This window comes from Schistocerca gregaria, chromosome 1 (assembly GCF_023897955.1).
Source record: "Schistocerca gregaria isolate iqSchGreg1 chromosome 1, iqSchGreg1.2, whole genome shotgun sequence".
NCBI lineage: Eukaryota > Metazoa > Arthropoda > Insecta > Orthoptera > Acrididae > Schistocerca > Schistocerca gregaria.
The window spans coordinates 911,631,286-911,703,374 of NC_064920.1; positions in this window are offsets into that span (position 1 = coordinate 911,631,286).

Consider the following 72,089-nt stretch of genomic DNA (forward strand, 5'->3'; position numbering starts at 1 on the left):
TACATTCTCCAGAATAAGTTTAAATGATTGCTTTTAAAACACCAGGAATTAAAGTATTGGCTGAAGGCCTTACTGAAGCAAAATTGCAATATCTTCTTCGCTAAAGGCTGAAATAATATTTCAAATCAGCTGTGGAATTTTTTTTAAAGCCAAGCATAAAAAAATTCCGTCTAATGGCCATATTAAGGATAATTCAAGTTAATTCTTCGGTATAAGGTCCAATAATTTTTTTTCTTAACATAATAAAAGAAAGGCTTTAAAGATACACCTTTACACAGTAAAACAGAAAAACATCTTAAGAAAACTTGATGTATCTTGTCGGCTGAAGGCCCAAACAATTACTCAAGAATAATTAAAGACAACCTTTACAGACTAGGATTTACATATTAAAGCCACAGATTCTTAAACAAACGTGGCTGAAGGCAGAACAACTAGAATTTTAAATGAAACACGGCTGAAGGCCTATTCTTAAAGTTTTTATGAAGTTAGGCTGAAGGCCATATACTAAACATAAAACAGACAAAGTTAATACACAGCTGAAGGCCTGACACAGTACCTGCGACCAAAGAAAATGACAGTCACAAACAACAAACAGCGGTGCTCAGAGGTGTTCCAAGGGTCGGGGTGGGGAGGAAACTGTAACAACAGTTTAGGCGAGACAGTCAGCCAAGCGGAACGCTAAACAGTCAGGTTGCAGCACGACCTACGGACGGCTGACGAACCAACCTACTCCTAATCGGTTCCCTTCCACCCTACCAACAGCACGACAACCAAAAGTATCAGCGAAGACGAGGATTGCAGCAGGATTGTGTCTTAATAACTGGCGTATGAACACAGTCAAGGCACAATAAACATCTAAAGAAAAAAAGAGAACAACACCAAGCTGTCGAACTACAGGCCATGCCGGACAGCATCAACACGGGCAGAAAAACACACAGCTGCGAAACTACGCTAACGCCCAGGGCAGGTAACCGGAACATTAACGCCCACAAAGCAGAAGATACAGCTGGTGCACTTCACTAATAAATTATAATCATTTTAAAGGTTAAGCACCATACAAGGAGACGGCTGCAAAACTTTGGCAACTCCAACACACCATCATTTTGCTGCTTACGGGAACAGCTCAGGATGCAACAACTAGCAATCAACGAAGAGGTGTCACAACGGTTGAGCTTTCATCACAGGTTCACTGATTATTCAACTCCAGTATGCAGGTGTAGTGGGCAGCTGGTGCCACTCCGCCAGCGGCCCCGGCCTGATCAAATGCTGCAGAGACTTCCTCGCTGCGCCGACGCAACCGAGCAACTGCCACACACACACACACACACACACACACACACACACACACACACACACACCATGACAGGGAAATATAACTACCACACCAAAGAAGTTTCGGCAATACTAGTATCGATAAACGCTGCTGCTGCCACTGGTGAAGGCTAGTGAGCAACTCGTTCAGATAGTAACTGAGGGAGGAATAAGACGCCACCCGATGGTGAGAAAATGTCGAAAAGGAAGAACGGCATTAGGGGGAACAGACCACGGCTCAGTTTCTATGTGAGAAAAATTGGATGATTTATTTGAAAGACCTTCACAAATGGAGGAAGTCAATAACACATATGTCCACTTGTGGGTCTTATGCAGTCAATTATTTGGCTTGGCATAAACTGGTATAGCTATTGGATGGATTCGTGAGGGATAACGTCCTAAATTCTGTACAAATGGCGCATTATATCGCCAACATCTCGAGCTGGTTGGAGGACCCTACCCAAAATGTTTCAAACACTCTCACTTGGGGAGATATTCGGTGCCCTTGCTGGCCAAGATAGGGTTTGGAAAGCACGCAGCCAAGGAGTAGGAATTATCGCCGTGTAGGTGTGGGCATTATCTTGGTATAATGTAAGAGTTATGAAATGAAGGCCTACAAAATGGGGCACAGAATATCCTAGACACCACTGTGCTATAAGCAGCGTCCACAAACATGTCTTACATCTTAAATCTCATTGACTTCAGTAGAGTAGTCTTCAGTGATGAGTCCCGCATCGAACTGAGTCCCAACATGAGCGAAGTCGCGTCTGGAGATGTGTTGGGATACCAAACTGACAGTCGGCGCCATATGGTGCGACAGTCAGGAGTGATTGTGGAGCCATTTCTTTTCATAGGAGGATCTCTTTGGTTGTCATCTGCTACACTCCTACATCACACCACTAAGTCGACTATATTCTGCGCCGCTTTTTGTTACCCTTCGTGGGAAGCCTCCTGGGCTTCCATGCTGATGATCTAACTCCCTAATTGGACAGATATTGGCACGATATCTCTCAATAGTATATCAACAAATTCTGACTTCGTACTGCTTCGTTTTTTTTCTGAGAGTGTATTATAGCATTATATTGCAGCATTATTAAACTGTTCAACCAACTTTCTCGCACTATTTCAGTCTATATGCTTGACTAGTTTTGAAACTTTTCCACTAATTATCCAACTGTTAACAAATACTGTATGATTGTCAGCCTCCAATCTGCAACGTCGAAAATAATCCACTGTAATTAATTGGGCTAATATTCCTCCTTCTCCAAAATCAGTATGCAGTCTTTAATCAAACCTGTGGCCATGTTTCTGTATCCACAGCAACCCACTTGTGTGAATTACATGTACTCTTCTACACCTACATCTACGGAGATACTCTGCAAGCCACATACGGTGCATGGCGGTGGGTACCCTGTAACACCACTAGTCAATTCCTTTCCTGTTCCACTCGCAAACAGAGAAGGGAAAAGTAACTGTCTATATGCCTCAGCATGCGCCGTAATTTCTCGTATATGATCTTCGTGGTCCGTACATACAATGTACGTCGGTGGAAGCAGAATTATTCGGCACGCGGATTAATATGACGGTGCTCTAAATTTTGTCAACAGCGTTCCATGAAAAGAACGTTGCCTTCCCTCCAGGGATTCTCATTTGAGTTCCCGAAGAATGTCCATAATTCTTACGTGTTGTTGGAACCTACCTGTAAGAAATCTAGCAGCCCGCTTCTGAATTGCTTCGATGTTATTCTTCGATGCGACCTGGTACGGAAGCGCCGGCCGGAATGGCCGAGCGGTTCTAGGCGCTACAGTGTGGAACCGCGCGACCACTACGGTCGCAGGTTCGAATCCTGCCTCGGGCATGGATGTGTGTGCTCTCCTTAGGTTAGTTAGGTTTAAGTAGTTCTAAGTTCTAGGGGAATGATGACCTTAGAAGTTAGGTCCCATAGTGCTCAGAGCCCTTTGGTACAGACTACAACCCTCGAGCAGTATTCAAGAATAAGTCGCACCGGTGTCCTACGTGAGATTTCCTTTACAGAAGAATCAGTCTTTCCTAAAATTCTTCCAACAAACCGAAGTCGACTACTCACTTTCCCTACCACAATCCTCACATGCCCACTCCATTTCATATTGCATTGCAACGTTACCCACAGATATTTAAACAATGTGACTGAGTCAAGCAGTACACTAATAATGTAATGCTGTATCCGAACATTAGAAGTTTGTTTTTCCTATTGATGCGCATTAACTCACATTTTACCATATCCAGAGCTAGCTGCCATTCTACAGTCATTTAACTTCGGCACCTTACCATATCCTGGTTTTCACTTCTTCTATGTAGAACATGTTAGAAAAAGTCTGAAGTGCAAGTCCTTGAATGGGCCACAGCTCCGGCTGCAGGTACACTGCTGCCTTTCTTCGCCGCAGCAAAACGGGGGGAGGGGGCGACGGCTCCATTGCCCAGGCCGCCTTGATTGGTGGCAAGGATATCCGTTCTCATAGCAGGCTCAGTGCATCCGGAGCCATTCTGCACGGACTGGAACTAGGAAAAAATCTCAACCATCTGTGGTTGAACCTACAACCTCTAGAGGTATCCATTAGAGCACCACTCCTCGAGGAGCTATTGAGGGGTCTTAAACTCTACACCTGACAGCGAAAGTTGAGAAATTCCACACAAATCGCCACAGAAATATAGGAGACTCTGGGTTAAAACAAACTCGTCTGGTTCTGGGTATGATACTGCGAAACTTTGGAAGCAGTAGCTCTGCTTCTGATCCCCACCTTCCCACAAAGATTAATTCAGCCAGACGCTTCTAGGAACCTTGTGTGTCCTCTGAACCTAAGGGATAGCCGTCATTCGGTCATTCGTGCGGACATGAACCGCGAGTTGATGTCAGCTGTATCCAGTTTCCCCAATAGCTGCCGGCTGAGTCTTCTCCATATCTTGAACGAGAGCCTTGGCAAACACATGTGGAAACTGACTTTCTTTCTGGCCACCCTGGCGTGACCCAGAGAGACTGCATTATCCGCCTAATGTCAGTACTTCCGAACACTACCGGAGCCACCCTCTACACTTATGTGGTCTTTTCAGAGAGATCGACTCCAGTCCCGATAAACTTGGCGTCCCATTCTGGCACAGAAGTGCCTTCAGCAATAGAAAATATCTCAAATATTGTAAGGCGGCACTACAAGAGGACTTCAAAAGGGATGTTACACATATAGTCCCACGCTAGGGTCATTGCACAATAAGAATGGTACTTTGTCAGGAGAGAGTACGTGTCCCAGGTGTTACATAGGCACAGTTCTGCTGCTGAATGGCTAATAGGTACATCATAGTGTATGAGTAAAATGTCACGATTTTGTTTGTGCCTTGGTGCTGTGACGAAATGTAGTCATATGTTAAGAAAACGGTTCTGTGAGGTGTAATCTGCGTAATTTTGTCCGTGAATTCACATGGTAACTTGATTTGGAAAAGCGTGATAAAGTAAATTTTGACTGTTAAGGGTTGCATTATGCAACACTTGGCTGTAACGGTATATTTTATCAGACACGATTGATTTCGATCTAGGATCTACTATACGAAAGAACTATAGTGGACCCAATGATGGTCTGATCCGAGACAGAAATCGACTCTCACTAATAAAATATAACTTTACAGCTTCGTATTGCGTAATGTAGTAACATTTATTAAAACTACGAGGGTCGGTCAAAAAGTAATGCCTCCCATTTTTTTTCTACTTAAAAAAATTAAGTTAAGTGAAAAATTTGAATTTGGCGCCATTCCTCAAACCTTCTGCAATCCACTGCAGTAGTAACTTTCTGTGTCAACAGGTGGCAGCACAGCAGAAGTTTGTAAGATGGCCGACATCGATGTTCGTTTGAGACAGCGTTGTGTGATTGAATTCTTGAATGCAGAAGGTGAAACGCCCATACGCATTCATGAAAGACTGAAGAAGGTGTATGGTGTTGTGACAGTGGATGTCAGCACTGTTAGACGATGGGTTCGTCGTTGTAAGGAAGCTGAAGGGCAAACACCGTTGACTGACGAAAAGCGGAGCGGCAGGCCGGTGAGTGCAGTGACTTCACACAACATTCAGCAAGTTGATGACATCATTCGTGGTGACCGTCGGGTGACTGCAGATGAAGTGTGTCGCATTATTTCTCTTAGTAAAGGCAGTGTGATCACGATTATTAAACAATTGGGGTACTCAAAAGTTTGTGCACGGTGGGTTCCAAGGATGTTAACCGATCAGAATAAAGAGGCACGGAAAACAATAGCCTCCCAACACTTGCAGCGCTTCCGTTTGGAGGGAGATGAGTTTCTGAAAAAAATTGTGACCGGGGACGAAACATGGGTGCATTTTTTTGAACCCGAATCAAAGAGGCAGTCAATGGAGTGGCGTCACACAAGCTCGCCGAGGAAGAAAAAATTCAAAACTGTGCGATCGGCAGGGAAAGTTATGGCAACAGTTTTCTGGGATACAGAGGGTGTGATTGTGGTTGATTTTTTGGAGCAGGGATGCACAATAAATTCTGTTCAATACGTCACAACCCTCAAAAAACTTAAAGCACGTCTTCAGCGAGTTCGCCCAACAAAATCAATGGCAGATGTTCTTCTTTTGCATGACAATGCAAGACCACACACCAGTCGTCACACCTCTGACGAGATTGTCAAAATTGGATGGGAAGTTTTGCCTCATCCCCCATACAGCCCTGACCTGGCACCATCAGACTTCCATCTGCTCGGGCCACTAAAAGAAGCTCATCGTGGGATTCATTTTGAAGATGAGGAGGCCGTCAAAACATCCGTGCGTCAATGGCTTAGGAAGCAGAGCTGTGATTTTTACCGTGCTGGGATACATGCCCTTGTTCAAAGATGGATCAAAACTGTAGAGATGGGCGGAGATTACATTGAAAAATGACAAAATGATCCTCAATGTTGTGGTTTTCAACCTATGTAATTGCATTTAAATTTCCTGACAATTAAACGTAGAAAAAAAAATAGGAGGCATTACTTTTTGACTGACCCTCGTATATAACACCAACTCTATAAAATATTTCTAAATCTTAATTATTTAAACTGAGAAGCAATCTGTTTAACTTCCATAGTTAAGAAAAAAATCATGTCAGAAATTGGTGACGACAAATTAACTCGCCTTTGTTCATGAGGATACGGTAATATGACGTCCTACTGCATGCAAACACAGTTCGCGTAGTTGGACTGCTGCTACATTTAAAGTTCCTATCGACAGTGTGCCTTGCATCAATAGTGGACGAGCAACCTAGCTCTGATTGGTCGGCGCTCGAATCTAATGGCTGGTGCTGCGACTTACACGAGTTACCACATACCGCGATTAAACTTGTAAATGTGCTTCATAAAAGCACTCACTGCACACAGGTATAAAACCACATCCCTCCAAAATATACATTAAAACAAATGAAATATCACGTACAATACAATAAAAGAGAAGGATGGAGGTAGTAAATAACAGTGATAAGTGTTAACCGTGGATCAACAATATCATCATAGATTACGAACACTCCTTATAGAAACTACTATGAAACGTCCCCTTAAAAAATTATAAATGACTGTGCTTATAAACCTCTTACATTATTTGATTTTCAAACACCTGAGCAAAACTGAACGTACTCAGACTTCTTTCCCTTTACTTATTCCGATCATCACTAAACTGACACACAATATTTTTAGCGTGACGCAATCTGACTTTCAATAATCCCTACAAAAGAATGGCCCTGATTAACAATAACCCATACCTTTCATGAATGACTTACGTCACAAAAATCTTCGTTACTCGAACTACTGCAATACAGCGAGCGCCAGTACTGCCAGCTAAATAAAAGATTCTAACTACTGAATGCACTAACTACCGATAGGCATAGTTAGCAAAAGAAAGATTTTGATAGAGAACAAACAATGTATTTACCTTAATAGTGTTCAAACGTCGTTATATATATATATATATATATATATATATATATATATATATATATATATACTCCTGGAAATGGAAAAAAGAACACATTGACACCGGTGTGTCAGACCCACCATACTTGCTCCAGACACTGCGAGAGGGCTGTACAAGCAATGATCACACGCACGGCACAGCGGACACACCAGGAACCGCGGTGTTGGCCGTCGAATGGCGCTAGCTGCGCAGCATTCGTGCACCGCCGCCATCAGTGTCAGCCAGTTTGCCGTGGCATACGGAGCTCCATCGCTGTCTTTTGGTAGCATGCCGCGACAGCGTGGACGTGAACCGTATGTGCAGTTGACGGACTTTGAGCGAGGGCGTATAGTGGGCAGTGGGCATGCGGGAGGCCGGGTGGACGTACCGCCGAATTGCTCAACACGTGGGGCGTGAGGTCTCCACAGTACATCGATGTTGTCGCCAGTGGTCGGCGGAAGGTGCACGTGCCCGTCGACCTGGGACCGGACCGCAGCGACGCACGGATGCACGCCAAGACCGTAGGATCCTACGCAGTGCCGTAGGGGACCGCACCGCCACTTCCCAGCAAATTAGGGACACTGTTGCTCCTGGGGTATCGGCGAAGACCATTCGCAACCGTCTCCATGAAGCTGGGCTACGGTCCCGCACACCGTTAGGCCGTCTTCCGCTCACGCCTCAACATCGTGCAGCCCGCCACCAGTGGTGTCGCGACAGGCGTGAATGGAGGGACGAATGGAGACGTGTCGTCTTCAGCGATGAGAGTCGCTTCTGCCTTGGTGCTAATGATGGTCGTATGCGTGTTTGGCGCCGTGCAGGTGAGCGCCACAATCAGGACTGCATACGACCGAGGCACACTGGGCCAACACCCCGCATCATGGTGTGGGGAGCGATCTCCTACACTGGCCGTACACCTCTGGCAATCGTCGAGGGGACACTGAATAGTGCGTGGTACATCCAAACCGTCATCGAACCCATCGTTCTACCATTCCTAGACCGGCAAGGAAACTTGCTGTTCCAACAGGACAATGCACGTCCGCATGTATCCCGTGCCACCCAACGTGCTCTAGAAGGTGTAAGTCAACTACCCTGGCCAGCAAGATCTCCGGATCTGTCCCCCATTGAGCATGTTTGGGACTGGATGAAGCGTCGTCTCACGAGGTCTGCACGTCCAGCACGAACGCTGGTCCAACTGAGGCGCCAGGTGGAAATGGCATGGCAAGCCGTTCCACAGGTCTACATCCAGCATCTCTATGATCGTCTCCATGGGAGAATAGCAGCCTGCATTGCTGCGAAAGGTGGATATACACTGTACTAGTGCCGACATTGTGCATGCTCCGTTGCTTGTGTCTATGTGCCTGTGGTTCTGTCAGTGTGATCATGTGATGTATCTGACCCCAGGAACGTGTCAATAAATTTTCCCCTTCCTGGGACAATGATTTCACGGTGTTCTTATTTCAATTTCCAGGAGTATATATATATATATATATATATATATATATATATATATATATATATATATATATATATATATACATATTCTTACAAATTTACTCTCTCTGATGGACAGACTGCATACAGCACCGTCAGTGATTTTCATATAGAGCGCTACATGGTGTTACCAATAAAAAACCTAAACAGCCTACTTACACTACATTGTTTTAAGGAAAACAAATGAAATGAAAAGTTTCTCACGAGTGGAAAGAGATTACAATCGGAACTGTTTAAAGCACTTTTAGCTTTTATAGCGTATCTATGCGTGTTGCGTATGCTGTTACGTCGACAGCGGATCGTCGGTGTTGGCGGCGTGATTAAAGAAGCTCCTTCAGCTGCCAGATAGCAGCAGATATGTCCTCTTTCTTGGTATAGGATTCTACAGGCACTAGTATACTAAGGTGGCAAAAGTCATGGGATACCTCCTAGTATCGCGTCGGACTTTGGCCGGTGTAGAGCAACAACTCGTCGTGGCACGCACTCAACAAGCCGTTGGATGTCTCGTGCAGAAATACTGAGTCCTGTTTCCTCTGTTGCCATCCATAATTGCCTAGGTATTGCCATTGAAGAATCTTGTGTACGAACTGACGCCTCTATTATGGCACACAAATGTTAGACGAGATTCACGTCGGACGATCTGGGTGACCAAATCATTCTTTGTGTTTGTGCAGAATATTCTTCAAGGCAGTCGCTAACAGATGTGGCCCGGTGACACGGTTCATTGTCATCCACAAAAAGTCCGTCATTGTTAGGGAACATTAAGTCCATGAATTGCTGAAAACAGTCTCTAAGCAGCCGAACATAACCATTCCCAGTGAATGATCGGTTCAGTTGGACCAGAGGACCCCGTCCAATGCACGTGAACACAGCCACACTATTATGGAGCCACCTCTAGCCTCACAGTGAGTCGTTGACGACTTGGGTCCCTGGCTTCGTGGGGTCTGCACCACACTCTAAACCTACTATCAGCTCTTACCAATTGAAATCCGACTCATCTGACCAGGCCGCGGTTTTCCAGTCATCTAGGGTCCTACCGACATGATCAGCGATGTCGTGCTGTCAGCAATGGCTCCCGCTTCAGTCACCTGCTGCCGTAGCCCAATTATTCTACATTCCAACGCACTGTCCTAACGGAAACGTTAGTCGTACGTGCCACATTGATTTGTGCGGTTATCTTGTCTACCTAAGCCAACGCTGCTGCTCTCGGTCATTAAGTGAAGATCGTCGGTCACAGCGTTCTCCGTGGTGAGAGGCAATGTCTGAAATTTCGTATTCTCGGCACCCTCCTGACACTCTGTATCTCAACACTGTGCGTACTGAATTTCCTAACGATTTCGGAAAGGGAATATCCCTTGCGTCTAGCTCCAACTACCATTTTGCGTTCAAGGTCTGTTAATTCCCGCCGTGCCGCCATAAGCACGTCGGAAACATTTGTACATTAATCATCTGAATACCAACGACAGCTCCGCTAATGCACTGCCCTTTTATACCTAGTGTACGCGATAATACCACAATCTATATATATGGTTATAGCAATCCTATTACTTTTGTCACCTCAGTGTTCTATGCTCCGTGGTGTCCCTCTCCTTATAGGCTGGTTGAACATACGTTGCAGTAAAGATTCAAGTTCGTAGGTTTGTGATTACAGCATTCCTTATACAAACGACTCTGTTGTCAATGTCCCGTATGTAGTATTAAAATGGTGTAACATTCATTTCAACTTGCCGATGGAAGTTACAGTCCATCCGCTATTTGCACGATTATCACGATCTCGTATACACAATTCTGGCGAACCAGTTTCACATATAATAAACGGTTTAAAAGTACACAGCGACTATTAATATTTTAACGCGTGCTGCATTTCATTAAGTTGCAAAACAAAACAGGAATTTTTAAAGTAAATTAGTTGGTGCAGCTCAGTTATGTGCAAGCAGGTCGGTTCTGACGAGGAAAGGGGGGGGGGGGGTTGTTTGTTAGAAGAGACCAAACTGCGAGGTCACTGGTCTCGTCGGATCAGGGAAGGACGGGGAAGGAAGTCGGCCGTGCCCTTTCCGAGGAACCATCCCGACATTTGCCGGAGCGATTTAGGGAAATAACAGAAAATCTAAATCAGGATGGCTGGACACGGGATTCTGACAAGGACAATCACTGTACATTCGCGGGTTCATTGTCACTGTCGTTCATTACACTCAGGGCAGCTAGCAGTGTTCAAACGGTCAAATATTTTTGTTTCACAACGTTGACGTCAACATTTAGTTCAAACTGTGTGGGAAACATAAAAGGTCAGCCTTAAAGTTGCGAGTGGTTTCATCCAACCCGATACTACTACGATTCACAACACACAACGTAAACATCACTCCACTGCACTCCTACTGTCTGTCACTGTTTAACTGCAATTACTGATTTTGCTCTAGCCTCAATAATTTAAACAGTTCTGTATACTATATTTAGTTTTAAACTGTGTATGTCACAAATCGTTTAAAAAAATCATTCATAAGTTGACATTCTGCTCGTTCAATTAACAAGAGATTTATGTAGCAATATAAATAATGCAAAACATAGTCACATCTCATACTATAAAACAAAGTAAAAATATTCTAGATCATCAAAGGGTAAAAAATGGTTCTGAGCACTATGGGACTTAAAATCTGAGGTCATCATTTTCCTAGAACTTAGAACTACTTAAACCTAAGTAACCTAAGGACTTAACACACATCCATGTCAGAGGCAGGATTCGAACCTGAGACCGTAGTAGTCGCACGGTTCCGGACTGAAGCGCCTTGAACCGCGGCCGTTCATCAAAGGGTAACAGCAAGCAAAATAAAAAAAGAAGTTATGTAACGCAATTAGCGATATCTTCACACGCGCCTGCTAGAAATATACTCCAAAGCTGAAGTACACGGAGTAGAATAATTTTGTGGGCAAATCTTCTCAACTGCACACAGATTCAATTTTGGCGATATTTAGATAAATATTATGATGTTTCTAGCAATAGTGAAATGGTACCAACAGATTGACCAAAGCCGTATAGACGTGGGGGATGCTGAATCACAATACAGTTCGAATACTGGATATATAATTTTTATCTTATCGGTAAGCTGATAGCTTAGAGATTATCTAACGATGAAGATGTTCAGGCAGCAGTTTCCGAACGACTCCGTGACCCAAGACAGAAATATATCATCGAGGAACTGAAAAGTCTGTGGAACGATTTAAACATTGTTTGCAGAGTCTCGGTGACTATACTATAAATTGTGTCAGGTGTCTGTGTCACTTTGAATGGTAGCGAAGCATTCAGGAAAAGTTACTTATCCTCCCACGATAACGTTCCAGATCGTTCCAGATTAGCCGTAACTTCATCATCGGACCACGATAACGAGTAACATACTTTGTAAATCTCCTCGTACATCACGAAAGGTCTTTGGGATCACTATATCGATCGCTTCCAAGTATATGCAAGTAACAAGACGTGGTCCTCTGCACACAATAAACACTGCTGCTGTTAATGGCTACTGACTACTGGCGGTCAGATGGTCCTGTTCGACACTATGTCGCCAGGAGCTGATGCATGCAGTCGTCCCCACGCCGGATGTCGTTTTGGTAAGACAGTGTTGCAGCAAAATGAGCTACATCATCGTCCATCAGTGTAACTTAACGTGGTGTGGGCTCTCAGCGTGGCATCTTTGTGTCTGCGCACAATTATGCTGAATGTTCAGGAGTAAAACGTTTCATTGTGATTTTTATCAAAATCAACATTTTTTAGTGTTGGTTGCTTATAACGTGGACTTCCCAATTTGATTACCGGCTTCACATGTGAATTAACGTGTGGAAACTTTGTCAAAATATTTATTCAGGGTATATGTTGATATTTTTGCAGTTTTCTTTGTACGGTGGTGTTGCGCAAAGTGCCGCAGCACGTGGTTGTAATGAATATCGGACCTCGGTATTATCTGAGATGGAGTCGAATTTCCTCTCTATATTGAGTGTTTAGCTGAGCTCAGAACCATATGGAATAATTCTGGCCGGCCGCGGTGGTCTCGCGGTTCTAGGTGCTCAGTGCGGAGCCGCGCGAGTGCTACGGTCGCAGGTTCGAATCCTGCCTCGGGCATGGATGTGTGTGATGTTCTTAGGTTAGTTAGGTTTAAGTAGTTCTAAGTTCTAGGGAACTTATGACCTCAGCAGTTGAGTCCCATAATGCTCTGAATTATTTGAACCATTTTTTTAATAATTCTGAAGAAATTTTACTTGGGTTTAGAGGTAGTTCTCTTTGTGGAGCGAGGTCTTGCACATTCCACACCAAGTTAAGTAGACACGGTTCATTTTAGTTGGCACTCATTGAAACACTTACTGGCTATTGTGCATTGGGTATCAGGAACTGGATGCGTAATGAAAGTGATTTTCAATATTTTATATGTTTTTAGAAAGATTTTCTTTGTGATAGGTTTTGATACCACTTGCTTGACCATGTGTGTCATGACTAAAGTGGTGAGGAAAATAAAAGCTTAATCCTTACCAGAATAAGTGGGAATAGTGATCGTATTTGATACAAAACGACAAATTTTGGTGCACTTCTGATTTTTCATCATAAAAATACGGTTTGGCTTAGTGTTTTATTTCTAGTCAGATAGATGCAGATTAATCTAAATCCTGGTTCACTGCTACCAAGTATTACGTGGGAAATACAGATGATGAATATGTTTGATTATTTATGGATTAAAGTTGGGGTTTAGTTATAAGTTACAAATGTGGTAGGTTGTGTGATACATTCTGACGATAATAAGCTACAGTAGGTAGGTTTCAGTACGACATTTAAACAATCAACAAAAATGAACTTTGATCATTTTTTGAAATAAATTGTAAAGCTATGTACTATGAGACGCTACAGTACAAGCCTCTGGTTGTCTCATGTATTTGGCCTCTCACTTATCTTTAAACGATACTACGTTATGAAAAGAGTACTCTGGATGATAAAATGTGATGCATGATGGTAGAATTTTCGTTATATGCCGCCATTCCTATCTACCGCTTTCCTACAGTGTGGCACATGTAAATTTAGTTTAGAAGATCAATTAAAGTGCCGATTCGGATTTTAAAAACTGTTTTATGTTGGATATTTGTTTAAAAATTGAGTCTAAACTTTTTTCGTGAATATGAGAAAAATATATTTTATCAACGAAAGTGTCAAATCTTTGTTTGAATTCATAATAGAAGTTTCCACCTCTCTTGTGGAACAAATGAAAGTAAGAAAAGAGTAATAGAACAGTTAATATTATTAAGAAAGGAGGTAAATGATATCAGATAGGAATAAGAGTAAGGAAGGAAAGTTAGTTAAATGCCTCACATAACGCAATCCTTATTGTGGTTTACCGAGACAAACGGAACGAGGATTGATTAAGATAAAATAGCATATAAATATCTCTGATGAGCATAGAATAAATAATAATATAAAACAATAGCGAGTAATCGCTGACAGATCGGTTTTAGGAAAGAAATCTTTAATGCCGACTACTATAAGCGTGTGATATGTTTGCAAAGTGCACAACTTTACATTTCTGGACATTTAACCACAAGCTGCCAGTCTTTGCACCACTTTGATATCTTTGTTGTTGTTGTCTTCAGTCCTGAGACTGGTTTGATGCAGCTCTCCATGCTACTCTATCCTGTGCAAGCTGCTTCATCTCCCAGTACCTACTGCAACCTACATCCTTCTGAATCTGCTTACTGTACTCATCTCTCGGTCTCCCTCTACGATTTTTACCCACCACGCTGCCCTCCAATGCTAAATTTGTGATCCCTTGATGCCTCAAAACATGTCCTACCAACCGATCCCTTCTTCTAGTCAAGTTGTGCCACAAACTTCTCTTCTCCCCAATCCTATTCAATACCTCCTCATTAGTTACGTGATCTATCCACCTTATCTTCAGTATTCTTCTGTAGCAATACATCTCGAAAGCTTCTATTCTCTTCTTGTCCAAACTAGTTATCGTCCATGTTTCACTTCCATACATGGCTAAACTCCAAACAAATACTTTCAGAAACGACTTCCTGATACATAAATCTATATTCGATGTTAACAAATTTCTCTTCTTCAGAAACGCTTTCCTTGCCATTGCCAGTCTACATTTTATATCCTCTCTACTTCGACCATCATCAGTTATTTTGCTCCCCAAATAGCAAAACTCCTTTACTACTTTAAGTGTCTCATTTCCTAATCTAATTCCCTCAGCATCACCCGATTTAATTTGACTACATTCCATTATCCTCGTTTTGCTTTTGTTAATGTTCATCTTATATCCTCCTTTTAAGACAGTGTCCATTCCGTTCAACTGCTCTTCCAAGTCCTTTGCCGTCTCTGACAGAATCACAATGTCATCGGCGAACCTCAAAGTTTTTACTTCGTCTCCATGAATTTTAATACCTACTCCAAATTTTTCTTTTGTTTCCTTTACTGCTTGCTCAATATACAGATTGAATAACATCGGGGAGAGGCTACAACCCTGTCTCACTCCTTTCCCAACCACTGCTTCCCTTTCATGCCCCTCGACTCTTATGACTGCCATCTGGTTTCTGTACAAATTATAAATGGCCTTTCGCTCCCTGTATTTTACCCCTGCCACCTTTAGAATTTGAAAAAGAATATTCCAGTCAACATTGTCAAAAGCTTTCTCTAAGTCTACAAATGCTAGAAACGTAGGTTTGCCTTTTCTTAATCTTTCTTCTAAAATAAGTCGTAAGGTCAGTATTGCCTCACGTGTTCCAACATTTCGACGGAAACCAAACTGATCCTCCTCGAGGTCTGCATCTACCAGTTTTTCCATTCGTCTGTAAAGAATTCGTGTTAGTATTTTGCAGCCGTGACTTATAAACTGATAGTTCGGTAATTTTCACATCTGTCAGCACCTGCTTTCTTTGGGATTGGAATTATTATATTCTTCTTGAAGTCTGAGGGTATTTCGCCTGTCTCATACATCTTGCTCACTAGCTGGTAGAGTTTTGTCAGGACTGGTTGTCCCAAGGTCGTCAGTAGTTCTAATGGAAGTTGTCTACTCCGGGGGCCTTGTTTCGACTCAGGTCTTTCAGTGCTCTGTCAAACTCTTCACGCAGTATCGTATCTCCCATTTCGTCTTCATCTACATCCTCTTCCATTTCCATAATATTGTCCTCAAGTACATCGCCCTTGTATAAACCTTCTATATACTCCTTCCACATTTCTGCCTTCCCTTCTTTGCTTAGAACTGGGATGCCATCTGAGCTCTTGATATTCATACACGTGGTTCTCTTATCTCCAAAGGTCTCTTTAATTTTCCTGTAGGCAGTATCTATCTTACCCCTAGTGAGATAAGCTTCTACATCCTTACATTTGTCCTCTAGCCATTTTTGAGAAGTGTGTATTCCTTTTTGCCTGCTTCATTTACTGCATTTTTATATTTTCTCCTTTCATCAATTAAGTTCAATATTTCTTCTGTTACCCAAGGATTTCTAGCAGCCCTCGTCTTTGTACCTACTTTATCCTCTGCTGCCTTCACTACTACATCCCTCAGAGCTACCCATTCTTCTTCTACTGTATTTCTTTCCCCTATTCCTGTCAATTGTTCCCTTATGCTCTCCCTGAAACTCTGTACAACCTCTGGTTCTTTCAGTTTATCCAGGTCCCATCTCCTTAATTTCCCACATTTTTGCAGTTTATTCAGTTTTAATCTACAGGTCATAACCAATAGATTGTGGTCCGAGTCCACATCTGCCCCTGGAAATGTCTTACAACTTAAAACCTGGTTCCTAAATCTCTGTCTTACCATTATATAATCTATCTAATACCTTTTAGTATCTCCAGAGTTCTTCCACGTATACAACCTTCTTTCATGATTCTTAAACCAAGTGTTACCTATAATTAAGTTATGCTCTGTGCAAAATTCTACTAGGCGGCTTCCTCTTTCATTTCTTAGCCCCAATCCATATTCACCTACTATGTTTCCTTCTCTCCTTTTTCCTACACTCGAATTCCAGTCACCCATTACTATTAAATTTTCGTCTCCCTTCACTATCTGAATAATTTCTTTTATTTCATCGTACATTTCTTCAATTTCTTCATCATGTGCAGAGCTAGTTGGCATATAAACTTGTACTACTGTAGTAGGTGTGGGCTTCGTATCTATCTTGGCCACAATAATGCGTTCACTATGCTGTTTGTAGTAGCTTACCCGCCTTCCTATTTTCCTACTCATTATTAAACCTACTCCTGCATTACCCCTATTTGGTTTTGTGTTTATAACCCTGTAGTCACCTGACCAGAAGTCTTGTTCCTCCTGCCACCGAACTTCACTAATTCCCACTATATCTAACTATAACCTATCCATTTCCCTTTTTAAATTTTCTAACTTACCTGCCCGATTAAGGGATCTGACATTCCACGCTCCGATCCGTAGAACGACAGTTTTCTTTCTGCTGATAACGACATCCTCCTGAGTAGTCCCCGCCCGGAGATCCGAATGGGGGACTATTTTACCTCCGGAATATTTTACCCAAGAGGATGCCATCATCATTTAATCATGCAGTAAAGCTGCATGTCCTCGGGAAAAATTACGGCTGTAGTTTCCCCTTGCTTTCAGCCGTTCGCAGTACCAGCACAGCAAGGCCGTTTTGGTTAATGTTGCAAGGCCAGATCAGTCAATCATCCAGACTGTTGCCCCTGCAACTACTGAAAAGGCTGCTGCCCCTCTTCAGGAACCACACGTTTGTCTGGCCTCTCAACAGATACCCCTCCATTGTGGTTGCACCTACGGTACGGCCATCTGTATCGCTGAGGCACGCAAGCCTCCCCACCAACGGCAAGGTCCATGGTTCATGGGGGGAGGTTTGATATCTTATGAAGATCTATTCCACCTTACCTCATTACACTCAACTGCATGCATCGGCTGCGAATATTCTGAGATTACTGCACTATTAATACAATCCGTAAGGTCGCCAACGTAGAATATGAACAGCAAGGGTCTCAACACTTTTGCACGGCGGTACTGTAAGTTACTTCTGCATCTCTAGGTGAATCTGCATCCAAGATAACTGGCTGTGTCCTCCCTAACAAAAAATCATCAGTACAAATTTCTCTTGATACCGGCATATGTTAGTTCTTTTGATAACAAACGTAGATGTGAGTCAGAGTCAAATGTTTTTCGCAAATCGTGAAATACAGCGTGCATCTCACTGTGTTGGTCTGTGGTTTTCAGCGTGTCATATGAGAAAAGCAGACGTTGAGGTTAACTTTATCTGTGCTTTTTAATTCCATTCTGCTTGCCACGGAGAAAGTTAATCTGTTTAAGATCCTCATTACCTTTGCGTTCGGAATGTGTTCTAAGATTCTACATCAAGTGGATGTTAAGGATATTGGACAGTAGTTTTGTAGATCAGTTCTGCTACCCTTGTTGCAGACGTATATTACCTTTGCTTTGTTCCAATTACTGTGGACAGTTTTTTGTTCGAGAGATCTACAGTAGATTCTAAGTTAGCCGCAAAATTAATATAGAATCCATCGGATCCTGGCGCTTTATTCAATCTTGAGAATTTGAGCCGTTTCTCAACGCCACTAACACTAATATAAATTTCACTCAACTTTGCATTGGTACCGTACTAGAATTAAGTTGGGACAATATTCCTATGCTTTCCTTTGTAATGGAACGTTTGGAAATGGAATTACGCAGGTTTTTTTCGCTACCTGCAATTTAGTTCCTGTAGTGCCCATGAGCGTCTGGACACTGAACTTTCGTGCCAGTAGCAGCCTTTACATACGACCAGAATTTCTTTGGGTTTTGTGGAAAATCACTTGGCATTATTCTGCTGCGGTAATCATTGAAGGCTTCTCGCATTGCTCCCTTGACAGCCAAATGCGTTTCCATTCAACATATGGATTTCTGAAGCCCTCTGGTTCGTTTTGCACCTACTGCGCAGTAATCTGTGTTTCTTTAGGAGTTTCTTTCCAGTGGTTGTGTACCATGGTGGATCCCTCCAATCACGAACTGTTCTGTTGGATACATATATAAGCAGTGCATCGTCAACAGTTTTTTTACACTTGAGTCACAGTTCCTCTTCAGACACTTGTCCTGAACTAAAACTTTGAAGTTCCTCTTTGAGATATGACACTACTGCTTCTTTGTCTAGTTTACTGAATTTATAAGTCTTTCCCTTTGTTTTAGTTGCATTTGTACTTTGGTAATCATTGTTGTTACAACTGCCTGATGGTCACTAATAGCAGCTTCGATGTGGTATCCTTAAAGAGGTCAGCTCTATTTACTGTAATTCATCATGAAAACGGTTCCGAACCATCTGTTCTACATGTGGAATTTCCAAATTATTTTATTATCGTTCTTAGCTGCGAGTAGATTGATATGCACAGTTATTATTATAGCCCATTTCAGAAATTGGTTCAGTTGTGGCTGATATGTAACTGAAATAGGTAGCCACCATTACAATTAGAAGTAACGCGATTTAACCGTTTACTCTTTAATTGAAATGTAAGTTCTTCAAATCACTTCCATCGCCCTTTTGAAAAATATTTACGATGTTTATAGCAACAGTCGAGATATGAAAAATATCTCACATTCGCTGTTGGTAGAGGACGAAATTTAGAGAAACGAGGACAATAAGACTATTACACACAAGCAGTGGTACCCTTCGCGTTTTCACATTGTTATATTTGACTCAGCTTTACATCTACATCTACATAGATACTCTGGAAATCAATTTAAGTGCCTAGCAGAGGGTTCATCGAATCATCTTCACAATTACTATCCTTCCAATCTCGTATAGCGCGCGGAAAGAGTGAACACCTATATCTTTCTGCACGAGCTCTGATTTGCCTTATTTTATCGTGATGATGGTTCCTCCCTAAGTAGGTCGGTGTCAACAAAATATTTTCGCATTCGGAGGAGAAAGTTGGTGACTGGAATTTCGTGAGAAGTTTCCGTCTTTTAATGGTGTCCAGTCCAAATCCTGTATCATTTCTGTGACAGTCTCTCCCATATTTCGCGATAATACAAAACGCACAGCCTTTCTTTGAACTTTTTCGATATACTCTGTCAGTCCTATCTGGTAAGGGTCCCTAACCGCGCAGCCGTACTCTAAAAGAGCACGGACAAGCGTAGTGTAGGCAGCCTTCTTAGTAGGTCTGTTACATTTTCTAAGTGTCCTGCCAATAAAATGGAGTCCTTGGTTAGCGTTCTTCACAACATTTTCTATGCGATCCTTCCAATTTAAGTTGTCTGTAATTGTAATGCCTAGATATTTAGTTGAATTTACGGATTTTAGATTAGACTGATTTATCGTGTAACCGAAGTTTATCGAGTTCCTTTTAGCACTCATGTGGATGACCTCACACTTTTCGTTATTTAGGATCAACTGCCACTTTTCGCACCATTCATATTTCTTTTCTAAATCGTTTTGCAGTTTGTTTTGATCTTCTGATGACTGTATTAGTCGATAAACGACAGCGTCATCTGCAAACAACCGAAGACAACTGCTCAGATTGTCTCCTAAATCGTTTATATAGATAAGGAGCATCGAAGGGCTTATAACACTACCTTGGGGAACGCCAGAAATCACTTCTGTTTTATTCGATGACTTTCCGTCAGTTACTACGAACTGTGTCTGACAGGAAATCACAAGTCCAGTCACATAACTTAGACGATATTCCGTAAGCACGCAATTTCACTACGAGCTGCTTGTGTGGTACCGTGTCAAAAGGTTTCCGGAAATCCAGAAATTCGGAATCGATCTGAAAACCCTTGTCAATAGCACTCAACACTTCATGTGAATAAAGAGCTAGTTGTTTTTCACAGAACGATGTTTTCTAGACCCATGTTGACTGTGTGTCAATAGACTGTTTTCTTCGAGGTAATTGGCTCAAATGGCTCCGAGCACTATGGGACTTAACATGTGAGGTCATCAGTCCCCTAGAACTTAGAACTACTTAAACCTAACTAACCTAAGGACATCACACACACATCCATGCCCGAGGCAGGATTCGAACCTGCGACCGTATTGGTCGCGCGGTTCCAGGCTGAAGCGCCTAGAACCGCACGACCACTTCGAGGTAATTCATTATGTTCGAACACAATATATGTTCCAAACTCCTGCTGCATATCGATGTTAACGACATGGACCTGTAGTTTAGTGGATTACTCCTACTACCTTTCTTGAATATCGGTGTGACCTGTGCAACTTTCCAGTCTATGAGTACGGATCTTTCGTCGGGCGATCGGTTGTATATGATTGTTAAGTATGGAGCTACCGCATCAGCATACTTCGAAAGGAACCTAATTGGTATACAGTCTGGACCAGAAGACTTGATTCTGTTAAGTGATCTAAGTGGCTTCACTACTCCGAGGGTATTTGCTTCTACGTTAGTCATGTTGGCAGGTGTTCTCGATTCGAATTCTGGAATATTTACTTTGTCTTCTTCTGTGAAGGCTTTTTGGAAGGCTGTGTTTAGTAACTCTGCTTTGGCAGCACACTGTCTTCGATAGTATCTCCATTGCTATCGCGCAGAGAAGGCATTAATTGTTTGCTGCCGATAACATATTTCACATACGACCAGAATCTCTTTGGATTTTCTCCCGAGTTTCGAAACAAAGTTTCGTTGTGGAAACTGTTATAAGCATCTCACATTGAAGTCCGCCCTTAATTTAGAGCTTCTGTGAAAGATTGCCTGTCCTGGGGATTTTGCGTCTGTTTAAATTAGGCATGTTTATTTCGTTTTTCTGCAAAAGTCTTATAACCCGTATTGTGTACCAAGGAGGATCAGCTGCATCGTTTGTTAAATTATTTGGTATAAATCTCTCAATTGCTGCCGATGCTATTTCTTTGAATTTAAGCCACATCTAGTATACACTTATATTATTAATTTGTAATGAGTGGAGATTGTCTCTCAGGAAGACGTCAAGTGATTCGTTAACTGCTTTTTTGAATAGGTATATTTTTCGCTTATTTTTCGAGGATTTGGGGATTACAAAATTTAAACTCGCTACGCCAACCCTGGTGTATGACGCTACATTTGTGGTCGTGAGTTTGCTCAGGTCGAGCAGCACAAACACGCGGTAGGAGAGCATTTTGATTATATTAACTGTAATGATTAACGTTACAGCATGACACCAGAAATTCTTGTGTCAGGAGAACTAAGACGGCGGGTGAGGGCGCTGTGCCAGCCCTCCGGCTTGACTCCGCCGCCTCGGCTGGGGGATCCGCACGCCAGGGCACGGCTCGGCACGGCGCTGCAGCACCTGGCGCTAGCAGCTGTCTATCGCTGACACAGCTTAATTGCTGCACGGAAACCTGCCAATATCAAGCCGGGATCATCGCTGCTGACGTGCTAACGAGCAGCCGTGACAGAGCCTCGATATTAAGGCCGCGCCGGTTGATCACTACACAAGGCCACATCCCATGTTCTCCGTAACCAGGACATGTTTCCAAATTACACTTAATGCCAGGTTATTACGCAAGTATAGGCTACAAAGATGTTTAAAACTAAAATAATCTCATTATAGTATATGGAACCACTTGTTATGAAACAGTGTTTTTTATTTCGTTGTAGGACGGATATTTGACCCAAGACACAACATCAAAACCGCAGATTGATATACATTAAGAGACGAAAAACGTGAAGCACCCTCATGGGAAAGAGAAAACGAAACTTTGCGAGCTGAGATGATATATTATGTTATTTCAATCATAAAAAAATTGAGCCAAATTTAATAAGTACTTGGCAGAATGCATCCACTAATCATAGCGACGTTGCGCCCTCTCTGGCCTTTATGCATGCACTAGTTCGGTTGGGAACGGTGTCATAAATCCGTTGCATACTATAATGACACAAGATGGCTCACAGCTGTTGTAACTGGTGCTTGGAGTCCGGAACATCCCACACATGTTCTTTCAGAGACAGAGCTGACTATCTTACTGACCACGGGATTACATCAGCATCACGCTCATACTTCATAGAGACATGCGCTCCGTGTGGACGAGCATTATCCTGTTGAAAAATGGCACCACAACACTGTTACTTGGGAAGTGATAGAAGAGGACACAGTATATCCGTGACGTGCCAACGTGCCGTCTGTGCTCACTCACTCAATAGCAGCCACGACCTGAAATCGTACCCAATGGCTCCCCACACATAGACATCACTAGTAACACCGTGGTGCTACTCCATACATTGGAACAGTGGGACCTTCTACCCTATCACCAGCATGCTATTCGGCGATAGTCGTCCGAGTTAGTGCAGTATCACGATTAACCACTAAACATTATGTGACGCTATTCACCAGTAGTGAACGCTTTCTAACGACATTTAGTCCAGTGAAGCTGTCAGAAAAACAGCCTGTGCTTTGCAAAAGGTGGAGTAGAAGATTATATTTTTTTAACTATTTCATATTGTTGGAAAGGTTTTACGAGCCAAGTTTTGCCAACAAAATGTGTCTTGGGAAAACTTTCTGCAGTCAAACGAGTTCGACAATTTCGGACTTTTTTCAGTTTTTTCAAAATATCTCAGTTTCATTTGCTCCTATCGCTTTGATGTCTATTTTCTTTCTTAAAGAGCACAAAATTCTCTACAAATCTGAATCTTATCATTTTTTTCTACTCCCAGTATCTAATGCGCTTCAGCGCGTCACAGAATCACAATTTTTTAAATTTAGAGCAAAGTGGCAAATTACCTAACTTTTGAACAGTTTTTTCAGTTTCTATTGTGTAGTATAAACATATTACTCATCATGTTATTCATTGGAATTTACCATCTCACTCTGCTGCAGGGCCACGACACAGCATCATATTCAGTAACTACAAACGCATTCACGTCAGATTGCGTGAAGTTTACACTCCTGGAAATTGAAATAAGAACACCGTGAATTCATTGTCCCAGGAAGGGGAAACTTTATTGACACATTCCTGGGGTCAGATACATCACATGATAACACTGACAGAACCACAGGCACATAGACACAGGCAACAGAGCATGCACAATGTCGGCACTAGTACAGTGTATATCCACCTTTCGCAGCAATGCAGGCTGCTATTCTCCAATGGAGACGATCGTAGAGATGCTAGATGTAGTCCTGTGGAACGGCTTGCCATGCCATTTCCACCTGGCGCCTCAGTTGGACCAGCGTTCGTGCTGGACGTGCAGACCGCGTGGGACGACGCTTCATCCAGTCCCAAACATGCTTAATGGGGGACAGATCCGGAAATCCTGCTGGCCAGAGTACTTGACTTACACCTTCCAGAGCACGTTGGGTGGCACGGGATACATGCGGACGTGCATTGTCCTGTTGGAACAGCAAGTTCCCTTGCCGGTCTAGGAATGGTAGAACGATGGGTTCGATGACGGTTTGAATGTACCGTGCACTATTCAGTGTCCCCTCGACGATCACCAGAGGTGTACGGCCAGTGTAGGAGATCGCTCCCCACACCATTATGCCGGGTGTTGGCCCTGTGTGCCTCGGTCGTATGCAGTCCTGATTGTGGCGCTCACCTGCACGGCGCCAAACACGCATACGACCATCATGGCACCAAGGCAGAAGCGACTCTCTTCGCTGAAGACGACACGTCTCCATTCGTCCCTCCATTCACGCCTGTCGCGACACCACTGGAGGCGGGCTGCACGATGTTGGGGCGTGAGCGGAAGACGGCCTAATGGTGTGCGGGACCGTAGCCCAGCTTCATGGAGACGGTTGCGAATGGTCCTCGCCGATACCCCAGGAGCAACAGTGTCCCTAATTTGCTGGGAAGTGGCGGTGCGGTCCCCTACGGCACTGCGTAGGATCCTACGGTCTTGGCGTGCATCCGTGCGTCGCTGCGGTCCGGTCCCAGGTCGACGGGCACGTGCACCTTCCGCCGACCACTGGCGACAACATCGATGTACTGTGGAGACCTCACGCCCCACGTGTTGAGCAATTCGGCGGTACGTCCACCCGGCCTCCCGCATGCCCACTGCCCACTATACGCCCTCGCTCAAAGTCCGTCAACTGCACATACGGTTCACGTCCACGCTGTCGCGGCATGCTACCAGTGTTATAGACTGCGATGGAGCTCCGAATGCCACGGCAAACTGGCTGACACTGACGGCGGCGGTGCACAAATGCTGCGCAGCTAGCGCCATTCGACGGCCAACACCGCGGTTCCTGGTGTGTCCGCTGTGCCGTGCGTGTGATCATTGCTTGTACAGCCCACTCGCAGTGTCTGGAGCAAGTATGGTGGGTCTGACACACCGGTGTCAATGTGTTCCGTTTTCCATTTCCAGGAGTGTATAACATGACGTATAATGTATTTGAACTATACAAACAGAAACTGAGAAAATAGTGTTCAAAAATAAGGTATCTTGACACTGTGCTCAAAATTAGAAAAATTGGTATTTTTTGAGGCGCTGTAGCGTCTTAAATATTGGGAGTAGAAAAAAATGGCACGAAACAAATTGTAGAGAATTTTGTGCTCTTTGAAAAAGAAACTAGATGTTAAAGCGATAGGAGCAAAAAATCTGAGATATTTAGAAAAATCTAAAAAAGGCGGAAATTTTTTAAGTTTTTTGACTTCAGAATGTTTTCCCAAGCCGAAATTTTGTTGGCAAACTCGTTTTTCTAATCTTTCCAACCATATGAACGAGTTGAAAAAATAAACTCTTCTACCCCACCTTTTGCAAGGTATATGTGCTATTTAACTGGACTAATTGTCACTGCAAACCCAGCAGTCTGTTCTGTTATGTTAGCGGTAGCCTACGTATGGGACGGTAATTCCCTAACCAGGCTGCTACTAGTGTTCAAGCAATGTGCTGCAGGAAGTCTATTACGTGAACTCGTGTGGCAGGTGCAGACGTATAGCGGACACATTATGCGTGTTAGACAATACGGCAGTCTTCTCTTGGTCAGACGAGGTCGACCGTAATCCTGATGACGTGCAAAACTGCCCATACATTCCAATGCAGACCAGGACCAGACCACAGTTAGATGTGAATGACGCACAAATCTGGATTTGCATGATTCGACCAGCCAGTGAAATGGAGACCCTCGATGAGGCCCCTTTCAAACTCCGACAGGTGCTGCGAATATTTTCTCACATTTGGAAAGGTCAAATCTTCTTTAGGTACAATGAAATATTTATTGACCGCAGTAGGGAGAGCTATGGTTTTGCAGCAGGAGTGGCGCTGGAGTCAATATGTAACTACCTTCAGTCAAATATTTGCTGCACATTTAACACCCAGACTGTGGACTACCATTTGACCTTTCTCCCCTCAAACAATAATTCAGTACAGTCTCGTCCACCTTTTAGTTTAAAAAATTATTGCACTTAAAAAGATTAAAATGATTTAAATGGAATGACATTCCTAAAAATTCTTTGCAAGCTTTGAAAACAAAAATGTCTTAATATAATCATGTATATACAGCTTCCTGAGGCCTACATTTTAAATAATTCCAGTAATTAAAACTCAGTGCCTTATGCTCGGGCAGGCACTACTTCAACACATGAAGATCCAGTTAGAGCATGAACCGACAGAACCCTCAACTAACCATGCCCCTACATTATCAATGCTTTCATATAATATCAACTTCATAGCAAAAATCACAAAATACGGTAAGGTTTCCAATAAACACATGACACCTCCTTAAGCACTAAAATGAAAAGTAAGTAGTTGAACTAATATTACTCCTGCTTGATTTAAAACTGTAATGCAAAACACATAGTACGTTTTATTATTAACCAATGAGCTGATGGAGCCCCTAGTTTCATTATTATAACTTAAGTTGCTTTAATGGTACAATAAAACATTCAATTTGACAGTGATCATAATTTCGGCAACACAGACTTTTAAAACGAGAGTAACCCGGGAACTGAATAACCATCATTTGGGAGCAGCTTAAGAGCGTATTGTCTGTCAAGTACCTTAACTTGTCAGTGCCAAGTTTCTGCCATACAAATGTACTGGTTCACTTTCGGGCCGTAGCCCACTGACAACAATTTGTAAATAAAATCGTATTTTTAAGTAAAAGTCCACCTGCGACTTTGTACGCTTCTGTAATTCACATTAGTGTGAGCTGTAGATTACGTTACGCAGTAGAAAGTGTCAACAAACCGTGTAAAATCACAAAATAAAAAATTTTCAGCTGAAAACCAGGATGTAGGTACGGGCTGCCCTCCTCCTATGTAGCTGTAGATGACGGTTAGTAACAGTTTTACATTTGCAGCCCAAATTCGTTACTTCAACCTAACTAGAAGAAGGCAACTGCTCTCCAAATTGAATAAATCCGCACTGCATCGACCACATTTACAGAGGATTTCCAAGTTTTCGTAACTTTCAGCGAAATCAGAGTCGGATTCAATACATGGCTACGTCCACGTCCAGGGAGCAGCAACTAGTCCTCTCACGATGCCACATCGAAATCAGTGCGTTCACCTGATATCGGAAAGCAACTCTCGCGGCGTCTTAATGCTGTCTTTAGGAATCCGTAATTAACTGCTTTCAAACAACCCGCGAGCCTTTTACCTCACTGAGCCGCAAACAACTTCGTTGCCTCTCTCTCTCTTTATCTCCTCCCCCTCTCTCTCTCTCTCCTCTCTCTCTCTCTCTCTCTCTCTCTCTCTCTCTCTCTCTCTCTCTCTCTCTCGGCATCTACATAGATAGTCTGCAAGCCACCGTATGGTGAGTAGCGGAGGGCACCCTGTACTGGTCATTTCCTGTCCCGTTACACTCGAAAACAGAGAGAGGCCTATGAGCCCTAATTTCTAGTAACTTATCTTCGTGGTCTTTATGCCCAATGTATGTTGGTGGCAGTAGATTCGTTTGACAGTCAGCTTTAAATGCCGGTTCTCTAAGTTCTCTCAATAGTGTTTCTCGAAAATAGCGTCGCCTTTGCTCCAGGGATTCCTATTTGAGTTCCAGAAGTGTCTCCGTAACACTTACGTGCCGTTCGAACCTATCGGCAACACATCTAGCAATCTGCCTCTCGATTGCTTCGATGTCTTCCTTCAATCCGACCTGGAACGGGTCCCAAACAGTCGAGCAGTACTCAGGAATAGGTCGCACCAGCGTCCTATATGCGATCTCCTTTACAGGTGAACAACTGTTTCTTAAAATTCTCCCAATAAACCGAAGTTGACCATTCGCCTTCCCTACCACGCTTCTCACTGCTCGTTCCATTTCGCATAGCTTTGTAAAGTCACGCCCAGATATTTAAACGACTTGACTGTGTCAAGCAGGACACTACTAATACTTTATCCGAACATTACACGTTTGTTCTTCCTACTCATCAGCATTAACTTACATTTTTCCACATTTAGAACTAGCTGCCATTCATCAAACCACCAGGAAAGTTTGCCTAAGTCATCTTGTATCTTCCTACAGTCACTCAGCTTCAACACCTTGCCGTACACCACATCACCATCAGCAACAACCGCAGATTGCTGCCCACCCTGTCCCCCAAACATTTCTTTATACAGAGAACAACATCGGTCCTATCACACTCCCCTGGGGCACTCCAAACGAAACCCTTGTTTCCGATGAAAACTCGCCGTCGAGGACAACATACTGGGATCCGTTATTACATTCGAGCCACTCATATTCCTGTTAACATATCCCATATACTAGTACGTTCGTTAACAGCCTGTAATGGGACACTGTGTCAAATACTTTCCGTGAATATAGAAATATGGAATCTGCCTGTTGCCCTTCATCCATTGTGAGAAAAGGGCAAGCTGAATTCCACAAGAGCGATGCTTTCTAAAACCATGGTGATTCGTGGACTAAGGTTCTCAGTTTGAAGAAAATTTATTATATTCAATGATGACGCAGCAAACAGAAGTTAGGGATGTACTCTCAGAAATATTTCCCTCAGCTCGCTCTCCATAACCGAGGTAATGCCGCACACACAGACGTTGGACCACTGTTCACAGCTGCTCACTTCCTTCACTGTGCTTCCTGTGTGCATGCGCTCGATCTTCAACTTGACCTCGCGAGTTTCCTCCCTGCTGAGGATTGTCGTGCAGCAACCTGCCACTTACAGATCAAAAATCATCTTGACCCGATGGTCATACTGATACAGACCAAGCCGTTGCTCAATTCGTTCTCCTTTAAAACAAACGAGCGTACTCCCTCCATCCCAGTTGCCAAACCTGTTGTCAACTGAGTAAGGGAAGCTGCTGTTTACCTTTAGTGCCTTGGTCCTGGATAAGTTAGCTACTGCCTCGCTCCACTAAAGATGGTTGGGGATAATGCAGCACGGTGGTAATGTGCGAAATCACACTTTTAAAACAGAATTTTTTGAATTCACTGGACACAAGGCAATAGCGTTATCGCTTAGAAGAACCTTTGGTGCTCCAACACACCATATACCCATTCATCACTTTGTGCGTCACCTAAGTATTCATGCACCTTCTAGGGAAGAGCCACACAAGCCTGGAATAGGTGCCCATGACTACAAGAAAATAATAGTTGTGTTGCTTTGTGTAGGCTAAGGGATCCAAGTAATGATAAATGTCTTATCGACTGGGCGTCCTACTCAGCTAGCCTGAAGCTGTCACACCTAGGTGCTTTGACTTGATTTACTCCTCTTACAGTCTTGACATCTCTTGACGTAGCTCTTAACATCTATCTTTATAAAGGCTCGGCCACGTTAGGTGCTCTTTAATTCGCATTATCGTCTTATGGCTTCAATATAGTGTTTCAGCTGCTCATTAGAACCTTGTGTATGATAACAGTGACGATTTACCCTATTAAAAAGGTTGCGTAATAAGTCCTTGTGAAACTTGGACTAATATGTACATAACTGGAAAATGGCATCTTCCACTTGTAAAGCTCTTGATCGCTCCTATAAATGCACCGGCAACCACAAAGCATCTGCTATCTGCTGACTCGTGTCTTTTGATAATTTGTCAGTCGTTCGACTACAGACTACAGGTAATTTGGTAACTTACTGAAAAACTTGTCCTCCTTTATCCTCCCTTGACGGGAGGATCAAGTACCTTAACTGCTGAGGACACTGGGTTGGAGCCGTAACTGAATTATCCTTTCCCTTAGTGGTTCATTTTGGGAGATGTACTCGATTAGTGTAAATTTTACCCAGATCCTGAACACTGAGAATGAATTCTAAAGAACTGCATTTGGGCGGGAGCGTTGCCTTGCAGTGACTCAATGTTAGGCTGCACACTGGACAAGGAACTGCCGCAAGCAGCACAATCTCTACTTATCTCATAGACTGTGGCCACGGTTAGCGCCAGCTCGCCGTCCAACACAACACGCAGGTGATGAGTCAAATCAGTTATGGACATTCCACTATTGACTCACGTATACCAAACTCATAAAGAAGTGGTCTCTTGGTGTGGTATGAAATCTCCAGTATGCCTCATCGATCCAGGACTGCTTCCAACTCAACATCTGAAACACACGAAAGCAGAAAAGTGTACACCGAAAATATGGCCTTCCCACCCACAAACAAAATCAGAAACACCCTAGTGCATCAAACCACACTCTGCTACCAATGGAACAGTTAAATCTTTCTTAAAATAAAAGAATATACTTATTAACTATGGAAGGCAAAGCTATACTTGGGAAGTATGAAGTAATATAGGACTAATAAACATGCAACTACTTTCAGTTACACTTTTATAATATATTAAACAACCAGACCATGAAATACCATTTGAGCTTTCATGAGAATTTCCCTCGAATAATAATTCAGTACAGGCTCATTTATCTCTCAACTTAAAAAAAAATTACACACTTCCAGTTAATAAAAATTAAATCAATATAAATCGAAAAGTTCTTAAAAATTCCTAAAACTCTTTCAAAAGATAAATGCCATAATACATTCATAGACAATTGCCTTCCAAAGGCTAACACTTTAAATAATTCAAGTAATTGGAAAATCAGTGGTACTCTACCAGGCTGGCGCTACTTTAACACATGAAGGCCCCGGTTCGATTGTGACCCAACACGACCGACAACTAGCCACACCCCTGAATGACCACAGCCTTCACACACAATCAACTGAACAGCAGAAATCGCAAAGTACAGTAAGGTTTTCTGCAAAACTTGAAAACTCCTTAAGCACTAAAATGTAAAGTAAATAGGTGAACTAGAATGACTCCAGCCTGATTTAAAATTTTGATACAAAAACACACTGTCATGTGACTCTCTCTTCTATTTAGCACTTGAAAATGCCTTGAAGTTTAAAAATAGTCAAAATCAATAGAAATAAATCTCTAGGAAAGAGGAGCGTTAACAAACAAAACAAAGGAGCTCCTAGTTTAATTATCATTTATAGGTGGCTTAACAGCACAGTAATGAAAAGATACTATTTGACTGTGACCACATTCTGGCAACGCAAACTCTCAATATCAGAGCAACCCTGGAACTACTAATGATCATTGGACATCTTAACGACAAAATAATTTACAAGTTGCCAATGCTGTATCGATACAAACCACGCCATGGCTCGGCACAAGTATGTGGCATCTTCATGTCCTTCACAGTGATTGTTCAGCGTCTAATGCTGTCACGACCCTTGTATATACATGCTACCAGTTGTGGTAACAGTATCAACAAAAAACTCTAATGCTGTTATACTCTCTGGTGGCCGTAGCAGTTGCCATTGAGAACTATAATTCTATCATGTACATCATGGCCCATATGTATATGAAGTTATATTGACATCTGACCATATCTTGTGGGCGAACTTGATGATTCTCATACTACAACCTAGTCTTTGTAGAGCAACACATTTATTCCATCGTATTTCTTGATTTAGTGAAGACAGTTATGAACTACACACATCAAAAAAGTTTTCGTCGCTTAGGTTCCGACAGTTTCGGAACCTGTAGGGAAAATTGAAATAGAGATCAACATAAACGTCATTTCCGCCCTTTTTATTACTCATGAAAATCACACATGTTGTACTACCATAGAGCGAGAGCTTCTGAGGTATTGATCCAGATTGCTGTACACACTGGTACCTCTAATACTCAGTACCACGTCCTCTTCCATTGATGCATGCCTTTATTTGTCGTGGCATAGTATCCACAAGTTCATTATGGCACTGTTGGTCCAGATTGTCACACTCCTCAACGGCGATTCGGCGTAGATCCTTCAGAGTGGTTGGTGGGTCACGCGGTCCATAAACGGACCTTTTGAATCTATCCCAGGCATGTTCGATAGGGTTCATGTCTGGAAAACATGCTGGCCACTATCCTGAAGGAAGGCATTCACAAGATGTTCACGGGGGGTGCACAAATTGTCGTTCATGAAGGCGAATACCTCGCCAAAATACTGCAGATATAGTCGCACTATCGGTCGGAGGATGGCATTCACGTATTGTACAGCCGTTCCGGCGCTTCCGTGAGCACCAGCGGCGTACGTCGGCCCCAAATAATTGCACCCCAAAACAGGAGGGAAACTCCACCTTGCTGCACTCGCTGGACAATGTATCTAAGGCGTTCAGCCTAATAGGGTTGCCTCCAAATTCGCCTCCGACGACCGTCTGGTTGAAGTTATACGCGTCACCCATCGCTGAAGAGAATGTGATACCAGTCCTGAGCGGTCGATTCGGCATGGTGTTCGGCCCATTAGTACCGCGATGCATGGTGTCGTGGTTGCAAAGTTGGACCTCACCACGGACATCGGGAGTGAAGTTGCGCATCATGCAGCCTATTGCACACAGATTGAGTAGTATCAAGGCGTCCTGTGGCTGCACGAAAAGCATTATTCAACGCGGTGGCGTTGCTATCAGAGTTCCTCCGAGCCATAGTCCGTAGGAGGTGGTCATCGACTGTAGTAGTAGCACTTGGGCGGCCTGAGCGAGGCTTGTCATCGGCAGTTCCTGTGTCTCTCTTTGCTTCACTCCGAGACGCCTGGACACTTCCCTGGTTGAGAGCCCTTCCTGGCACAAAGTAACAATGTGGACGCTATCGAACCGCGGTATTGACCGTCTCGGCATGGTTGAACTGCAGACAACACGAGCCGAGTACCTCCTTCCTAGTGGAATGAGCGGAACTGATCGGCTGTCGGACCCCCTCCGTCTAATAGGCGCTGCTCATGCATGGTTGTTTACATCTTTGGGTGGGTTTAGTGACATCACTGAACAGTCAAGGGACTATGTCTGTGATACAATATCTACGGTCAACGTCTATCTTCAGGAGTTCTGGGATCCGGGATGATGTAAAACTTTCTTTGATGTGTGTATTTACAGTTTTTACTTTTGCAATTTTCCCTTTGACTGTGGTGGTTGTTGCTGTCCTGGATTAGAGGTAATCATATTTATCAGAATCCAAATGAACTAGAATGCTGAAGTAATTTAATGAAATGGTCGCGCTGTCGTTATTTATTCAATTGTTGATAGGTGATTAATATATCAACATAGGATTGATTTTTTATAAAAATTATAGAAAGTTTTATTGACCATAAAATAGTTAGGACAAACATTACAAGTTAAGCTCGATGACAAGTAAATCATGATCTGTTGGCAACACAAATAGTTAACACTCCTTTGGGTGGCGATTGGTTGGAAAAGACTAAGAACGTTTTCCTGATAAACTATTCACTCTGGCTCAAAACGCGGATAACGAAATCAGAAATCATCTAACGCTGAATACACTTAGATGGATTTATTGAACACAGACGTATGGAGAGACAATGTAACACTCTTGTGTGCAGCAGAGAACAAGAGGCGACACTGTGATTCTGTCTGCCTTAACTAGCTGGAGCAGCCGTACTCTAGATGTGTGTCGCTGTCTCAGATGTCGGTCGTGGTTCGAGCGTCTGCGGAGAAGCGATGTGCAGAGCCTGTTATCCGTTATCACGGGCACGAAGTGCGCAAAGTCCCTGCTGGCGATCTGTTAGATGAACCGCAATTACTCTCTAATGGACCCCTGAAATCTCGGAAGATTCTATTGTGCGACACTCCCGTTCGCCGGTCATAACGTGGACCAGTTTGACTCACTTATACGGCAGTGCACATAACGAGATCAAACCTCAAGGCAGCAGACCCAACGCAAATAAAACTGCCTTTGGCACAACGAGTTGTGCGAGATGACTCAGATCTGAACTGTCAGGAAGTTAATTCCTCACCAAAGGCTCCCCCAGGCTCGCCCAGGATAAGTGTCCCATGTGCAGCTAATTTGTAAAAAGCGTCAAGATCAGAAACCACTCCAGCCAGGGTCTGAATCAGAAGACCAAGTTTCCCCTCTCCTCATTTTCCATCAAACCTCGGTAAACTCCACAAAAGCATTCAAGCAATCACCCCCAGAAGGATTCCATACCAATTACAAGACTCGATTAGCTCGATGTCTTACTTCTAACTCATCTGCTCCACCAATCAGCCAGTCCTAATCAAAGATAACAACATTTTTCTCTTTTCTGGTGAAGCAGCCAATCCCTGACTCGTAAATTGCCGTACAGCGAGGAGAAGACACTGTGCTCCCGAATTGTTTTTTTTTTTCTTTTTTTTCCCTTCTATCACTCTAGGGGTAGCGTGTTCTGAATTTCTGTTTGGACCTAAAGTGAACAACACATTTATAATGGAGATCATTGTCTGGACGGCCCAAACCTTACAGTGTGTCTGATCAGGGCCTCATCCAAACAAAGTGAAGTGCTTTTGTTTTCCAACATAGACTATATCAGAGTCACCCTAAATGCTGCCTTCCATTCTAAAATTGTTTTCAAAGGCTTGAGGCCTCTCAAAAGCTTGGCAAGCAGGGCGACAACACCACCTGACTGCTCTCTCGGTATCGTCCGGTCCATAGTGAACATAGAAACTCACGATTTTCTATGGCTGCCATCCCTATTCACAACTGGCGTTTACAACACTGTCGAAAATTATTGACTGGGTGAAGCCCCTGTTCCTGCCCCTGCCATGTCTAGATTTGCATAGCAGGAACGTTCAGGTCGGCTGTTTTCGGCCTCTTTGGCTGAAAGCATTGTCTGCACACTGCTGCAAGAAATATTGCAACCGGTACTCTGTCCCTAGTAAGTGCATCGAGACGTTTCTTTCCGTAATACCTGCAATGGGCTTCCAAGGCCCAAGCGACCACTGCAAGATTTACTGTTAAATGACCAAACTGCTGCTTGTTCTCAATTCCAGAAAATACTATTTGCAGCAGAGCCACCATGAAGATTCCACATGCATTGACAAGATACATGCTCCCATCAGTGCCTGCTCTTCTTAATAACTTCCTGTAGTCTCACAAATATGCTTTCTTTGGTGTAAAAAGAACGTTAAAGACTAGTCTTTAATATGAAAAACTGTGAGAAAGTAACTCGTCCTTTATCAAGACTTACATACAAATACCCATGGAACAAGAGGCGACACTGTGATTCTGTCTGCCTTAACTAGCTGGAGCAGCCGTACTCTAGATGTGTGTCGCTGTCTCAGTAAGAAGAGTCTCAGATAAGACGTTCCTCTTCCATCCTTAGATATTACATTTTTCTTGACACGAACAGCCTTGACCACCGTGCTACACGTTTTAGAGCCTCTCACTTGATTGAGAATTTCCACATGCCGCTGCGATGTCCTCAAAAGAAGAAAATGACTTGCTTTGATGCTTCTTGCTTGCGTGGACTAGATGGAAAATAACATTTATCTCTGCCTTTTATCTACATTATAATTACTGCACTTGATATTTTTGACACAAAAAGTCACGAATTAGTGTCCTTGTCAGAGGGTGGCGGAGGGGGGGGGGGGGGTTCCATTTAGACTTCTGTATATTACTTTCCATTAGAAAATCGCCCACATAAACCTCCACTATTATGTACTGTATGCTTTGTGTGCAGTATTATTAAAATAAACTCATTTCTCCTTTATTCTGATTGGACCTTTCTACGTGTCGAACTAAGTATGTTCCCACCTGCAGTATGGCCAGGCAGTCAATATCAGTATCCTACTGAGACAGCCAGTGTAGCTTTTATTTCCTGCATGGTACTCGGAATTATTGCCAATATATCGGTTTCTCCTAACAAGTCAGTACTTCAAGTACTTCAAACGTACGCTGCTTCAAGCTCTGTCTGTTGTCATGTCAAACATGCTGCAAAGTCAGATATTGGCACACTATTCCATAATTTTCTTACCTTTTTTGTCAGTGTTACTTGACGAAATAACTTTGGGAGTAGACGTAAATTAGGCTGTTTTACTGCCTGTCGCAGCTAGTAGTGTTAGGAGTATAAATCTAGAATTTAACTGGACGAATTGGTCGGTCAGTAACAGGCAGTTCCAATTATTAGAATGTGAACTGGCAATCGGCACCTCAGAATAAATACATCGAACACAGGTAAGAGACACCCTCGACATCAGATGTACTTCATCATATGAAGAATAAAGAAAAACATGAGAAATCATTACAAACTACTAGAATGTGCCTCTTAAAAATTCAGTTAGGTGGGAAACGCTGAGAAGAAAAGTCAGAATGAATGATAGAAGCATCTAAAAGTTATTGTATGATTTGACGTAGTTTAAATGGTCTTCGTATATCCATAATTGAAACGGACGACTTGGGACGTCAGCTAGTGTAATATATGTTAAAAAATGACGAAATTCCTCCAGCTGCATTAAGGTGTTGGTTTTATTGGCAACTAGTTTCGATGTTGTTACAACATCATCTTCAGGCCCTGAATACAACATACCATACATAAACAACCAATGCAACAACAGTAATTTATGAGTTATTATGCAAAACAATCCTATTCTAATCATATTACATAATGGATAATTTTAATGAAACTAATTATATTTTCGGTCATTTCCTTTAATATGCCATCACTCTTGACATTAGCCATTTACATAGTATCACTAAATATAAATGAAGCAGTATATGCACAATCGTTTTATTATAGGTCAATATCACGTATTAAAAAATGGGAGTTTATAAAAACTTAAGCGACAAGCCGTTATTCTAATGGAGAATAATATAGGCGTGGAACCTGTAATTTTTTAAAATAATGCACTATGGAAAGGAGAACATACGCATTGCTAATCAGACATACGTTAGGTAAACTTCATTGTTTACTAATAGTGAACGGTGGGCAAGGTAGACTGGAATTACGTTTGCAAAATTCTGTACTTTCGTCATACTAAAGTAACAGTGGCGTAATTTACTTAGACAACATCGTTCCTAATACCACGAAAGAAATGGTAAGGGACTGAAAAAATGGCGTGAAACCCAGTTGATACAAGGTAGTCAATAGTGTAGAATACATGCTAATCAATTTAAAAACTATTCATTCCAATAAAAGTATAAGTTACCACGTTGATGAAATAATTTCTATGTTGGTGTCGCATCGAAGGCTATGTCCAGAGTCTAAAATAATCAATTTCAGTAAATTTACATCATCAAAAATACAATCAGGTTCATGGCAATGCTCTAAATAGAAACAATCTAGGCAATGTCAGTTGAAGTAAACGGTCATATATGTAACCCATTTGTTGTTCCTCTAATAAATACACACAAACACAGCCGCTCAGTAAAATACATGATGTCTAACTCTTATAGTAAGTATGTGATCTCGTCGAGTGTCAATTCGAGTTAATTACGAGCAACGATGCGTTTAATCTCTATTAACTATGGGTAAATAGTCTACTGGACCAGTCACTACTACAACATGGGGATTCATTCATTTTACTTATCATTATAATTCAGTTGTTGCACAGAACAGGTAGTTAAAGCATATCGGCTAGCCACTGATTTACGAGAAACGAGCATGAAAGCAGGAAGCAGGTTTCTCGTAAATCAGTGGGTATCCGATATGTTTTAACTACCACTGATCCCTTCCTCCATGAACCATAGACCTTGCCGTTAGTGTGGAGGCTTGCGTGTCTCAGCGATACAGATAGCCGTACCGTAGGTGCAACCACAACGCAGAGGTATCAGTTGAGAGGCCAGACAAACGTGTGGTTCCTGAAGAGGGGCAGCAGCCTTTTCAGTAGTTGCAGGGGCAACAGTCTGGATGATTGACTGATCTGGCCTTGTAACAATAACCAAATCGGCCTTGCTGTGCTGGTGCTGCGAACGGCTGAAAGCAAGGGGAAACTAAGGCCGTAATTTTTCCCGAGGGCATGCAGCTTTACTCTATGATTAAATGATGATGGCGTCCTCTGGGGTAAAATATTCCGGAGGTAAAACAGTCCCCCATTCGGATCTCCGGGCTGGGACTACTCAAGAGGATGTCGTTACCAGGAGAAAGAAAACTGGCGTTCTACGGATCGGAGCGTGGAATGTCAGTTCCCTTAATCGGGCAGGTAGGTTAGAAAATTTAACAAGGGAAATGGATAGGTTAAAGTTAGATAGAGTGGGAATTAGTGAAGTTCGTTGGCAGGAGGAACAAGACTTCTGGTCAGGTGACTACAGGGTTATAAACACAAAATCAAATAGGGGTAATACAGGAGTAGGTTTAATAATGAATAGGAAAATAGGAATGCGGGTAAGCTACTACAAACAGCATAGTGCACGCATTATTGTGGCCAAGATAGATACGAAGCCCACACTTACTACAGTAGTACAAGTTTATATGCCAACTAGCTCTGCAGATGAAGAAGAAATTGAAGAAATGTGTGATCAAATAAAAGAAATTATTCAGACAGTGTAGGAAGATGAAAATTTAATAGTCATGGGTGACTGGAATTCGGTAGTAGGAATAGGAAGAGAAGGAAACGTAGTAGGTGAATATGGACTGTGGCAAAGAAATGAAAGAGGAAGCCGCCTGGTAGAATTTTGCACAGAGCACAACTTAATCATAGGTAATACTTGGTTCATGAATCATAAAAGAAGGCTGTATACATGGAAGAAGCCTGGAGATACTAAAAGGTATCAGATAGATTATATAATGGTAAGACAGAGATTTAGGAACCAGATTTAAATTGTAAGACATTTCCAGGGACAGATGTGGACTCTGACCACAATCTATTGGTTATGACCTGTAGATTAAAAATGAAGAAACTGCAAAAAGGTGGAAATTTAAGGAGATTGGACATAGATAAACTAAAAGAACCAGAGATTGTACAGAGTTTCAGGAAGAGGATAAGGGAGCAATTGACAGGAATAAGGGAAAGAAATACAGTAGAAGAAGAATGGGTAGCTTTGAGGGATGAAGTAGTGAAGGCAGCACAGGATCAAGTAGGTAAAAAGACAAGGGCTAGTAGAAATCCTTGGGTAACAGAAGAAATATTGAATTTAATTCATGAAAGGCGAAAATGTAAAAATGCAGTAAATGAAGCAGGCAAAATGGAATACAGACGTCTCAAAAATGAGATCGACAGGAAGTGCAAAATGGCTAAGCAGGGATGGCTAGAGGACAAATGTAAGGATGTAGAGGCTTATCTCACTAGATACTGCCTACAGGAAAATTAAAGAGACCTTCGGAGATAAGAGAACCACTTGTACGAACATCAAGAGCTCAGATGGAAACCCCGTTCTAAGCAAAGAAGAGAAAGCAGAAAGGTGGAAGGAGTATATAGAGGGTCTATACAAGGGCGATGTACTGGAGGACAATATTATGGAATTGGTGTAGATGAAGATTAAATGGGAGATACGATACTGCGTGTAGAGTTTGACAGAGCACTGAAAGACCTGAGTAGATACAAGGCCCCTGGAGTAGACAACATTCCATTGGAACTACTGACGGCCTCGGGAGAGCCAGTCCAGACAAAACTCTACCATCTGGTGAGCAAGGTGTATGAGACAGGCGAAATACCCTCAGACATGAATAAGAATATAATAATTCCAATCCCAAAGAAGGCAGTGTTCACAGATGTGAAAATTACCGAACTATCAGTTTAATAAGTCACAGCTGCAAAATACTAACACGAATTCTTTACAGACAAATGGAAAAAATGAGAGAAGCCGACCTCGGGGAAGATCAGTTCGACTTCCGTAGAAATGTAGGAACACGTGAGGCAATACTGACCCTACGACTTATATTAGAAGCTAGATTAAGGAAGGACAAACCTAAGTTCCTAGGATTTGTAGACTTAGAGAAAGCTTTTGACAATGTTGACTGGAATATTCTCTTTCAAATTCTGTAGGTGGCAGGGGTAAAATACAGGGAGCGAAAGGCTATTTACAATTTGTACATAAGAGTCGAGGGACATGAAAGGGAAGCAGTGGTTGGGAAGAGAGTGAGTCAGGGTTGTAGCCTCTCCCCAATGTTATTCAATCTGTATATTGTGCAAGCAGTAAAGGAAACAAAAGAAAAATTCGGAGTAGGTATTAAAATCCATGGAGAAGAAATTTAAACTATGAGGTTCGCCGATGACATCGTAATTCCGTCAGAGACATCAAAGGACTTGGAAGAGCAGTTGAACGGAATGGATAGTATTTTGAAAGGAGGATATAAGATGAACATCAACAATAGCAAAACGAGGGTAATGAAATGTAGTCGAATTAAGTCAGGTGATGCTGAAGGAATTAGATTAGGAAATGAGACACTTAAAGTAATAAAAGAGTTTTGCTATTTGGGGAGCAAAATAACTGATGATGGGCAAAGTAGAGAGGATATAAAATGTAGACTGGCAATGGCAAGGAAAGCGTTTCTGAAGAAGAGAAATTTATTAACATCGAGTACAGATTTAAGTTTCAGGAAGTCATTTCTGAAAGTATTTGTATGGAGTGTAGCCATGTATGTAAGTGAAACAGGGACGATAAATAGTTTGGACAAGAAGAGAATAGAAGCTTCCGAAATGTGGTGCTACAGAAGAATGCTGAAGATTAAATGGGTAGATCACGTAACTAATGAGGAAGTGTTGAATAAGATTGGGGAGAAGAGAAGTTTGTGGCACAACTTGTCCAGAAGAAGGGATCGGTTGGTAGGACATGTTCTGAGGCATCAAGGGATCACCAATTTAGTATTGGAGGGCAGCGTGGAGGGTAAAAATCGTAGTGGGAGACCAAGAGATGACTACACCAAGCAGATTCAGAAGGATGTAGGCTGCAGTAGGTACTGGGAGATGAAGAAGCTTGTACAGGATAGAGCAGCATGGAGAGCTGCATCAAACCTGTCCTAGGACTGAAGACCACAACAACAACAACCATTAGAATAACGGCTTGTCGCTTAAGCTTTTATATACCCACATTTTTTAATTCCTGATATTAACCTATAGTAAAACGATTGTGCTTATACTGCTTCTTTTGTATTTAGTGATACTACGTAAATGGCTAATGTCAAGAGTGATGACATTTTAAAGGAAATGACCAAAAATATAATTAGTTTTATTAAAATTACCCATTATGTAATATGGTTATAACAGAACTGTTTTGCATAATAATTCATAAATTAATGTGGTTTCTCTGGTTCTTTATGTATGGTAGGTTGTATTTAGGGCCTGAAGATGATGGTGCAACAACATCGATACTAGTTGCCAATGAAACCAACACCTTAATACAGCTGGAGGAATTTCGTCGGTTTTTAACATAGTTTAAATGAAGTACAAATCATTTTGTATGACGAGTAACCACAGTTGCGTTAATACGTTGAAACTGATGAAGACCCATTACAGCTGCGACAAAACGTTATATTAATCATGGCTCATCATCTTGACACAGTTGTTGTGGTCTCATCGACTGAATTTAAATGAAGTAATCTAAGAACGGCTAATAAAAAGCAAACTGTAGAATAACAATGAACAGATAGTGACAGAAAAGATATATGAGAGAGAAAGGGAAAGTTGATGTATGAAAAACAGCAGAAAAGTATTGGAGACAAATATAAAATTTCGTCCCGTTGCAATGTAGGATATTGAGTGAAGATTTTTTTTTTGGCTTTTCTGTTTGTGTTATTGTTTGTGTCATGTCGGATCGAAGGGACATTTATTCCATTATCAGAGTATCGACTGTGAAACCGCCGGGACCTGCAGACATGTCATGGAGGATGTCTAAGATGACAGGAATTACGAAGTTATCAATAAGTCCAGCGCCAACACATGGCATTGATCGATATTCAACCTTGTGAAATAGGATGTAGGAAACGAAGATTTCTCTCAACACACGTGATGGCGAAGGTTACCCAACACGTACTGTCTATTAGTTCTCTATTCACCAGCCCAGAGGGCGACATAGTGAGCTCAACTACAGCCCTGTATCCTGCATGACTCGTTCGGGAGACTCAGTGGCTGCTCGCACCTTAAGCCGGAACTGTCCATTCGTTCCAGTCACCAGCTACCAACGCCACACACCAGACTCCAGACAGAGTCGTCGCAAGAAAGCAGCCACAGATTTATCAGTGAAATTGTAATTAAATATCATCTTGCTAGTGCCAGTCTGGTGACAACCGACAATGACATTTGAGAAGGAGGAGAGTATCAGAAATACCTCTTCCTGACGACGGTGACTCTGGAAACATCAACCTCACACATAAATCTGTGTTCTTCTTACGACGACCTAATTTTCCAGGTAAAATCTTTCATCCCTCTTACAGCTACCAGAGCGCTGAAATTGCAGTTTTTCACCTCAAAACCACACCTCGCTTATGGCAAGACATATCATTTTCTTTACAGATGTCGGAACGCTGACCACAGTAATTCTACATTCCAACACACACACATTTCCGATTGTCGTTGATATGTGTTTAGCATCGGAAATCATTTTCGAATATCCACACACACACACACACACACACACACACACACGCAAACACACACACACACACACACACACACACACACACACACACACACACACACACACGCACACCAAATATGTGTGTCGATTCACAATAGTTCAAGGAAATTATTTGACATTTAAGTCTTTCAGCCAATCAGATTCGACAATAGACAGGAGGTATTTTCAATCAGCATTTCCAGAAGGTGCTGTATACCGCCAAGACTCTCTCAAACAAGTGTTTTAAAGAAAAAACTCCAATGTTATGCGACAATCAACAGCGCTACTGCGACAAAAGGGATGGAAAGATATCACTGATATGTGTGGGTGTACTGCAACAAATATCGCATCGATAGTGAAACAAAGAACTTGTGAAGATATGCTTAGGGGAGCTGATAAGACTACCTTCTGTGTATACGTTTGGTTACAACTGTATTGCTCGACCTGTTTGTGCACTACAGCTACTCAGCTGAACCCTTATATAGATATATTATGCAGCTGTTTTCGAAACAAACCTAGCACCCCTTATGGTCAGATATACCCCTCAATGCGCTGAAATCACAATTCCCCAGTTGAAATCTTATCACTAGACATAAGTAGTTCTTTACAGGAATAGTAGTCTGGGAATATGTCGGAACAGCAAACGCAGGAAATTTACATTCTAACAGCATAACATTCCCGACAAGTAGTGTGATTATCACTTGTAGGTGTATAGTGTTTACATGGAAAATTATGTCGAGTCATAAGAAGGCTATACGTTTATATGGAACACTGATGTTTCCAGAGTCACAGTCATCAGAAGGAAGTATTTACAATACGTTGCTCATTGTCAAATGTCACCTGTTTGCCGCTAGGGATGTAGTATTTAATTTAATTAAGACCGTAAAAATGTGGCTGGGTCACTAGGACGACTCGTCCTTGGGTCCAGGTGCATGTCAAAGGTAGCTAGCTGGTGACTGGAACGAATGAACATTTCTGGCTCAAGGCGCGAGACACCACTGAGCCTCCCGCACCAGTCAGGCGTGGTACAGGGATGCAGTTAACCTCATTGTGTCACCCTCTGGGCTGGCGAACAGCGAACTAATACTCAATATGTGTTGGGTAGCCATTGCGAGCGCATGTGTTGAGGTTATTCTCAGATTTTCACTTGGAAATTTGACAAACTTCAATTTCGATCACTGTTAAGTGTTGCCACTGGACCTATTGATAACATCTGAATTCTTACCACACCGGTCATCCTGGACGCCCTTCATGGCCAGGCAGTCCTTTCTGGTGGGCCGAGTCCAGCTACAGACATGGCATCATCACTGAGACGTGTGCATGGCGGCATTTACAGGTACGTGGCCTGTGGTGCTGCGTGTGAACGTCGGGAAATGAGAGTGCTTTCTCCTCCTCCTCCTCCTGCTCTTCCTCATTCTTCGTCCTGGTGTAGCCAAGGGAACCAACTTAGGGATTATATTGGGATTTAAAAACCAATAGGAATGTCAAATTCCCAATCGACAAATTTTTTTGTTGCCAATAGTGATACTGCAAGCACACTCCAGTCAAACCTGCCCCATAACCTGCAAACTGTTTCATAACGCAGCACAATTGAGCTGAAATTTTAGGCGCTCAGCCACATCCAACGTAATGCAGTTCCTGCCAGTATCTATCAATAGGATGGAACTAACAATCGTCCCACACAGAATGTATTTTACTAATTAATTAGTCAATCAATTTGGTAGAGTGTCGACCTACTTCCAAGACATCCACAGCCTAACACTTTTGGAAGGGCTGGGGGTTTTCCAGGTTCAAATGGCTCTGAACACAATGGGACTTAACATCTATGGTCATCAGTCCCCCTAGAACTTAGAACTACTTAAACCTAACTAACCTAAGAACATCACACAATACCCAGTCATCACGAGGCAGAGAAAATCCCTGACCCCGCTGGGAATCGAACCCGGGAACCCAGGCGGGGGAAGCGAGAACGCTACCGCACGACCACGAGCTGCGGACGGTTTTCCAGGTATCCTCTACTTTGTTCGACAGGTGCTGCCTAGTTCTTCTGGAGTGCCTTCGTTCCATCCAGTTTTGGTTTCCATAGCGCCGAAAGGGTGAGAATAAAGGGATATACCAACTACCAGCGCCAGGTGTGCATGAGGGTTGGGGAGGGTGGGGAGGAACATCTTGGTCTTTGTGTGTATGCACATGTTTGTTCACTCAGAAACAGGAAGTACCCACTTGATAGGGGTTGATACTTGTGCAGAACACCAGTCCTGACCTAGCTAGCACAGTGGCGCATGATGCAAGGAAGTAGCCAGCACATGCACACACAAAGAAGCCATATCCTAGTTGGTGCAGCCCCTAGCATGTCTGCCCTCTGGTCAGTGTGAAGATTCAGTCAAAAGGTTTTAACAGTGTAATTACTCGTGGCGAGGTACGCTCACGTCCGTTTCGTGATAGTATTCCTTACACGATCAGAAGAAAAGATCTACTTATTTATTTAATTACTTTTTTTACATATATTATAATACCTGCATCTACCAAAACAGCAGAGAATGAGGAGCTTTTGGTACCGAATGAAAGAGAGATCCCACAGTGCCAGGTTGAAGATTATAAATAAACAATAAATTATTATTCCTTCTGCAGTGTAATACGATTTCTACTCATACGATTCTTCCAGTCCACTACCTCAACGATTCTTCCCATCAGTTCTTTCTGGGAGGGGTGGGAAGAGAAGGACGACTGGTCTGATGTTCTCTGGTGGTGGCATTGTGCACGGGCTCAATCGATCCCTGGATGTCAAGGTGAGCACACATGCAAAAATTTTCCAACAAGGCAGCATCTCCTGTCTGCAGCAATGTAATTACATAATTAGGACATGTAGTTGCTGTAGAGGATAATACTTGCACCATCCGCACCAACAGCTCTGCACAAAGTAACCAATTTTCCTGTCAGTTTTCTGCTGGGTAGGGGAGGGTAAGTGGAGGAGGTGAGGGAAAGGATTGGGATTTCCCAGGGGGGGAGAGGGAAATTAATTGATCATTTTAGTTAATTAAAATGTGTTTGGCTTGGTAAAGGGGATAGAGGAAAGTTGGGGATTTCCAAGAGCAGTCATGAAGGACGAGTGGAGGGCATGGATTATCCCCAGGGGGTCATAACTCAATCCATTGGGGGCCGTAAGTCAATTAGCATGACATCATATTTCTCCAAAATGTATGCTTGCCTCTGATTGTATGCAACCCACACTAACAAAATGTGCTTGTAACCCTCTTGTCCTCCTACTGTGGTCATTGTTTATAGCAAATACCAAGGAAATATATTTACCATCAGTGATGTACAAACTTAATTATTTATCAGACCCTGAGTTGCCATGTATTAAGTCAGTGCAAGCGACATGTGACATTTGTAAAATGTTTGGGTTCTGGTACAGCACTGTCCAGAACTACAATGGGTTCTGATATGACATAAGAATTAATTTCTTGCATTGCCATGTGCAATGCAAGTCTAGTTTTCCCAAATCTTTCTTCTTTCTTTTGCAACGGCAGAAAAGGGATACGTAAAGTGATGGAAATACATACTGCTACGATAGTGTAACTGTCACCCCTTTAACGTAGTGAGTAGACATTTATGAGAAGGAAAATGAAGATCTACTTAAGCAAGTTGAAAACTTACAAGCTGCTGTACAGCAGCTGCGCTCAGAGTTAGGAGAAGCTAATATAGCGTTACGAAACCGCGCAGAATAATAATATGGCCGGTAGATGCACAATCGACAGGACATGCGTAGGGAGAGCAGTAGTGGTGGGCGTTGTAGGGGAAATACAAAACGCTGGAGGGGATGTGCCGTTCTAAACTGAAGCACATGCTCGCATTACTTGAAAATCTAAAGTGGAGCCCCTTCACGCCCTTCTTCTCATGTTGACCATTCAAAAAGATCTGTCACCTCTGCTTTGGTTAGTGCCTAAATACAATTCCGCTGAAAATTCAACAAAAGGAGCTATTTATTTTCGCCTGGCTTGTTAACTGTTAGTAACTTTCAGAGAAGCGGAATGAGTCTCGAATTTTTAGTAAAACCTACACATTTCTATTCTTGCCATTGTAAAAATTGCTCTTTTTGTCAAAACACAGCCAGGTTTAAACAGTGTCATTTCACATGTTATGCAGATGGCAGTTCGGAGAGAATTCTGAAACAGTGATTAATTAAGTCTAGTAAGTGAGGAACTGAGGAAAAATAAGGACAGCAGCTTACGAGAAAGCACGTACACGGTATAAAAAAAATAAAAAAAACCATGCATAGGCAGCTATAATCCTAGGTAAACACATAACTCAGGATAATCAATTAATGTTAATAAATTAAGCTTATGGTGTAACAGGTTTACATATGTTGTTCCAAAATCAATAGCATTTCTCATTTCACCAGCAATCGTTGCCCTTAAAAATTACATTGTTTCATCAGTCTGCAGTTAGTGAAATAACATGATAGATAATGCGTTTTTGCATAATAACCATATGAGAAAATACTCTCCTCTTTGTGTGCTATCATTTGTCAAAATCTCATATTGATGTCTCAAACCGTTTATGACGAATGATGAATGTTCTTTATATTTCACTCTGCCTTTACCGCCGGTGCACGCGATCGCGAATGAGTGGGCTACATCAGATCAATTTTCCCGAGATTGATGACAGAGACGTACACCCAAGTCCAAATTCAGTATGTTAGCTAAATTCCATATGCAGCCACTTATTATGTAATGTGCATCAAACGCAAAATCGCAACGTTCCCTACTTTTCATTGCAAACATTTTCAAATTTCGCGCATTGCCTTACTTTGAATCAAACATCACAATGACTATGACCATCAAAGATATTATGCGTGCATCATGAAGCTCACATATAAAGCTATAAGTACCGCAAAAATGAATTTTTTTACCGGATAGCTTGTGTAAAATCGTTTGAGAAAGACTGTAATGCGTTCACTTCGATTCTGTCATCGCCGAAGGCCGAAATGGAGCAAACATTATTGGCCTCCCTTCCGAACAAACGAATAAACTCGCCCAGCGCTTTCCACTAAAACTGGCTCGCTGCGCATCGGCTACTGTATCATGTGCGGACTCAAGAGCAGCCTGCCCTCCTCTCGCTCCGTCGGCAGCAAATTTAATAAATGTCCTATTCCAGAAAAACAGAAGAGAACATCACTGCGTTCATTAGAGATATATCAGCTACCGTTGAACTGTTTGATTCCCTTGAAAATGTTGTTTACATTCGCTGCGCAGTATAGCGCAAGTTATAATAAACGCGAGCAATATATCAGCAGAAAAATCGACTGGAATTATTTGTAGCAACAGAACCCAATTGGTCAGACAACTGCCAAGATGTTACACAGATAGTGAGCTTCAGAACCAACATTACGCGAAAAGAAACTGGGACTGGCTGTGGAGCGCAGCCGTCTGCACACAAGCCGTTGAACTGTGCTTATTAGCTGCAGAATGTGCAGCATCGGTCTGGAACAATTTCCTTCATGCCAAAGAAGTCGTTGCCACTGTAGAATTCGTTGATACAGTCAATGAGAGTGGACATAATGTGTCAAGGTGTTTTCACAAAATTTATCCCCTTATAAGAATTGGTCCACCTCCTGTAAGGTGAGTCATTACATCAGAAGTAGAGAGAATAAAACAACCTGCTTATGTAAGCTATCCGCTGCGGGACTCTCAAATGCAAGCGTGCAGATTTCTAAGAAGAAAAAAGCGCAGAATGGAACCGTCGCGAAAGCAGGTTGCCCTCTCATTAAGGAGGCTCCGTCTGCTGCCTTCCATTCCTGATTTAGAAATCCCTTAATCGACTGAGAATGGCAGTTTCAGGGTGTAAACCGATCTTGTTATACCGGCTGTTACAGAGTAAAGAACATCTCCTAGTTTTTGAGCATCTCAACACAACTTGCACCCATCGGGCTCTTATGATATCCAGTCACAAACCTGTCTCTGTAGATTCCTAGTAGCTAAACCCAGTTCTGAGACATGTTTATATTATTACTATTATTGATGTGTTATTACAATTATTACAGAGATGCACCACTGGGATTAAAATTCAGGGTGAAAGGATATAAATGATACGATTCGCTGATGACATTGTTATCTTGAGTGAAAGTGAAGAAGAATTACGTGATTTGTTGAGTGGAATGAACATTCTAATGAGTACAGCAGACAGACTGAGAGCAAATCGAAGAAAAACGAAAGTGATGAGATATAGCGGAAATGAGAACAACAAGAAACTTAACACCAGAATTAGGGCTCACAAAGCAGACGAAAGTAAGGAATTCTGTTACCTTGGCGGGAAAATAACCCAGAATGGGAGGAGCAAGGAACACATTAAAAGCAGACTATCACCGACAAAAAGGGCATTCCTAGCCAAGAGAAGTCTACCAGTATCAAACATAGGCCCTAATTTGAAGAAGAAATATCTGAGAATGCACGATTGGAGCACAGCATTGTATAATAGTGAGTATAGACTGTGGGAAAACCAGAACAGAAGAGAATCGAAGCATTTGAGATGTGGTGCTTCGGAAGAATGTTGAAAATTAGGTGAACTGAAAAGGTATGGAATGAGGAGGTTCCCTGCAGGATCGGCGAGGAAAGGAATATATGGAAAACTTTGATAAAATGGAAGATACGGAAAATAAGAGGAAAGGAATATATGGAAAACTTTGATAAAATGGAAGATACGGAAAATAAGAGAAATCAGAGCTCGAACAGAAAGGTTTAGGTGTTCGTTTTTCCCGCTCGCTGTTCGGGAGTGGAATAGTAGAGAGATAGTATGATTGTGGTTCGATGAACCCTCTGCCAAGCACTTAAATGTGAATTGCAGAGTAGTCATGTAGTTGTAGATGTAGATGTAGATGCAACATTTATTAAGACATCAGGGAATATCTTCGAACGTGGTAGAGTGAGCTGCTGAGGATAAAAACTGCAGAGGAAGACAGAAGTTGGTACACGTCCAGCAAATAACAGAGGACGTAGGGTGCAAGTGCTACTCTGAGATGACAAGGATCACACCTGAGAAGAATTCGTGGCGGGTCACATCAAACCATTCAGAAGACAGATGACTCCAAAAAAATTGTAGTTATTACTGGTGCATTATTATATTCATATTTTCATGAATTATCACTTGTAGATCTTCCAGTATAAATAACGCTTTGATAACTCCACATTTTATCTGGTCTGTTTTATTGCAGTATTCCATATCGTATCCGTAATTTCAATGTGTTGGACGCTGAGACATTGTCGTCAGGATTGTAGACGATTCTTTTCTGTATGAAAACCCCCACGCATAAATTAGTGCGAAATACATTAAGCCGAAAGCAGTCTGCGGTTGAAGTTGTCTAATATAATGAGTAAATTGATGCGCGTGGCTGAGTGAATCTGCACCGGACTCATTGAATTTATTGGCTGGTAATTAATTACGTACTCAATCAGACTTTGCCCGACCGATTAGTATCAGCAAGATGTAATCATTCGCTCTGATGAGAGACGATCACATCCATCAACCGAATTACAAGAGGTGATTGAAATTAAATTACAGGAGACTGTAGGGTGACGGGGATAATCATCTACAAGTGCACTGAACAATTATCTTGGAAATTTAGCACCCGGTATCCATCTGAACCAATTACTCATATTTTATAGTAATCACAGCAGTAGTAAAGTAATTAGTAAGCTTTCAACCTATTTTTAAATTTCAATTAATTTCGCTTTTGTCGTGAGTGTCTGTTTCATAAACATAAATTAACAATTTTAAAAAGAAATAGTCGAATTACAATTTTAGATTATGGTTTCACGACCAGTCTTTACTTTTAAGGTATAGAAAATGAAGGAACATTGATACTGAATAACATGACATCTTTGGAAATATTTGACGAAACCGTTGCTGCTGTCGTTGTTGTTGATGATGATGAAGATGATTCTGCTCTGGCCTGCTGCTGCTCTCCATGCTAGTCTATCCTGTGCAGGCCTCTTGATCTCTTAATAGTCAAACCTTGGTATCCCTCTACGGTTAAGTCCCTTAACATCGTTCCATTGCAGAACTGACCATTTCCTCACCCCTCGAGATGAGTCCTGTTAATCCATCCCTTCTTTTACTTGAGCTGTGGCACCTTTGGAAGCATTCTCAAAGAATCAAACTGACATTATTTTATAATGAATGAAGTAATACGTACTACGTTTAGTGTATCCGATCCTCATTATTTACTCTGCTGAGTAACACATTTCATAGTTTAGTACTATACACTGAAGCAAATAAAATGGCAACACCAAGAAGGAACTGTGCGACATAAACGAAAGTCGTTACGCCAGAGGGAAGATCAAATTACATCTGAAATGTCTATGTAACTTTCGCGCCAGTCGCATAAAACTGACATTAGTAGCGCCATTATGAGGATGCAAATCAGGTTTGCTTTAAATACAGGATGTAACGGTCGTGATCGTAGTTTTCTTCGAGATTGGACATGGTGACTTGATGTTATCAACAATGCCTTTAAGGCGACAAAGACTGTATTATCAACATCTCACTGAGTTTGAACGATAATGTGTAACAGGGCTATGAGAAGCTGGATATTCCTTCTGCGATGTCGCAGAAAGTCTTGGCAGGAATGTAGCCACTGTACATGACTTCTGGCAGCTCTGGTCACGAGGATGTACGGTCGCAAGCAGACCGTGCTCTAGACGGCCACATGGTACTACCGAGAGGGAAGACCATCGTATTCGGAGAATGACTCTATCGCATCGTATTGCATGTGCAGCAGTAGTTGGCACCACAATGACACAACGAACTATAACAAATCGGTTACTTCAAGGGCAGCTCTGAGCATTCCATTCACCACAAAACCACCACATTTGGTGACTACAGTTGCATCAAACGAGAGCTGATTGATGGGTGGGGTGGAGTCTGTTCTATTTTCTGATGAAAGTTGGTTCTAGTTTGGTGCCAGTGATGGCCAAGTATCGGTTACAACGAGGCCAGTTGGGGGCCTGCAACCGGTCTGTCTCCATGCTGAACACGCTGGACCCACACCTGGAGTTATTCATGAACAGCACTCCACGGGATGTTATCAGCAGGATAACGCTCGGCCCCATACCGATGTTGTAACCTGACATTTTCTACGTCTTGTGAACATGTCTTTGTCTGACCAGATTCATCCCAATCGAACACTTATGGGACATCATCAGTTGAAAACTCCAGCATCATACACAAACCTCATTAACCGACCCTGCATTAACCGACCACGGGCAACAGGCATCGAACTCCATCTTTGAGACTGACATCTAGCACCTGCACAACACAACGCATCCACGTTTGGATGTTTACATTCAACATTCTGTCGGTTATATTGGTTTTTATGTACCTCACCTACACAAATGTCTTTACAAAATTTCATCACACTACATTAATCATTTTTTGGTGCTGTGATTTCCTTTCCCGTCTCTGTAGTTAATTTGTACTTCAGAACCCACTAGCCCAATGGACGTAAAAACTAACTACAGGATGCAATACACTCTACAGCAGCGCAGCAACGTACACCGACTTCTAACTTTGTGTTTTATATCAGGAAGCGTGTGAGTCTGGCAGGCAAAGAGATTTTTAATTTAAGAGAAACGCCGCTTTTCGCCTTCCCATACACTAAAGCTACTAATCTGGAGAAGTTTCCCGCCGGTCCCTTGCCTCCCACACGCTGGGTGGTAGCTGCGGCTCATGCGCTCTGCGACCGTACTATTTCCGGAGGTGGATGGGGTGGGAGGGGCTGATGTAAAAGGCGGTTCAGCCCTCAGTCTATTGAAGGCCACAGCCTCTCGCTCGCTGGTATTACCTGGACCGCAGGCGCTTCGACAGAGGGAAGTTCAAATTACTTTTATGATACCCGGTAATCAGAATAAAAAGTCAGTTGAAAACTGCAAAGAAAGAAGCTTAAACCGCGTCTGGAAAACAGCAGCAGCGTACCGGTAGATATGATGGGGCTTCAATTACAGGGCTTTCTGCGGCCTAAGCAATGAAGAAAGTCTACCACAGTTATACTTGCCTATGTCCTTTCCATTTTGTAGTAAAGCTGTTATCATTACGCAAGTGGGAGTTCTATGCCTAGGATTTCTTAAGAAGAATGATGCGAAACGCTAGTAACAGTGTACTGATTCCGACGAGAATTGTTGCTTTCGCTAAACGACAAATTTACAGCATAATACCATTCTAAATGAGAACTCTTGCATCGTTTATAGAATCCGAGGCACATACCCAACCGCTAGGGCAAAATAACGTCCGTGTGAGGCAAGACGATGGTCTAAATTAGCTGTGATGATAATTTATTTCTTGTATTTGGCGATGTTATGTATTTATTTGCTCTCTTTACTAGTACCAGGATTCGAGTTTGCTGTTTAGTTTAATAAGAGCTTGTTGGGAGAATTTTTTTTTTTTTTTTTTTTTTTGCAGTTAAATGCACGACGTCTGAAGTTTTCAACTGTAGCGGTATTTTGTCTATTGTGACGGAACGTTAGAAAGTTCATGTTGAAAGACTAAGATTGAGGAGTTGGTAGTTGGAATTCCATACCAAGAAAATACTTATGGCAAAGAACAATTTACTTTATCTTTTAAGGCAGCATTGCACCAAACTTTGAAAAATTGCACAGGTTTGTTGCTGAGAGGCTTAACAATAAGTTCGAAGAAATAATCAGGCGCCAAACTGACACTTAACGAATTTATAAATCTGATAATTTCACTCAGTAACTGGCCATACATGGTGAGGGCGGCGTACCAAAGACAGTTATCACCAAACAAGAGAATCAATAAAAGATACACAACAATAAAAATATGAAAAGAGAATATTGATGATTACGGACATACCGGGTAACAACAAAGTAATTGTCAGAGCTCTGAAGAAAAATAAATAAAAGGGCTATTAACTTTTAAGAACAATCCAAGAAACAATAATTATTATTGATATCGAAACACAGTCTGCGGTAGGTATGTAAAATACTCCTTAAACACTTTTCCATTGTGTTACAACCCCTTATAACGCTCAGGAGTAGGAGTAAATATCATGAGGCAGACCATATCGCCACGAAATTACGGACGAAGCAAGGGAGACATAAAAGCAGACTAGCACAAGCAAAGAGTGCACTCCTGGCCAAAAGAAGTCTTTTTGTAGCAAAAATATGCCTTAACATGAGGAAGAACTTCCTGACAATGTAATTTTTCAGTACAGAATTGTTTGGTAGTGAATCATGGACTGTGGGAATACCGGAACATATGAGAAACGAAGCGTCTGAGATGTGGCGCTAGAGAAGAATATTGAAAATTAGGTGGACTGATAAAGTAAGTAGTGAGAGGTTCTCTGGGCAATGGGCGAGGAGAGGAATATATGGGAAACACTGGCAAGATGTAGTGAGAAGATGATAGGACATCCGTTAAGATTTCACAGAATAACATCCGTGGTACTAGAGGAAACTGTAGAGAATAAAAACTGAACTGAAAGACAGAGATTGGAATAAATACTACAAGTAATTCAACACAAAGGGTGTAAGCGCTACTCTGAGATTGGCATTGGAGAGGAATTCGTGGCAGGCCATTCCAGACCAGTCAGAGCACCAATGAGCTAAAAAATAAAATAAATAGAAGGCGAATGATGGACACAGCCTATCTTAAAGTCCATTAATAGTTGTCTGGATACGAGACGGTGTAGATACTTAAGTAGGTAATGCTACTGGAGCTTCAAGTCGCCTTTTACAGCATATGATATTTGTCTCATGATAACCTACTGCTGATCGAAACTAGTTGGGCATTGAGAAATTCTTTTCTGATCGTATAGTAACGAAGTAGCAGAAGCTTATTAGGTAACAGCACCTCTCCATTGCCAATGAGTTATTTTTTCAGTCTTTCGATACCTCAATGCCTATATTTATACTCCGAAAGTAACTTTGAGGTATCAGAAACTTGGAAATAGCGTACGAGTATTGGCTTTAGGATTCTGTTTGAAATTCCTTGCTCACCATCTCAAGCTCGATTCCTACATTCACTGTTTTTTTCTACTTTTACACTGAAAAAGTGCACTCCCTTCAGGAAAATAAATTTAGTTTATAGAATACCATTGAAGTATCCACAAGTGCTTACCCATTCAGGTATTCCTCTCAACGACCGTAGGAAAGAGAGAAATTATGTTTATTGGTTTTGGTTTAACGTTTTCTACGTGGGTTCTTTATTACTTTGACGGAGTGATCGTAACGCAGTCACGATAAAAAGATTGTGACCTCTTTTACGAACTGTGTCAATGTTTCTGAAGTATTAAACGCCAGCGTACCACCAACAGAAAACTGTCAGTATTTGGTATTGTCACAATCTCGCACTGTTGCTATTCATGGTGTGGTCAACAGCTCCCGAACACAGTGGACATAGACGTTTTACGCATCCTTCTCTCGCAAGGGCCGTAAGTGCATAATACTGACTGAATCCTATCGTCTCGAATGACAGTAAAAAGTATTTGCTACGTTAATACTCAAGTAAAGTCCCATTATTGTTCTCTCGCATATTCGTGTGGCGTTTTTAGTCATCTGCATCATGCCAGACTCTAGTTTGTGTTGCTGAAGTTGACATGTTGAGAACATATGTTTTCTTAAGGAAAAGTTGACCTGTAACACATGTTGACTTACGGACATTTCAGATGGCAAATCCACATAATCTGTAATCAGTTTTTCCTGTTAGGTATTTTAATAATATTTGATAACTATTTGAAAAATTATCTTTCTGAGCCCGCCCGTCTAGCCGCGCGATCTAACGCGCTGCTTCCCGGGCAGGAAGGCGTGCCGGTCCCCGGCACGAATCCACCCGCTGGATTAGTGTCAAGGCCCGGTGTGGCGTCAGCCTGTGGATGGTTTTTAAGACGGTTTTCCACCTACCTCGGCGAATGCGGGCTGCTTACCCTTATTCCGCCTCAGTTACACTGTGTCAGTGATTGCTGCGCAAGCACCGTTTCCACGTTTCCACGTACGCGTGCACCATAATTACTATACCACGCAAACATCTGGGATTAGACTCGTCTGATGGGGCGGCGGTGAGGTGGGTGGACTGGACTGCAGTGTCCTCTTGTGGGGTTGTGAACAACTGAGGGCTAAGGCGGGACGAAGCCTCTCTGTCGTTTCTACGTCCCGGTTTAATACAATACAATTATGTTTCTTGTCTGGTTCTTTCAGCTGGATAGGCACAAAAAGTATTTGACTTTGGGTACTGCATGGAGTCGCCGCTTCACCGTGTAGCACACACATGTCAAAGAACTTCGTACTTCTGTTTTGTAAAATTTACCAAAATGTAGATACAAATTCGCCAAAGCCGAAATATCTTTCTTTGGGAGTTAAGTAACGGGCTCCGTCAGTTTGGGGTGTTCAATCCCGTTTTGAAAAAATAAAAAAGAAACGTGGCTAAGAAGTTTTACGGAGAAGAAAGATTTTCTATTTTTAGCGTTTTGAGGAAACAATAGATTAATGGCGTACACTGGAATGAGATGGGAACAAGAACTGGATATTGGTGTTCGTGTGGCCACCGCCAGTTTCATGTGCACACTTGTTAAACTTCCAGTTATGTTATGCACTTACTGGTCAACTTTTTTTAATGTACAAGTGGAAAAATTTATGTTGTGTCTAATGCTTACATGCTAATCAGGATGATCAGTATCAGTATCTTGGTGTGGTCGCTACTACTATAGTAACTTTCTTCTATTACGGTTAACTCTTATCAGTACTATGTTAGTAAAACTAAGGTCTTCCCAAAGAGGTGATTCTCGATATCAGAAGGCGTTACTGTCGATTGTAAGCAAATAAACGTGTACCATGGACACTTTTTCCTTGTTATAGTAATGAATATATACTTTGCGGTGACAAGCAAAAGCATTCAAACTCGTTCCACGTGACGTGAAGATTGTAAGTACCGGGTGGTTATATTAAACATTCCCTTTTTAACACGTTACAACACGAAACGTAATTACCGTACGAGTACCAAAGCTGATAGCATTAATGTTCAGGGTATGGGGTGAATGATTCCCATGCATCACAACGCCACCGTCCAGTTCCAACTAAGGTCACCAGGTGTCGTGGTCAGTCATCGTGATCCATAATCTCACACACCTGACCAGTCGCAGCGCACTTGTTGATGTGAAACATGAGCTTCGATAAAAGGAGTAGCGCACTATTGGGGAAGCTCTATTATAAAAATAACAGCAATTCTGCAGCAGCACTTTGAGAATATCGCCGGCTGAAATAGTTATGGAAGGGTCCACTCTCTACATATGCTGTGCAGAGCATGATGAAGAAGTTCGAATCAATTGGAGAACTGGGCGTCGCTCCGGGAAGGGGTTACGACCGGTTGCACCACAGATTGTTCATGAAATCGCTGTTGCTATGGCAGACAACGCTGTGCATAATTCCCGAGCGTCAGGCAGTGCACGTGCTGTGTCACGACAGCTTAACATCCCGTGGTCCACAGTACGGAAGCTGCTTCGAACCACTCTCAAATGGTATCCGTACAAGATCCACATCGTACAGCATCTTGCACCGCAGAGCGCACGACGACGTGTTGACTTCGCTCTCCACTTTCTCACAAGGACTGAAGCTCATTTTTCTCTGGCGGGTGAGATGGACACGTGGAGTTGAAGAATATGGGGACCTTCACCTCCAGTCACTATGCATGAAGTTCCTCAGTATGGTGAACGTGTCACCTTAGGGCGGCTTCGGGGCTACGTTCACCATTGGCCCATTGTTTTTTGAACAGCTTGGCATTCCTACGGACATGCTTCATTCTGCTGTGCAGAGTGCAAACTTGCGCTTTCAGACTGATGAGGGCGATATTGACCCCCTTTTGTAGCAGTAATGGTACGGTATGTAATAGTGTGATGTACCGTAACATCACATTAAAAGTCTTTCAACTGAATTTATTCCACATTATTTCTCTTCCCCTTGGCCTTGAGATTAATGCTACCAAGTCTGGTATTCGTACAGTAATTAATTTCCGTGTTTTAAAGTGTTATAACACGGAATACACGAGCTATGACGAGTTAAATTGGAAAAGTTTAATCATAACCATGCGATATGTGATTGCGAATTGAAGACACTGAGATCTGGTAGTTGTCTTTCAATAAGCTGCTCGTCAGAAATGCACAGGAATATTTTTCCCATTTTTACATCTGTGGGTCACAGCTATTGCTCTTACACACACATACATACACAAAATCACCCACACGGCAGATCTCATTAAGATTCAGGCAGTGTTTCCAGGGAATTTGGAAACTCTGGGGTATCTGTTTTCAGAACGTGTGCATGCTGTTGTATTATGCACTGTTTAGAATCGATAATTCAGCGGAAGTTCAGAACTGTCCAGTGTACCGAAACCGAAGAGCGGTGGTAACTCCGTTTCTCGAAACACTGCGCTACTGCAGCTTAGATCCCTCATCTTTTATTCACGACTCCGTGGGCGAGACACAGGACCGTCGGGAATCTTCGTTGCGCTGCTCCTGCTGTTCGCTGCCCACCAATCTGTATGGACTTCCTTTGGAATCTGTCTACCTAAAGGAAACTTACGAAAGACTCCCTTGCCGCAGACATATTGATCTCTTTGGTCCAACAAATAACTCATCAAGAGTCTGTCTAATGTAAAACAGTGATACAATGCTAGTATACATAACTGCAGTGAAGTGTATGGCACATTGTGTCTACCACCAGTCGCTGTTGATGTATCAGCAATGGCACATATTCCTGCGGCGACGTCGCAGAAATGTAAATCATATCCTAGCACTTTCATCAAATTAGATGACACCATTCAATCTTTATTGTTGCTGTCTTAATAAGCTAACCACACATTGTAAATCTTCCGAGAAACTCGAATTCATGAGTGTTACTCCGAAACATGTTGGACTATGGTTTTCTAGGAAGTTTCTCTCGTAGAGTTGCTATTTTCCACCATATTTTATTATGACATAAAGCTATTTTCTGTTTCCTCTACACCTGCTGCCTGTCAATTCAGTTTTCTCTGACAGTAGTCCTCAATTTCGACAGCAATTATTAAACAGTTCCTTTCATTTCCTTCAGAAATATCACAATTCGACGATCTTTAGAAACCGTAAGTCTTACGCCGTTTTCGGGCAACGAACTTTACACGACATGGATAATGCTGGTAACTCTTTTCCGTCTTCCTTTATTTTTTGGGTATTCTTTACCTCTGCAGTATACTGGTTTAGTTAATCTTTTGGGCCCATTTTTTGTTTAGTTGTTTATTATTACAATACCCATCCATTTAGAGGAGTCGCAGAGCCGGCATATTCCAAGACCAGCGCACTTGCGGAGGCTGTCCGCAGCTCGATCTGTGTTACACTCATTTCGTCCAATGTTGTCGCAGTTAAGTTTAATGGCGTTGCGGTTAGGCTTGTCTAATTTAAAATGCAAAGAGATGGTTCAGTGTCTCGTAGAAGTGCACGTTACTTGCAGGGTGCTGTAAGCGGACGAAGTGTTCCTCATAACGAAACATAGATTTCTGCATCGTGCCCTGGTGACATGATAGACGTATAGAAACGGTCGCGTTAGCCCCATATATATATCAGTGGCATCAGATTACCTACACCAGCTGTATGGCGGTTACCTGTTGGTAAATGGGAAGCATCGTCTTATCAGTGTTTCGTGTGCCACTGTCGGCGTGTATAACGAGCATTGCGACGCAGCAGTGGTGTAGAATATGTAGCCGAGGTCGTTAACGCACGCCTGTGTGGTGGCGCTCAACTCGCAGGTAAGTCGGTTGGAATTCGGGGGGGGGGGGGGGGAGATGAAATTTTCGCTGACAGCATCTTGCTTTAGACAGAGGGTATAAAATGGCGACTTTCAATGGCAAGGAAAGCCTTTCTGAAGAAAAGAAATTTGTTAACATCGAGAATATATTTAAGTGTCACGAAGTTGTTTCTGAAAGTGTTTGTATAGAGTGTAGCCATGCATGGAAGTGAAACATGGACGGTAAATAGTTTGGACAAGAAGAGAATAGAAGCTTTCGAAATGTGGTGCTACAGAAGAATGCTGAAGATTAGATAGGTAGATCACATAACTAATGAGGAGGCATTGAATAGAATTGGGGAGAAGAGGATTTTGTTGCACAACTTGACTAGAAGAACGGATCGGTTGGCAGGACATGTTCTGAGGCATCAAACGATCACCAGTTTAGTATTGGAGGGCAGCGTGGAGGGTAAAAATCTAAGAAGGAGACGTAGATATGAATACACTAAGCAGATTCATAAGGATGTAGGCTGCAGTACGTACTGGGAGAGGAAGCAGCTTGCACAGGATAGAGTAGCATGGAGAGCTGCATCAAACCAGTCTCAGGACTGAAGACTACAACAACAACAACAACAACAACAATGACACCCTTGGTAAAGCACTCCCTCCCATCGACAGACTACGCTCTGCCGACATCTCTTGTGTACCTTATGGGACTCTACAATTCGGTAGACTGACCGTGGGAAGTCAACGGACAATCATGAATGTTGCTTGGACGTGTGTCTGAAGGTTGCAGTTGATCCCGTTTCAACAGAGGATACACGTCTTATGTGATTCCACTGGTTTCAGATAAAAGACTGCACAAGTTACCGCCCGTCATCGTAGTGTCAACGCCCTGAGACACACCTGAATGGCCAACGCGTCTCAATACCTCAGTTGGATAGCAATGCAGACGCCCCGGGGGACCAGCCACATCCCGCCGCATGGTTGCAACTAAGACCGGGAAGGGCACCAGCGGAACGTACCCAGATCTGTGATTACTCCGTCAGTTCGCTCAACCAAGCATTTGTGTCGCAGAGCCAAAATAGTACATACACGTTGCCGCAACAGCTGTTGGTGCTGCAGCACCCAGATACACTCCAACATCCCACAGCGAAAAGCCATTTGTCACAGCCAGAACCTTCGTCCGTACGATATTGATCTCCCTTGGACTCTGTGTTCCACAATTCGTGTACGCCGGTTGACTTAATTATTTATATTTTGTCCCGGAACTATCATCAGTGATATACATCAGACTGGTCTTGGAATTGTATTGATAAACTCTTAGCAGAGACAGATATCAGTCCCTGCCACACAAACTTCATATGTTGTTGTTATCTGTCAACGAACTATCATCTACATCAGATCATCCAGAACTTCATATTTTTGTTGACATTCTTCCTGATTTTGTGAGTCACCTCATTTTATTTGTGTTTGAATAATGTGCCTTTTGTTTTATCACTACCTGGGAAGCAATTCCCATCATCACACTGTGCAAGACGCATCCCATGAAGGTCAGAACGAAATGGGATTTTCAACGCCCTAAGTCGACAGGTACTGTGTAGGTAGGAATACTCGATGCGATCATAGGCATTTTTAAAGCCTAAAAATGCGAAGAGCAGGGAAATTTTCCTATGCCACGCTATTAATACAACGTCTTTGTATAGTGCAAAGAATCTCATCCATAGATCGATCCGATACCGGACTAGATTGATACTCTCCCAGTATAATGGGGGGGGGGGGGCGACTATTTTCGTGCATTAACTACCCGGCTATACCATTCAAGTCAGCGTTAAGGCACGTGATAGGTCTATATTGCTGTAACATTGTCGATTTGGCTTAGGAAAGTGAATTCCTCAATGGAAGCCTCCGTTAATGGTATACCATTTTTAATTGCGTTAATGATCTGCAGGATTTGTGGTACCATTATGTGCCAAAACCAAAGCTCGTAGGAATACAGTCTGCTTCACGCAGTCTCGGGTTCCTGTATACCATGTCAGAACTTGCACAGAAGGCGCAACTGCTCTGATATAGAGTTCTTGATAATGCAGGTTTACATAATCTTTAGTTGACTCTTGTGTATTATGAACTTGCTCCTGAGTATCCACGAAGGCGGCGATGAGAAGCTCTTTGGCTTCACTGTATTCTGTACTTACAAAGAGTACGGTTATAGTTTCACCGAACTTTAAATGTGTCTCTGTCGACCTAATTGCATAATCTTTTGTAGTTATGCTTGTAAGGCGGAGAGTTTTAGCCTTGTATTGTCTTATACGTTCTGTTGCAGATGCTCAGAATCTTCACAGTTGTCTGAACGCTGTAAAATGATATTCGTGACTGATCGTCGCAATTGAGTCATCAGTCAATTCCGCTTTTGTATCTTGGGCTGCAATAAATGCATTTGTTCCAAAGTGATACCATCCCTTTATATAGTTCTCTGTCTGTTAGGCAGCTTGCGTTTAGCCACCATGGCTAAACGCAAGCTGCCTAACAGGACATGTGGCCTGTAGTTGAAGAAGTGTCATTATGATCTCTCCATTGGCGAAAGATTCCGGAATAGTCCCCCATTCAGATCTCTGGGAGGGGATTGCCAAGGGTGAGGTTACCATGAGAAAAATATTGAATAATCAACGAAAGGATAATGTTCTACCAGTCGGGGTGTGGAATGTCAGAAGCTTGAACGTGGTAGGGAAACTAGAAAGTCTGAAAAGGGAGATGCAAAGGCTCAATCTAGATATAGTAGGGGTCAGTGAAGTGAAGTGGAAGAGAACTATATAATGCGATGGTATCATTTTGGAACAAATGCATTTATTGCAGCCCAAGATTTCTGGTTCTGCATATACTTTGTCGGGTATGACTGCACAGCAAGTGATAGGCGGAGTTATCCGAGAACGTAAGTCTACTACATATGGCAGCACTTGAATGTGAGAGTGTACCCTAACAAGTGGACGTAAGTGGAGGCCGACTTTAATGGGTGTCATTGGGGCCACACAAACACCAACTGCAGTTTGCTCCTAATTTTTTGCAGTTCGGCACAGTAATTAAAATTATGATTTTGGTGCCGTAGTTCGATCACTGAACTAAAATTGCCCACTATAATCGTAAGCGCTCCGAAATTTGTAAGAACTTGTGTTAGCTGCACTTTAAATCATTCTTTTCTTCCTCTCCGAGCGCTTGCGTTGACGGAGCATTAATAATCGCAATTTGTATGGGACTCTTGGTCTAGGGGTAGCGTCTTTGATACTTAATCAAATCGTTTTCAGTCCCGGGTTCGATCCCCGCCACTGTCTACGTTTTGATAAATAGTCAGCATTTGCGGCCGAAGACTTCCGGCATAAGAAGTCAGCCTCATTCTGCCAACGACCTTGTCAAAGAGGGCGGAGGAGCGGATAGATGTTCAGGGCACTCTCTTGTCCTAGGGGTGGGAAATTGCCCCTAAAGGCGGAAGAATCAGCAATGATCAACGACATGAGGATGCAGAAGGCAATGGAAACCACTGCATTAAAGACACGTAATGTGTATCAACAGGACATGTGGCCTGTAGTTGAAGAAGTGTCATTATGATCTCTCCATTGGCGAAAGATTCCGGAATAGTCCCCCATTCAGATCTCTGGGAGGGGATTGCCAAGGGTGAGGTTACCATGAGAAAAATATTGAATAATCAAAGAAAGGATAATGTTCTACCAGTCGGGGCGTGGAATGTCAGAAGCTTGAACGTGGTAGGGAAACTAGAAAGTCTGAAAAGGGAGATGCAAAGGCTCAATCTAGATATAGTAGGGGGCAGTGAAGTGAAGTGGAAGGAAGACAAGGATTTCTGGTCAGATGAGTATCGGGTAATATCAACAGCAGCAGAAAATGGTATAACAGGTGTAGGATTCGTTATGAATAGGAAGGTAGGGCAGAGGGTGTGTTACTGTGAACGGTTCAGTGACCGGGTTGTTCTAATCAGAATCGACAGCAGACCAACACCGACAACGATAGTTCAGGCATACATGCCGACGTCGCAAGCTGAAGATGAACAGATAGAGAAAGTGTATGAGGATATTGAAAGGGTAATGCAGTATGTAAAGGGGGACGAAAATCTAATAGTCATGGGCGACTGGAATGCAGTTGTAGGGGAAGGAGTAGAAGAAAATGTTACAGGAGAATATGGGCTTCGGACAAGGAATGAAAGAGGAGAAAGACTGAGTTCTGTAACAAGTTTCAGCTAGTAATAGCGAATACCCTGTTCAAGAATCACAAGAGAAGGAGGTATACTTGGAAAAGGCCGGGAGATACGGGAAGATTTCAATTAGATTACATCATGGTCAGACAGAGATTCCGAAATCAGAGGAGCAGAGATAGACTCAGATCACAATACAGTAGTGATGAAGAGTAGGCTGAAGTTCAAGACATTAGTCAGGAAGAATCAATACGAAAAGAAGTCGGATAAGGAAGTTCTAAGGAATGACGAGATACGTTGAAGTTCTCTAACGCTATAGATACAGCAATAACGAATAGCGCAGTAGGCAGCACAGTTGAAGAGGAATGGACATCTCTAAAAAGGGCCATCACAGAAGTTTGGAAGGAAAACATAGGTACAAAGAAGGTAGCTGCGAAGAAACCATGGGTAACAGAAGAAATAATTCAGCTGATTGATGAAAGGAGGAAGTACAAACATGTTCCGGGAAAATCAGGAATACAGAAATACAAGTCGCTGAGGAATGAAATAAATAGGAAGTGCAGGGAAGCTAAGACGAAATGGGTGCCGGAAAAATGTGAAGACATCGAAAAAGATATGATTGTCGGAAGGACAGACTCAGCATACAGGAAAGTCAAAACAACCTTTGGTGACATTAAAAGCAATGGTGGTAACATTAAGAGTGCAACGGGAATTCCACTGTTAAATGCGAAGGAGGGAGCAGATAGGTGGAAAGAATACAATGAAAGCCTCTATGAGGGTGAAGATTTGTCTTATACGATAGAAGAAGAAACAGGAGTCGATTTAGAAGAGATAGGGGATCCAGTATTAGAATCGGAATTTAAAAGAGCTTTGCAGGACTTACTGTCAAATAAGGCAGAAGGGATAGATAACATTCCATCATAATTTCTAAAATCATTAAGGGAAGTGGCAACAAAACGACTATTCACGTTGGTGTGTAGAATATATGAGTCTGGCGACATCCCATCTAACTTTCGGAAAAGCATCATCCACACAATTCCGAAGACGGCAAGAGCTGACAAGTGCGAGAATTATCGCACAATCAGCTTAACAGCTCATGCATCAAAGCTGCTTACAAGAATAATATACAGAAGAATGGAAAAGAGGTGACGATCTGTTTGGATTTAGAAAAAGTAAAGGTACGAGAGAGGCAATTCTGACGTTACGGCTAATAATAGAAGCAAGGCTACAGAAAAATCAAGGCACGTTCATAGGATTTGTCGACCTGGAAAAAGCGTTCGACAATATAAAATGGTGCAAGCTGTTCGAGATTCTGAAAAAAGTAGGGGTAAGCTATAGGGAGAGACGGGTCATATACAATATGTACAACAACCAAGAGGGAATAATAAGAATGGACGATCAAGAACGAAGTGCTAGTATTAAGAAGGGTGTAAGACAAGGCTGCAGCCTTTCGCCCCTACTCTTCAATCTGTACATCGAGGAAGCAATGATGGAAATAAAAGAAAGGTTCAGGAGTGGAATTAAAATACAAGGTGAAAGGATATCAATGATACGATTCGCTGATGACATTGCTATCCTGAGTGAAGGTGAAGATGAAATAAATGATCTGCTGAACGGAATGAACAGTCTAATGAGTACACAGTATAGTTTGAGAATAAATCGGAAAAAGACGAAGGTAATGAGAAGTAGTAGAAATGCGAATAGCGACCAACTTAACATCAGGATTTATGGTCACGAAGTCAATGAAGTTAAGGAATGCTGCTACCTAGGCAGTAAAATAACCAATGACGGACGGAGCAAGGAGGACATCAAAAGCAGACTCGCTATGGTAAAAAAGTCATTTCTGGCCAAGAGAAGTGTACTAATATCAAATATCGGCCTTAATTTGAGGTAGAAATTTCTGAGGATGTACGTCTGGAGTACAGCATTGTATGGTAGTGAAACATGGACTGTGGGAAAACCGGAACAGAAGAAAATCGAAGCACTTCAGATGTGGTGCTATAGACGAATGTTGAAAATTAGGTGGACTGATAAGGTAAGGAATGAGGAGGTTCTACGCAGAATCGGAGAGGAAAGGAATATGTGGAAAACACTAATAAGGAGAAGGGACAAGATGATAGGACATCTGCTAAGACATGAGGGAATGACTTCCATGGTACTAGAGGGAGCTGTAGAGGGCAAAAACTATAGAGGAAGACAGAGATTGGAATACGTCAAGCAAATAATTGAGGACGTAGGTTGCAAGTGCTACTATGAGATGAAGAGGTTAGCGCAGGAAAGGAATTCGTGGCGGGCCGCATCAAAGCAGTCAGTAGACTGACGACCAAAAAAAAAAAAAAAAAAAAAAAAAATGAAAGAGGTGGTAGGCTATTCCTCTACCAGATGGGAGCAAAACTGCAGATTAGCATGTTGTACCTTGCCTTAACAGGATCGCTGTATCAGATTCCGGTCAGATATTGATAACTGAGTCGGATACTGTGGGGTTTGCGACGACAGGGAGTGTACCTCCAGCAGAAATGTGACATTGACATTTATTTCCCATACATGCTTCCACATGTCGAGTATTTGGTGATAGAATATATTCTGTTTAAATATCCTGTTTAATTTAATTTTATAGCGAATAAGCGGTATTTTTGTAAAGTCACTATGCATGAGTGTCTTCACTCCAGGGAATCTTTGGATTATACGCACATGCGGGGGTGCATTTATATTTTTCGGTTGTCGCTCAGATAGCAAATGCGACATCATAGCTGCATTCGGCTTGGAGGGGTTTTTAATTAACATCGCTTATCTTGTTTGCTTCTTACTCGATGTCTCAATTTTTGGTTGCTTTCGGGGTAATTTCTTGTTGTAGAGACAGCGTTCAGTTAGTCCTCAACGATCTTTATTGTCTATCTCACTGAGAGAAGGACTTAGCTCTGTACAGATTGTCTAATGACGTCGTTTTATGTATTGGTAGGATTGCAACCTTTTGAGTTTCTGTGGCTATCGGAAATTTAACATCAGTTGGTGATTCAGTGGGAATCATGTCCAAGTCACGCAAGTAAGTTTCTTTCGTCCTTTGCTGAAATTATCGTGTCCATGGCCGAGGTTACAATTGAGACGAAGGTTGTTGTATCAGTGACGCATTTATCTGTGGACTAAGTGGTTTGACTGTCTGGTGTGTTGTCCTCAACTTTCTTCGCTCGAGGTTCTTCGTGTTTGTTCTATGGTCTGTTGTTCAACTATGTTGCTAGCCAGTTCTACTGGCAGGACTGAACTGGGAGTCAGGGCAGCATATGATGGTGCCGTTATCATTTTGTGGATGTCGTCCTTGCTTCCGTCTGCTTGTAGTTGAAGGGATTTACGAACGAGAGTACATTGCGGCCTTAAGTGACCATTTTGTCCACATGCTGCACACTTTTTGGGTTGAACTTAAAGCACGGCCATGGTTCTAAAATCTTTCATAAGTATTAATGTAGGACAGGACATGGTTTTTGTAAATTAGTGCGGACCGTTCGAACACCGTTTAGTGCCTGGCAAAAATAAAACAATCATGGGAGAAATAAAATGAATATCTTTGCCATAAACTGGTCACCAAAAACAGTCGTTATAAGTGAAGATACCTTAAAGACTAGTTTAGTGACCAATATATGAGAGAGATATGCAGTTTATGTCATGCAATTTCGTTTATTTCTGCCAGACACTTGGTGCATACGTCCTCCTTTTTATACTATGACACCTGGATTGTACAGCTAGGGTATTATATTTCGACGATGACTTTGTTTGTAGAAGTCCGTTCATTCCCAACATTGCGCTACCAAATGCCAAAATCATGAATGTACAGCAGAATAAACGATCTATACAGTCAAACTGTGGAACTTTCATAAAAAAGTGTTATGTGACTGGGGCACCAAACCATGGTAAAATTACTTAAGTTGGTATTCGTTGAGCACTTATTTTATGTGGGCAACGCTGCCATAACCTATCAACACCGACAGCATGTGTTTGTCCAGCGTTTGAAATGGAACCTTGTGTTCTCTAATACTACGAAATCCCAGTCCAGTCAGCGATATTGAAACCTAGAAAATTTCACCCGAGGGGGCACAATATCATGCTCTCCTCAAATTTTGTCAATGGCTCGTGTCTTTATCAAACACTACTTTCCAAGTAAATTAAATTGAAATCCATATACAGCGTGACCAGAAACAGTGTGAAAAGATAGTAAGAGTTTTGCAGGATAGACTACGCTGAGAAATAACTGGTAAGAAAAAAATTCGATACGTTGTGTCGTTTCCTATTTAATTAGCACTGTAGTTAACCAATCAGGCAGTCGCGCGCCAATTCAACCGGCACGGCAGATATGATTAGTCTCAATTGTTCACGTGGCGTAGATAAAGCGCACGAAACTGCTCAGCCTTTCCCTAGGTTCGATTCTTACTATTGTGCCATGTGCAGTTTTTCTATCACTCTCTTGTTAAATTTTAGAAAAAACAAACGAAGATCACGTACGGTGACATTGTTCCCTGCGGGCCATTTGAATTGGCGCGCCCAACGGCCTGGTCGACTAACTTCATTCTTAATTACCTCCGAAACTGCGCATCATATGGAACATTTTTCTTGACTGTTATTTCCCAGCACAGCCGACCGTGCAACACCCCTAAAAACTCTATATACAATTTCTGTCCATCCCGTATGTGCTGTAAAGGTAAATCAAAGTTAACAGTAAGTCAATCATCAATGGGCAGTTTGTCGCAAACATAAGGGAAGCTAAATCTGATAGTATTGTCTCGAATTTTTTTCAAGTTCAATATAAGCTCCGCTTACAGTTTCTGGCGTCGAACACTTTACTTGCGGCACACTCCTGTGGCGCGTGTGTCTCGTCCGACAGTCACCGTGGAGCTAGAATGTAAACACCTCGCGTCCTTGCACAGGCAGACGCATAAATGAAGCGTACATTGACATGTAGAAATAAAACTTTTTACTGCGATGACTTGAGTGTCTCTGAAGCGCACAGGCACTATTTGGATGTAGCGATTTTGGGTTAGCTAACTGAGAAAAAAAAACACGACGCGCCATAAAGAAATTATCCGAATGGGACGTAATTCGGTAGGTATACATATCTAAATATATAAATGATTACAACCTCAGAAAAACTGGATGATCTATTCAACAGAAAGAGATTCACAAATTGAACGAGTGAATGAAGTATTGGTCCACCTGTGGCCCTTATGTAAGCAGTTGTTCGGCTTGGATGTCCTCCTGAGGGATATCGTGACGAATTGTATCCAACTGGTGCGTTAGGTTTGAGGGCCCTGCACATAATGCTCCAAACGTTCTCAATTGGGGAGAGATCCGGTACCTTGCTGGCCAAGATAGAGTTTGGCAGGCACGAAGACAAGTAGTAGAAACTCTGCGGTGTGCTGTTGGACATTATCTCGCTGTAATGTAAGCCCAGGATTGCTTGCCATGAAAGGGAACAAAATGGGCCGTCGGATGTATCCCCAAATTAGAGCGTTTGGAACGTTGTGGGCAGGGCTTCCTAACAGCTCGGTATTTTGACGATCTAACTCGTCAATTGGACAGAATTCGACACCATACCCTTTAGAAGGACATCCGACAACTCTATTGATCAATGAAGACCAGAGATGGACCAGTGCATTATTGACTTGCTCAATTTGTGAAGCTCTTTCTCTTGAATAAATCATGCAAATTTTTTGAAACTCCAGTAATTAGTTTGTCTGGACAAATATGTACAAAATATCTAACATTTTCTCTCCCATTTGGATAGGTCCTTCGCGACGCCTCTTGGTTTTTTCATTCTTTATTCTATTTTTCTTTTTTTTCCTTGGGGTATTATTCAAAAAATGGCTGCATCCAAGTAGTGCCCGTGCGCTTCAGAGGCACTCAAATCATCCTAGTACATAATGGGATCTCTGCATGGCAATGTACGCATCCGTAATGAGTGTATTTAAGTTGCAACAAAATGCGTCTTGGTCAACTCTCGTATTGCAAGGCCTGTCGTATATAGACAGAATCGCTGCATTCGTTGATTGGTTCGTTGGTTTGAGGGAAGGAACCAAACAGCGAGATCATCTGATTAGGGAAGGATGGGTAAGGAAACCGGCCGTGCTTCAAAGGAGCCATCCCGGCATTTGCCTGACAGATTTAGAGAAATCTCAGAACTCCTGTATCACTCAGTCTTGAAGAAGAATATAATAATTCCAATCCCAAACAAAGCAGGGGTTCACAGATGTGAAAATTACCGAACAATCAGTTTAATAAGTCACAGCTGCAAAATACTAACGCGAATTCTTGACAGACGAAAGGAGAAACTGGTAGAAGCCGACCTCGGGGAAGATCAGTTTGGATTCCGTAGAAATATCGGAACACGTGAGGCAATACTGACCCTACGACTTATCTTAGAAGAAAGATTAAGGAAACGCAAACCTGCATTTCTAGCATTTGTAGACTTAAAGAAAGCTTTTGACAATGTTGATGGGAATACTCTCTTTCAAATTCTGAAGGTGGCTGGGGAAAAATACGGGGAGCGAAAGGCTATTTACATTTAGTACAGAAACCAGATGGGAGTATAAGAGTCGAGGGATAGCTGTGGTTGGGAAGGGAGTGAGACAGAATTGTAGCCTATCCCTGATGCTATTCAATCTGAATATTGAGCAAGCAGTAAAGAAAACAAAAGGAAAGTTAGGAGTAGGTATTAAAATCCTTGAGGAAGAAATAAACATTTTGAGGTTCGCTGATGACATTGTAATTCTGTCAGAGACAGCAAAGGAGTTGGAAGAGCAGTTGAACGGAATGGACAGTGTCTTGAAAGGGTATAAGATGGACATCAGCAAAACGAAACGGGATAATGGAATGTAGTCGAATTAAGTCGGGTGATGCTGAGGGAATTAGTAAAGGAGTTTTGCTATTTGGGTAGCAAAATAACTGACGATTGTCGAAGTAGAGAGGATATAAATGTGTAGACTGACAATGGCAAGGAAAGCGTTTCTGAAGAAGAAAAATTTGCTAACACAGAGTATATATTTAAATGTCAGGAAATCGTTTCTGAAAGTATTTCTATGGAGTGTAGTCAGGTATGGAAGTGAAACGTGAACGATAAATAGTTTACACAAGAAGAGAATAGAAGCTTTCGGAATGTGATGCTACAGAAGAATGCTGAAGATTAGATGGGTAGATCACATAACTAATGAGGAGGTGTTGAATAGAATTGGAGAGAAGAAAAATTTGTGGCACAACTTGAGTAGAAGAAGGGATCGGTAGGTAGGGCATATTCTGAGGCATCAAAGGATCACCAATTTAGTATTATAGGGCAGCGTGGAAGGTAAAAATCGTAGAGGTAGACAAAGAGATGAATACACTAAGCAGATTCAGAAGAATGTAGGTTGCAGTAGGTACTGGGAGATGAAGAAGCTTGCACAGGATAGAGTAGCATGGAGAGCTGCATCAAACCAGTCTCAGGACTGAAGACCACAACAACAACAACAACAACAGCAATGTAGGGAAAGGGTTTAGATTACATTGTAATTTAGTTTTCGTTGTTTATGGTCCAGCTGTTCGGATCGTGTTTTTTGTAGCGTCTGACTTCCTCATAAATGCTCTACAATAACACATGAAATCAAATGATGTGGTACATAGCTATCATGCCGAGATTCGTATGCATCCACCTGGCATTAAATGATAACATTGCGCTTGCCTAAAGTCGGAAGGGTCTGTGGCTGAGCGCAGCGGCTAAGACACCGAAAAAATATATTAGTTAAACAAACGTAACGAAGATGCAAATGCTGTAATGGGGTAAACAGGACGAGCCTTAGCATCTAGACAGCGGATCCAATTAGATACAGCAGTGCAGAAGAAACCGGTTACGATAATGGGAATAAGAACCCTTCGCGACTCAGGGTACTCGGCACGGTTGTGCAATTCCTCACAGGCAGGCGAACAATTTGTCAGTCGAGGACCTAGTCCAGATCGGGGTTGATTGCGGTCCTGCTGAACTCAATGATTCCATATTGCTGTAACAGGTCAGCGATCCTTACCAAACCTCAGTTTCGATATTCCACGGTGTTGCAGCTATCGAACGTAAACATTTCTCTTTCTTACACGAGACGTGACACGATTTTCTCACAAAGAGCTAGAGTGGTATCTGAATGAGAAATCGGCTGCGTAGTGTTCCCTTACGTAAGGAGTGTAAATGTCGTTACTCCTACCTATTTCATGCTGTCACACTAAAATGCGAATCGTTCGCATAACCATGTTTGCATTACACTTCGTGCCTATCTGATGCTCGTTGATATCACCTTCTTGGTGCTAGAAATTTAATGACCAGCAGTTTAATTCAGTTGATCATTACGCTGTACGTTGTTGTTATTATCGAAAATAGTATCATCTGATACTAGCCGTGACCAGTACTCTTGTATTCGACATATTCGACATGATGCACTTTGCGAACAATGTCGACGGCAGTATCCTTACAAAGGGAGTGTAACAAAGGCCAGCGGTGGTTGGAATTGGATCGGGATTCTTCGATTGATAAATTGAATCATTCTTCGATTGATAAATCGAAAGTGGGGCTGTCTAGTACTCCTGAACTCCCACAGCTGTACAGGATGACTAAACAGGTCGGATGCAGAATGTCTGAGGTTCTAACATTTAATCACCCAGCCAGTTACATCCACGTTAGTCTTTCTTGAAACATGACAATGATCATCCATAATGGTTCAGCAGCTGAATTCGACATCTCTTGACCACTTGTGCTATCCTATCTACCTCC